We start from the raw sequence: 72,089 nt of genomic DNA, 5'->3' as shown, positions 1-72,089 counted from the left end.
TTGGGGAATCTTGTTAGTATTTGTCTATTCATGTAAAGTCACAGTTATTTCCTATATCCATTTGTTTGTCATGCATTCATGCTAAGTGTGAGGACTCGCAAAAACTATTATTTTATGCCTAATTTATGGCTTAATAAATTATTTAATTGGGTTTTATTTCCAAGGAATATTTTCTAGTCTTATTAGACCTAAATACATGGTAATGTAACTTCGTTATATTTTTAAAATGATTCGTTTCAAAAATTAATTTCCTAGAGCGCGTTTCGTAAAAATAGTGAATAGTGCTTGGAGATTTTATCCGCGTAGTAGCACAATAAGCTTGGAATATTGGAGACCTGTACTATGGTCCTAAAATAGGTAATCTTATGAATAAATATTCAAGTGATAGTTAGTAGTGCAATCGTTATAAGAATTTTTCGAAAGTTTCGCGTTATAGCGGTAAAACTGACGGTACGCGTTTTCACACGCGCGACTTCATTTGAGGGACTTTAGACCCTTATTTCGGGACAACTAAGAGTGAATAATAATTACAAGAATATATATGCCTTGGAGGTTTAGTGCACTAGTGAACCAAACGCGCGAGAAAAATCGAGTCCAAACGCACCCTAAATTGCACTATTTCAAGTTGACTTTGAGGTGCATTTTGCACCACACAAAGAATCTTCCTTTGGAAGCCAATTGCATCAGCACTCTCTCTCTCTCTTCACCTCACTTGGCCGAACAACAAGAAGGAGAAGAGCTCTCCATTGTCTTCATTTTTCATCTTCAATCCATGCACCGAAATCCACCCAAATCACACCAAACTTGGAGATCTCTTAGCAAACCACTTGGAGACTACATCTAGCTAAGGAGGAAGGGAGCTTTCACGGTTTCTTTGGAGCTTCAAGAGGGCCGAAAATTCTGACCTTGCAAACCAAAGAAGTAGGTAATGATCAACCCTTGGATTCTTATCTTTTGGAGATTATATGACAAGATTAAGCTCATGCATGCACTTAGTTACTTGATTATGGTGTAAAAATGTGATTGTGGGCTCTTGGAATTCCCACACTTGGGTTGTGTTGCTGATGTGATGATTAATGGTGATTATATTGTTGGTTTAGTGATTATAATGATGCATTAGTGATGGGTAATTAGTGGAAACTTCATTGGGTGTAAGAAGCTAAACTTCCCGATTTTGCCCCTGCCATGTTCGGCCATTTCCAGGCCAATTTTTAATGGTTTAATTGCTTGAATCGGATGTTTGTAGGATGTATTAGATGTGTGAAAAATTTCATTGAAAAATAATGAGGTTTGAATGGGCAAATGAAATTTTGTTCGAAACCAGCAAATCTGGAAAACTGATTCGCGTATGCTCTGACCAGCAGTAGTATTTTGGCTATAACTCTGTCCTCGGATGTCGAAATCATGTGCCGTTGGTGGCGTTTGAAACTAGACCTTCCTAGCTTTAATTTGGTATATAATGCACGTTCTGATTCTTTGTGACCAAGCCGAACCAAATGTTTTAAGTTCGCTGTCCTGTTGCTCTGTTCATCTGGAATGAAGTGTTCAGGCAGCAACTTGATGCCCAAATTTGAACCAGATGGGTGCCGAATTTGGAAATGATTTCTTCTGTGATATTTTAACTCTATGAATGTATTTTCCAACGGCGTAAGCCATGCTCAATTTCGAGCTATAATGACTGAGTTGTGACTGAATCAAGTGGACTGCTCTGTTTTGGAAAACCCTAATCTTTGGACTGGTTTGGAAAAAAATCTTGGAGTGAACTTGTTAGTTGATGTTTTTGATATTAAACACTTACCAAAGGTATCATGGGTATATCTTAGACCCTTATTTCACAAACGAAACATGGTTGGATAACTTTCTTGGTTAAACGGTTGGAAATTTGGAAAAATGAAAGTCCAAGGCAGATTGCCTTAGGATTTTTCTTGAACTTTGGTTGGCTAATTAACGACCTTGCTGAAGGTATTTTTCCCCGAAATTCGATAGAGAGATACCTTTCATATAGTATTGAAACACTGCCAATTTTGGTGCCGATTCAAGTTCGTTTCGATACCCAATTGAATTACTAAAGTTAGAGGTTCAAATCTGGAAAATTCTCATCCAGTCTTGAATTTGCTCAACTTCGGGCTACCGTATCTCGGTGCTCGAAACTCCGATTTTTGATCCGCTTGTTTTGTCCTACACTTCACTTGCAACACTAATTGAGCTGCAAAATTCAGAGGCCGGTTTACAACGTGCGAATCGTGCCGAATTTTCAAAGTTGGCCAAAATCCAACTTCATTCTGCCTTGTGAACCAACCCTGCATCTTCAAGCTCATTTTGACCACTTTTTACTTTGATTCATGGAAAAGTGTCTTCTAGGAACTTATAGTACACTCTAAGAGGTTTCCAACGGTATAAAGTTTTCCAACTCTCGACTTATATCGAGCGAGTTACGATTTTTCAAAGATTTATCGTAAAACTGAAAAATGTTCCAACTTCAAAGAAATAGAGTTTTTCAAAAAAACTCTTTATTCTTTTGATGTTCTTAAACGTTTTGTTTACGATTTTCATGATCAAAACTCAAATAATATTGTACATGATAAAAGGCAAGTTGAACCTCGATTTACGTGTAATTGAGGTTCCTTTTTGCGGAATAATCCTTAGATTGTACTAATGTACAATCTTCTTGATAAGTGGGTTAATTGTATGATTATTCGCTATTAAATTGCCAGGCGCGCGAGGAGACCTTCAAGAGGATCTCACCGCGGACACTTGAACTCCCAGAAAATAATTCTTATTGAATTGCTCGGTGAGTGTCAAGTGTATGAATTTGATACTTGCTTATTTGTGATACTTGTTGGGAGTTTTAAAAATAAGGGCGGGTGCGTACTTTATCGCACTCGTTCTAATTTCAAATGAATGAAATGTATTGAATGAATGAATGAAATTCAATGTCATGTCATGAATGCTTGTGTCGTTGGAGTGAATCTCCTCGACTACCAAATGAATGGGGGACGCCCAAACTCATAGGCCGTCCTTAGACTCGAGCCGGCAATGGGCTTGGTCGGGAACTTGGGCGAGCCATGAGATTATAAGCTCGACCTAATAAGAGGTCTTGCTTGGCATACTCGTCGAGTATCGCCCTAAAAATAGACTTGTGGGCCCTTGGGGTGTACGGTGGACGGAGGGAAGAAAGTGGTGATCTACGGAAATGGAAATACCGACCCGGTTGACAGGAGGGTCAATGCGGGAAAGTATACGAATGACAACGGCAGATCGAGTGGAACTTAGCTCCTGAGAGCTACTATATCCTTGAATTGTTTCTGATTACTTTTCCTGTTTGATAGATTGATTATTGAAAAGACATGGCTTTATTTATTAAAGTTGGGATTGTTATTTGATTACGTGCTTGCATGTGTGTTCTTGGCCTCACGAGCGTTTAGCTCACCCTATAGTTTTGTTTTCCTTAACAGGACCGACTCTTGGAGAAATATGGAGAAACCATCCGTTGTAATTTTGTTAAGACTCCTGTTATATATTTTGACTAGGCCCTGGTTTGGGTTGTACTTTTGGAAATTGTAAACTTGAAATGTTTGGGCCCTGATGTGTACTTTGAATTGAAGTCGTTTCATGATTACCCGATGTACTGGTTATACATTAAGTGACTTATTAAGTTGATCGCTTCCGCATTATTGTATTCATATTGTTCTCATCGAAGTGATTAGTTCGGTTTGGAATTGAATGGAATTGCTTGAGTCCTGGCGTGAGCTGGGCAGGCGTCCGCGGATACCCTTTGGTCCGCCTTAGGGAGATGTGGGGCGTCACACTAAGTGCACGTATCAAGAGAGGGAGAGCTTATGGGGTGCTTTAATGCTAGACAAACCCAGCTCGATTCCTTGGTTTGTGGTTGGGGATTTCAACGTGATTGGGAATGGAGAGGAGAAGAGGGGTGGTTTGCCATTCAGACCGATGGAAGGTTTGGAATTTTTTAACTTTATGTCAATGGCACAAGTGTGTGATGCGGGTTTTTCTGGATCAAAATATACCTAGTGTAATAATCGCTTGGGTTCGGCTCGGATCTGGAAGCGGCTTGACAGGTTACTAATGAATCGGTTAGCCTTGGGAATGCAGCAACATGTTATGGTTCAACATTTGGGCGTGATCCATCTGATCATTCCCTATTGCTCATCTCAGCGGCAACACGGTTGGATAATAAACCCAAACCATTTCGTTTTTTGAATTTTTGGACCAAGAAGGAGGGCTTCCTAGAGGTTGTTAGGGATTGTTGGTCTCGCCCGGTATATGGGTCGCCTTTGCATGTTTTGGCATCGAAGCTACGAAATGTTAAACAGGAACTCAAAAAATGGTCGAAGGAGGCTTTTGGGGATATTTTTGAGGCAGTGAAAAGTGCAGAGCCTGAGGTAGCGGATGCCGAGATGAAATACGATCAAAACCCAACAGACTAGTCTCGTTGCGACCTGCATCGTTCTAAGGCGCTATTGCGGCGATCATTTACAATAGAGGAGGATTTTTGAAGGCAAAAAGCGAGGATGACATGGCTTTCGGACGGGGACAGGAACTCCAAGTTCTTTCACTCAGTGGTAGCAGAGAGGAGACGGCGGTGATTCATCGGATTCAGAAGCCGGACAGGGATTGGATCGAGGAGGAGGCACAAATTTGTAATACAGCTGTCTCCTTCTTCGAAGAGGTCTTCACGGCAGACGAAGGCTCAACAAACAACGATGTCTTGCAGCTCATACCCAAACTCGTCACTGATCACGACAATTCGATGTTAACAGAGCCTCCTTCTCTGGAGGAAGTAACGGACATAGTGTTTACATTGGACGGGGAAAACGCTGCAGGACCGGATGGTTACACAGGAAAATTCTTCACTGCTGCATAGGAAGTAGTAGCCATGGATGTACACAAGGCAATGGTGAGTTTTTTTCTGTGGTGAGGAGCTTCCTAGAAGTATCACGGCTACATCAATATTACTTCTTCCCAAGATGGAAAACCCTCAGGACTTCACTCAGTATAGGCCCATAAGTTTGTGCAACTTTGCAAACAAGATCTTCTTAAAGCTTATGTCGGTGAGGCTAGCTAAGATATTACCCCGGATCATATCTCCACAACGGAGTGGCTTAGTGCAAGGGAGACAGATTGTGGATAATTTTTTGCTAGCTCAGGAATTACTCACAGACATCAAGAAGGCAAACCAGGGGGGTAACGTGCTGATCAAGTTAGATATGATGAAAGCCTACGACAGAGTTTCATGGTGCTTTCTTCTTCAAGTTCTCTGTCGATTTGGTTTCAATGAGTCCTGGATAGATATGACATGGCGGCTTATTTCTAATGTCTAGCTTTTGGTATTGGTTAATGGTGCTCTGCACGGATTTTTCAAGTCCTCGCGAGGTTTATGTCAAGGGGATCCAATATCACCGTCTTTATTTGTTATTGGAGCGGAGGTGTTATTCAAATCACTAAATGCTTTAGCGACACAGAGGCGATTTACCCCGTTTAAGGTACCCGCTCGATGTCCAATAGTCTCACACCTTGCATATGCAGATGATGTGATAATTTTTTCTAGTGGGGTGACTTCTTCACTCAGATTGATTAATGGAGCGCTGAAGAGATATTGTATGGTATCTAGCCAGCAGGTCAATCGACAAAAAAGCGGGTTCTTGGTTTCTCCTGGGTTACCGTCACAACGAGCAGCTTTGATTGGACAAGTAATTGGATTCCAAAGGCGGGTTTTCCCGATACGATATCTGGGCTGCCCTTTGTATGTTGGAAGGCGGAAGAAGGTCTTTTTTGCAGATATGTATAATACAGTAGCGGCTCGCATATTGTCATGGAATAACCGGATTCTGTCATCTAGGGGTAGAGTGGTATTGATTAAAAGTGTATTATCTTCCATGCCAATACACTTACTAGCAGCTTCCTCTCCCCCGAAAGGGGTATTTGGGGTTTTGGAGAAGTTATTTGCAAACTTCTTGTGGGGGTCTTCTGACGTTGGCCCAAAGTTCCATTGGATACGATGGAAGCAGTTGTGTCGGCAACAAGATGAGGGTGGTATCGGCCTGCGAGGTCTTAAGGAGGTCTATGATTCATTCTTGATTAAGCTATGGTGGAAATTTAGGCAACAACAATCTTTATGGGCGGAGTTTATGTCGAGAAAATATTGTGCAGGTATGTATCCTTTTCTAGCTAAGCATAGCCATTGCCTTTCCCATACGTGGAAAAGGATGATTTCGGTGCAGCAATTAGTGGAGGAGAACATATGCTGGATCCTACAGGAGTGTTCGATGGATTTTTGACACGACAACTGGATGGGGTCGGGTGTGATATGTAATAAGGTAGAGATCTTTCACGACCATCTGGTGTCTGATTTTGTACATCAAGGGGATTGGAATATAGCCATGCTCCATCAATATTTGGATGCAGATACCATACGCCAAGTTCTGGGGATAATACCCCCGTCTTGTCGAGGAACTGATAAAATGGTCTGGTCTTTGACTAGTAACGGCACCTTCTCTACATCTTCGGCCTATTCACTTGTCCAACGAGCTACCAACAGATCATGGCTTACTTCATTTGTCTGGCAGAAGTCACTTCCAGTAAAAATCTCTTTCTTTATGCTGCGCTTGCTACAGGGTAGGATTCCCTTTCAAACTAGTTGCAGAGATTGGGTATAAGCGGACCGTCTAGATGTTACTGTTGCCATGATCCATGGAAGGAGGACTTGAATCATGTTTTCTGTACAGGGGAAGTGGCACGACTTGTTTGGAGGTTCTTTGATAGAAGTGTTGGTGAAGCGGGGCAAGTGTCTACTGTGCGTCACATGGCGTTACATTGATGGCTAAGAAAGGGCGAGAACATCTATTTGAAGGTTATATATCGTATGCTACCATCGGTAATTTGCTGGGAATTATGGAAATCAAGGAATAGGGGGGTTTTTGAGGGGCGAGAATGAGGGTTAGTGATGTTGTGACTCAGGTAATCCATCATCTAGCGGTCATCTTCAAAGTCCAATTCTCGAGGATCCAATGGTCAGATTGTTCCTGGGAAGGGATGGTCCGCGATTTGGCTAGCCGCCACAGGAATTTATACATTCAGCCAGTCAAGTGGATATCATCGCAGCATGGATATAATTTAAACTCAGATGGGTGCTCTCAGGAAAATCTAGGAGTGAGTGGGGGTGGTGGCCTTGTGCGCGATCGGTACGGTAACTTCTTGTTTGGGTTTGCGGAACCCTTTGGGGAAATGACGTGTTTGCAGGCTGAGCTTAAAGCAATGATAATTGGTGTTAGACTTGTGCATTTCTCATGGATACTTGGAGTTGCACCTACAAGCTGATTCTATCAGTCTCATTAGGATCATTCAAGGGGTGAGTGCTTGCCCATGGCGTTTACAAAGGGAATTGGATGAGTTGCTTATTTTCAAACACCATTACACATTGTTATAGGGAAGCCAATAAGCCAGCTGATCGGCTGGCAAACTTCGGTGCCGACTCAACCACAACACAGGTGTTTAACCGATTTTCAGAACTGCCTCGGCTGGTTAAAGGGGACATCAGGTTGGATAAACTAGGTTTTCCTTCATTCCGTATGCGGAGAGTTAGTAGTTTGTGAGATTTTTACTCGTGTACTTTTTCATCCATGTATTACCTCATATTAATAAAAATTTGATAATCTTTATATATATAAAAAAAGAAGATAATAATAAAAGACCTACTCTAGTTTTAATAACAAGAGACTACCTTTCAATTTTTTTAAGGGAATAAAACCATTTTATGTGCTGTTTCAATGTATAATAATTACATAAAAGTTTCAAATCTTTATAAAAATATTATGAATGTGAGATTTAAGGACTATCAATTTGGTTTCTGTTCATGAACATAAGTGTGCTTGTTAGCCTTGTTAGTGCTTGTATCTCTTGAAAATATATATGATTGTGCTTGATCTTGTACGATCCATTTAAAGATGATTAGTCAAATAAAGAAGTGCATACAAAAAAATTGTGGTTCATTGCCTACTATTATTTTGGAAAGAATGTGACATGGATAATGCTTTAAACTTTCAATAGATTGTCAATAAAAAACTGCAATATTATCGTTTTGAATTTGCTTGTTCATGACATATAAGTTGCATGTTATTGTTACTATTTGTGCAAGGTTATACAAGACATTCTTTCATACTACTAATATATACTTGTACAAAGTATTTTTGTTTAAAATTTGTGTAGTTTGAGAGTAGATTTCAAGGATAGATATTTTCTTAAGTCAAGATAATCCATCCTCAAGTTACTTATGGAAACTGACCACTCAAAATGCTTTGATAGATTGGAAAGTTGAATGGATTGGAGTTCTAATTTACCAAAGTCAAAGTCACACCACTAGTTGTAAAGTAGATGAAGAATAATAGGAAGAGGTAAAGCTAATATCTACCTTAGACAATAAAGATGATAACTCTTAAAAGTAGAAGGAAAACTATATTTACAATGTGGTATGTTTTCAAAAGTTATTGTGACACCTAGTATTTTCGAATTTATATTTTAAGTAAATTAGTTTGAGATTGTCATGTTTGGAATATTTTTTACATGGATTATGCCTTATTTCATATGTAACTTGTAACACACAATCCCTGGATCCAGCATTAAATGGTATCTAAGTTTGAGCAGCAAAAATCTAGACAATCTTAGACCGTACAAGAGCATATAAATTGGTAGACGATGCCATAATCAAGGTGACTACGTGATTGATAAGTCAATAAACAACTTAGAAACTATTCTAAGATGTTCAAAAGTAGTTTTCACAGGCCAAAAGAAGTGTTTCACTCAAGAAACTAGCTGCTGGAAAATTCTCAATAATCGTGTATTATGCTTGCAAAAGTTGGCTATTTATAGCCAAATTACAAAACCAAACGGGCCAAAATTAAACTACTTAACTAACCAACTAACGAGCTAATTAAGGCCAACTTAGAACATAAGCTGACCAAAATTAACTTAACTCAAGGCCCAAACAAACTCAATAAACCAAGTAACTAAGTGGATCCAACTTACATGAAAGCTGGCCCAATTTATTCCAACATAATGACTAAATGAAGCTAAGAATACTAAGCTAAAATGACTCCAAACAGCAAAATTTGATCTACTTCAATTGGGCGCCCTTGATATGAACCTACAAATCACAACTAGATATATGAACCCTAGGGATCCGATGCAGTTTGATCAATGTGAATGAGATTAATAAAGATTGTTTCACCCAACCTAAGCATTTCAATGGATCACGACACTCCATTTTAGTCTTGACAACTTGCACTAGAGCTCGAAATGCCCCTTTAAGCTTTATAACTCTTGCTCTGGTAACTTTATTTGTGAGAAACCACATTGGATCACCTTTAACAGCACGCATGCTCACATCATTTCTTCTTCTTGTAGAGAAATACAATGGCTGAACTTTTTTGTTATATAGTATGGATTGAGTATTAAGTAATTGAATGGATAAGTTTGAATTAATGAATTGCGTGATTAGGTAGAAATTAGTTTTAAAGGAAATTAGACAAGGTTTAAGAACTAATTAGTAGTATGATGAGTATTGATTATGTACTAAAACTAAAAACTAGATAAGCATGAACATATCTTGTTAAGTTTCTTTTTGTCACTGATATGCAAGACATTAAAAAATTTTTAATTTCAATATAATGGTTTTTCGGGGAGTTAATTAACTTATTAATGTCTAAGTTATCTATAAATCTAAGAAAAATGTATATAAAGTTGTGAAGCTTTTGTAACTTATTAGCTAGTGATTGTGTGTGAAGACGAGAAGTTTTGTGACTTATGTATTAATGATTAAGTAAATGAAGAGTTTAGAATCTTTATGAAGGGATAGGAATTAATAAATGAGATAGAGATAAAGGGCTAAGGGATTATCAAATTTTTATGACTCTCATTGATGGAAGTGGGAGAAATAACCGCTATATAAATGTAATTGAACGACTAAGAGCTTATAAGAGAAAAGGAAAGAAAGGCTCAAAGAAGACTGTCAGTAGTAGAAGATTATAATGAATAGGCATCTGGTTCCATTGAAGAAATTAAGTCCAGAATTTGATTGTCAGTACTCATTTCAAAAGTTTATTTGAAATTCATGTGCTTACAAATAAGTTTTGATACTATTTTTGCCAAATTATGTTTAAAACCAGAAACATGTATTTGGTGAAATTTCAGATCTTGAAATATGTGATAGAGATTTCATACTCCCTCCGTCCCACTTTGATAGTCTTGTTTTCCTTTTTCGTCTGTACCAAATTGTAGTCCACTTTCCCATTAAGAAATGTAGTAATCTTTCAAATTGTCTAAAATACCCTTATTAAATATCTTGTTATTAATACATTGTTATTAAATACTAACCCACTACATTGAATACATTGAGCTTTTCCAATACTAACCCATTAGCTGTAACTGATATTAATTGGCACTCTTCGTGATTAGCATAAGGGTATTTTAGGAAATTATTAATCTAAATTTATGTTTTCAACCAAATTAATTACACTTTCTTAATCGGTGTGAAAAAAAAACCAAGACTAACAAAACGGGACGGAGGGAGTAATTTTTAACTATGAATTTTATAACTCATGGATTATTGTGCAAATCATTTTTGCTTCAATTTTCAAAGATTTATGAAACTATAAATATTTGTGAAATTTTTTATTCATGAAGGGATTAGTAAATTTGATTTGTGAATCCAAAAGTTATTCAAGTAATTTAAGTATACTGCTTTGTTTTGTGTATGTTCTTGTGAACCCAAAAATAAACTTCTGGGGAGGCTGTCAACCCGCCCATGCCGAAGAGTTTTTGGGCCCTTCATGTGTTGACTTATGAAAGTCAGGAAAGTATTAGGTTGACGATAAGTAATGACCCCCATTTGACAAGATCAAGAAGTTTGATCTTGTGGTATGATCTAATTTTTTGGGGATATTCCAGGTATTCCATTCTATTGTTGGCTATCGTGTAGCAAAATTCAGTGTGTTGTGTAAGTATCAATTCATGTGCACAATTTGTGTAGTTATATGGATTTTTGTTTGAATCGGCTAGACCGATCAAGTTTTGGTAAAATCCATCTGATTGATATTTGTGGTAAAATATTTTATTGCTTGACCTTTAATCTTGTGAAGGTATTTGAAAATTTTGAAAAAATATTTGATAGATAAATTTTAAATCTATGTCATGATTTGTTAATGGTTTTATTAAATGTCATTTGCAGACACAAGAGGCTCATTGGGCATTAGCTCATCAAGTTTTGGAAAAGAAATGTTTTTAGAAGAGGAGATTCAACTAGTGGTATCATCAAGAGCATTTTCAAGTGATGGATTGCTTCAACATATCAAGAACTAGGGATTCCATGCATAGGAACTTAATTGAAGATTTAAGCTTGTATTATTCTCTAGCAATTTTGTATAAGTTTTATTGTATTATTAGAAAATTGATTTCTATGAGGATTTGAGAATTTTTAAATGTATAAGTTTTAAGATTTTAGCTTTTTGAACCTTCGTAAGAGCCAATCAAGTAGCAATCCACCTATTTCTAATAAGGTCGGGTTGGGTCATTATAGTTAAACTATGGTATTTGCTTCAAATATTGAGTGTTACAAATTGATGATGTTTATAAGCTAGTTACATCATGTATCCTAATTTGCTTTCTTGTAAAAATAGAACACATGTGTTATTCTTGGTTTTGATGATCACAAAAGTTTGTTTATACAGACCAAGAAAGTGAACACTTTGATCAGGTCTGTTGGAACAAAGAAAGCATATGTTCGTTTATCTCCTGACTACGTTGCTTTGGATGTGGCAAACAAGATTGGAATAATATGAATGAATTTAGTCATTGTTTTGTTTTCGATCAAAGATATTGTCTTTTAAGTATGTCTAGTTTGTCATTCTTGGTACTTTGAAATATTTGTCTAACCTTCCTCAAATACAAGTGTTTTTTGTCTATCCAAGAATCAGGTTCAAATATGTCATAAAATGTAAAACAACCAAAATGAGAAGCAAAAACAGGACAATCAGGTCGGACGGCCGAAAGGAAACTGTCGGACGTCCGAAAAGATAAAGAACATCAGGAAGGAAGCACCGTCGGACGCTCACATGGAAGCATCGGACGTCCGGAAGGATCGGACGCTTGCCATCGGACGCTAATCAACCGCATCGGACGTCCGAAAAATTCCAAGATAACTTGCTAGCTCTCGGCCCAAGGTCGGACGCTGTGCTGTCGGACGACAAAGAACTTATCGGACGTCCGAACCTCAACTTGGCTATCATCGGACGATTGGTTCGGACGATGATTAGATCGTCGGACGTCCGACAGCCCCAACGGCTAGTTGACTCTTCAGCTGCCTTCTATCCGTTGGAAGCATTGATGAAGCCCATTTCTGGATCCCTTTAAAATCAAACTGGTCTGAACGAAGTAGGGACTTTTGCTCACTTTGTTTACAAGTTCTCAAGAGATATTTTAGATAGAAAATAGTCTCCAAAGCAGATTTGTATTAAAGTGGTGTGAATTTCTGTTGAGCATTTCTTTTGTGGTTGAAAGGATCTTTAGTGTAGCTTTGTTGAGGGTTTTCTGAGTGATTGTAAAACTTCCTAGCTTGACTAAGTGAGGCTTAGGGCAAGGAGGAAGAGCTCCCTCCATTGTACATCTAGTTGATCTTCGTTCATCAAAGAGAAGTTGCTCTTCCTAGTGTTTGGTCTTCAAGTTTGGGTAAAGCTTGGTAGACACTTGGTTTGTTTCTCTATTTTATATTTCTGTTTAATAAAATCTTCATTGCTTATCTATACTTGCTTCTCTGATTAATATTGCTATTGTCTTCTAATCTACTTGGCTGATCATTACTAAAAAGGAAGGTAAATTTTCATTAAAGAAAAAGTGCATAAACTTGGTTAAGATTTTAATCAACCAATTCACCCCCCCTCTTGGTTGTCTGTGGGACTTACAATTGGTATCAGAGCTTGGTCTCCTTGAGATTAAGCTCTAACGGCTTGGAGTAAAGATGACAACCAGTCATGCTATGTTTGTTGAGAGGCAATCTGTTACTAGGCCTCCCATGTTCAGTGGCTCTAACTATGTTAGCTGGAAAGAACGAATGATTATCTTTTTGCAATCTATCGATATTGAACTATGGTTTATTGTGAGTGAAGGACCGCATGAAGCTAACTTTCTTGATGCAGATACAGGGTTGCTTCGGCCAAAAACAAGAGTTGAAATGAATGCTCAAGATAGGACTAACCTCACATTGAATGCCAAGGCCATGAATGTTATTTATAATGCCCTAGATTCAAATGAATCAATCAGAGTAAAAGGCTGCAAATCGGCTAAAGAAATGTGGGATAAACTAAGAGAAATCCATGAGGGTGGTGACAATGTGAAAGAACAGAAAAAGGCCATCTTGGTCACGAAATATGAATCATTTAAAATTGAACCTCTTGAGGATATTGACAAAATGTATTGCAGGTTCACTGACTTGATCAAAGATCTCGAGACGTTGGGCAAAGAGTACACCTTGGGAGAGAAGAACAGGAAAATTCTCAATGCCTTGGGCAAAGAATGGGAAAATAAAGTGACAGCAATAGAGGAGGCCAAGGATTTAAGTTCTGTGCCTATTGAATCTATCATTAACTCACTAACCACTTATGAGTTGAAACTGAAATCTAAAGTGCAGGAGGAAGAGGATGCTAGAGCAAAGAGAAACATTGCTCTAAAGACTACTCAAGGTGAAGATGATTCTGCTCATCTGGATGATGAAGACTCGGATGGTGATGATAATGATCTTGCTCTCATCACCAGAGGCTTCAAAAGAATCCTGAATAAAAGAAAGTTTAGAAGGGGAGGACCTAGCAATCAATTCCAGAATCAGCCATCTATCGCAAAGTATAAAGGTAAACAAGATTTCAACAAGAAACAGTTGGACAAATGCTTCGAATGTGGACAGATTGGACATTATGCAAACGAATGCCCCATGAAGAAGATGAAAGATGGAAAAGCTGATCGAAAGCCAAGATTCAACAATTTTCAGATTACTTGGAATGAATGCAACTCCGAAGGGGAAGTTGAAGAAGAAGAAGAATCTGCTCAAATGGCCTTCATGGCTATTGGAAATAATGAGGTAACCTCCACACACTCTCAATCTGAAAGTGATAATGATGAAGATGATGATCTTGAATCTTTTGTTGAAAAACTGCATAATGCCTTGAAGGAATCCTATGATAAAAACAAGCAGTTAAAACAGAAAATGGCTTTTCTCATTCAAGAAAATGCAAGTCTTTTTCAACAAAATAAACAACTAAAGACCGACAATGAAAGTCTAGTAAGAGCTGGATGTAATGTTCAAGATGAGCTTGATAGAAAGACAAATATTTGTGAAATGCTGAAGGAAAGACATGGTGATTTGAAAAAAAGGATGGACAGCTTGGATGAGAATTTGAAAGCAAGAAAGCAGGAGTTTAACAAAAGGAACATGTTATCTACACATCCTACTACTTTTCAAAGAACATTTGCACACAACAAAATTGCACATGGTTTCACAACATATAGAAGAGGTGAATTAAGATATGTCAAACCAGTACATGTTAAGGACTCTTCCATTATGTGTGTTTTTTGTTGTCAAAGAGGGCATTTGAAAAGTAATTGCTATGTGAAAAGAAATCTGAACAAAGGGATGAAGTGCATGTGGTTAGTTAGATACAATGCTAACTATTATGGACCCAAAAATTAAAAAGGGTACCAAACACGTTATCTTTTCAGGATAAAGGATCAAACAAGTCAAAATGGTTTATTGATAGCGGCTGCTCAAGGCACATGACCGGTGATCCTTCCTTGTTCATAAAGCTGAAATCAAAATCAAGTGGAAAGGTAACATTTGGTGATGATGTGAAAGCTAAGACAATTGGAATAGGTGATGTTGGTAAGGATGGTGAAACTTTTGTTCATAATGTGCTCTTGGTTGATAACTTAGGTTATAACTTGCTTAGTGTTAGTCAACTGTGTGATAAAGACTTGTATGTGTTATTTAAAAAGCATGAATGCATTGTACTTGATTCCAAATATAATGTTGTGTTCAAAGGTAAGAGGTTTAATGACATATATATTGTGATTCTTGATAAAGTTGATTCTTCTAGCTTAAAATGTCTTAAAGCTTCAAATGAAGATTCTTGGTTGTGGCATAGAAGACTTTGTCATTTTAACATGGATTTACTAAAGGAAATTTCGAAAAAGGAGTTGGTTAGAGGCTTGCCAAAAATTAGTTTTGATAAGGACAAAATATGTGATGCATGTCAATTTGGGAAGCAAACTAAAATTTCTTTTAAACCAAAAATGTGTGTATCTACTTCAAAACCTTTGGAACTCTTGCATCTTGATTTATTTGGTCCCACTCAAATCACTAGCTTGGGAGGTAAAAAATATTGTTTTGTAATTGTTGATGATTATTCCAGATACACTTGGGTGATATTTCTTGCTCATAAAGATGATGCCTTCAAGAATTTTACTTCAATGTTTGCTAAAGTGCAAAATCTGCTTGGGTTAAAAATTGTTAGGATTAGAAGTGATAATGGGACGGAATTCAAGTATTGTGGTTTTCCAGAATTTTGTGATCATAATGGTATAACACATGAGTTTTCTATTGCAAGGACTTCACAGCAAAATGGTGTTGTAGAAAGGAAAAACAGGACTCTCCAAGAGGCTGCTAGAACTATGTTGAATGAATGTAGGTTGCCTAAATATCTTTGGGCGGAAGCGGTAAACACTGCATGTTATGTGATGAATAGAATACTCTTGAGACCTATTTTAAAGAAAACTCCTTATGAGCTGATTTTTGATAAGAAACCTACGGTTGGTTATTTCAAAGTATTTGGTTGTAAATGTTTTATTTTGAATCTAAAGGAACATCTTGGTAAGTTTGACAAAAAATCTGATGAAGGAATATTTTTGGGGTATTGTGAGAATAAAAGAGGATATAGAGTTTTTAATAGAAGGACACTTGTGATTGAAGAAACTATACATATAACATTTGATGAAACCAATGATGATAATTCCAAAAGTTTGTGTGAGGATGATGATGTAGGTGTTCGAGAAGGAATGGAAAAGCTATCAATTGGAAATGAAGGAAGTTCTGAACCAGCAGCAACTGAAATGGAAAATGAAGTTCATAATGATCAAGAAGAGGAAGATGAAGACAAAAATGATGATCCACTCAAAGATCTTCCCAAGGCTTGGAAATTCAACCAAAATCATCCAAAAGAGCTTATAATTGGTGATCCATCCGAGAAGGTAAACACTCGTTCCTCATCTAGAAAATTGATTGATAATTTTGCTTTAGTTTCTCTTTTTGAACCCAAAAATATCAATGATGCTTTAAAGGATGAAAATTGGATTTTGGCTATGCAAGAGGAACTTAATCAATTTGAGAGAAATGAAGTTTGGACACTTGTTGATAGACCTCAAAATCAACCTATCATTGGCACAAAGTGGATTTTTAGAAATAAGTTGGATGATAAAGGTGTTGTTGTAAGAAATAAAGCCAGATTAGTTGCTAAAGGATATGCACAAGAAGAAGGAATAGATTTTGATGACACATTTGCTCCCGTAGCAAGATTAGAATCTATTAGAATGCTTCTTGCTTTTGCCTGCTTCAAAGGTTTCAAATTGTTTCAAATGGATGTTAAAAGTACCTTTTTAAATGGTTTTATTGATCAAGAAGTGTATGTGGATCAACCCCCAGGTTTTGAAAATACAAAATTTCCAAGTCATGTGTTTAAACTTTCTAAAGCTTTATATGGTTTAAAACAGGCTCCAAGAGCTTGGTATGAAAGATTAAGTGGGTTCTTGATTGAAAAAGGTTTCAAAAGAGGTATTGTGGACACCACACTTTTTACTAAGCATGTGTTAAATGACCTTCTCATTGTGCAAATATATGTTGATGATATTATCTTTGGTGCTACTAATGAGTATCTATGTAAGGAGTTTTCCACCACTATGCAAAATGAATTTGAAATGAGTATGATAGGAGAATTAAATTTCTTCCTTGGACTTCAAATACATCAAACTCTTGAGGGAATCTTTATCAATCAAGCAAAGTATACCAAGGAATTACTGAAAAGGTTTGGCATGGAGGACTCAAAGCAAGTTGGAACTCCAATGTGCACTTCTACAAAGCTTGACAAAGATGAAGAAGGTAATCATGTGGATGAAAAGCATTATAGAGGTATGATCGGAAGCTTACTCTATTTAACTGCAAGTAGACCTGATATTATGTTTGCAGTTTGCTTGTGTGCTAGATTTCAATCGTGTCCAAAAGAATCACATTTGAATGCTGTAAAAAGAATTTTTAGGTATTTGAAAGGTACATTAGACTATGGTCTTTGGTATGCTAAATCCAGTGAGTTTGCACTATATGGTTATTCGGATGCTGATTTTGGAGGGTGTCGTGTAGATAGAAAGAGTACTAGTGGATCTTGTCACTTTCTTGGAAATTCTTTAGTCTCTTGGTTTAGCAAGAAACAAAATGCAATCTCATTGTCTACAACCGAAGCAGAATATATTGCCGCTAGTGCATGTTGTGCTCAACTTTTATGGATGAAGCATACCCTGAATGACTATGGATTGTTGTATGACTGCATGCCTGTATTCTGTGATAATACTAGTGCTATAAATTTGACCAAAAATCCTATTCAGCATTCTAGGACAAAGCATATTGAAATAAAGCACCACTTTATTCGTGATCTTGTTCAAAAAGGTGAAATTTGTGTAAATTATGTTAGTTTTAAAGATCAATTTGCTGATATTTTTACAAAAGCTTTGCCATTAGATCAATTCATTCATCTAAGATCAAAATTAGGAATGTTCGAAAAATCATCATAAATTTTTCATTGCCTTCGGACGTCCGAAAGAGGATGAACGGACGTCCGATGATGTTCTTCAGCCATTTTCCAGATTGCACCTGTTCGGACGCAGCTGTCGGACGCACAACTTCGTTCGGCCGTCCGACAGTGCAACGGCTCATTTTTTAAAATAACTTTCTTCCTTATTTGCTTCAGTCTCTTCCTATTCTATCTCCTCTCGGACGAAAACCCTCTCTTCTCTCACTCTCAAATTCGTACCATTCTGTAGCTACCATTCCCAAATTGACTCAACCAAAACATTTCCCCATCGTTTGCGTTTCATTTCTCCTGATCATTTCACCAAACTGAGTAACACTTCGCAAATCCCCAAATTTTCCTCACAACCCTACTCTTGCATAACCGCTCTGTCAAATCTCGTTCAAGGTGTTTTTGTCCCAAAATTTCTGTGCGATTCACTTCCCTACTGTTGTGTGCATCATTTGCATCCTCCATTCCACACATTTAGAACAATGGTGAATCTAAGGGGAGGAAAAGTTACTGCCGGACGCAAGCATCCACTCAGGGATGAGGATGAGAATCTTCCTACTGTCAAACGGACATCCAAACGCTTCAAAAGGGGAGCTATCAAGGGTCAAATGTCACGACCTACTCCACAACCCACTTCTCAACCAGAATCTGGACAGGGGACCTCTTCTCAACCGCCTCCTAAATCAGTCCCTCTCCCTCCATTCTTTGATGATGCTGCGAAAGACAAATACGCCTGGATATCTCAGAAGGGTGTCATCCCTCAAAGAACTGTAAACCCCTCTGAATTTCGTTCCATAGGTTTAGAATCCATTCTAAGTCTATTTGATTTTCAGAAATGGTCGCATCTCATTTCCATGCCCAATGTCTACTATCCTGATATGCTGCATCAATTTTTTGCTAACCTTAGGAAAGGAACTGACCAAACTGAGATCATGTCTAGGGTAAATGGGGTAGACCTAATCTTTGATTCTGATACTGTGAATTCCATTTTAAAGACTACCATTGAACGTTTGTGCAAAGATAAGGTTGCTAATTTCTTTTCTTATGAAGAGCTTCCTACTGCTGCAAATCATTTTGATGGGACAAAAATGTTAACTTATTTCAAAAGAAGTTTTTCTTCACCTGCTGATGCTAAGTTGAATGATTTGGCTCCTGTGAATTTGATTGCCTTTTCTATCATTTCAAACTTGCTTGTGCCCACTGATGGCCATAGAACTGATGCAAACAAAATGGAGCTGTATCTTTTTTACTGTTTTCGAGAAAAAATTCGGATTGATTTTGGCTTTGTCATGTGCAAGTTTTTACTTCGCTATGCTACTGACTCTCGAAGAAAACTATCCTATGGGAAGTTTCTTCAAAAGATTTTTGAATTTTACAAAGTTCCAATTCTAGGTGTTTGTCCCAAAGAAGCATCTTCTTATGCTTTTACCAGAGCATATTTTGAAAGGAAAAATCTTATTTTTAAAGATAATCTGTGGGCATATAAGGGGGCATCATCTAGTGAACAAAGATCTAAGACTGTACATGATTCTTCACCCATTTCACTCACTCCCATTCACCCTAGGAAGTCTACCACTAAAGCATCTTCCTCTTCCAGTAATGAGGTAATTGAGCTTCTTCATGAACTCAAACAGCATGTTCTTCTTCTAGAACATGGCCTAATGCTCACCATGTCTTCTGAGCAACAAGCTGCCTTTCTTGATAAAAAGAACCTTCTTTTTCCTCCACCTGTGGTTGAGGAAGTCTCACATGACAAAGAACCTCGAACCACTGATCCAGGTTCATCAGTTCCAGATCCGAATCCATCAACTCCTGTGACTCCTCATGGCCCTTCCACATCAGACAAAGGCAAGGCACCAATTGAAGAAGCTACTGAAGATGATGAAGAAACTGATGAGGAAGACCTCTCTCAATATCAGCTCTCTCGGAGGACTCCTGGATCCACTTAGTTCATCATTTAGGACATTTGCATTCTGTTTGTCTCTTTTATGTGTTTGTGGTATTCAACAATGAATATGTATTGTAATGGATATTTTAAGTTTCTTTTGGTATGATCTGGTGGATGTTTAAGTACTGTTTTGATGAATGTCTAAATATTTTGATGAATGATTGTCTATTCTGCTTGTGTGAATGTAATGAATTTGTGGATTGTATGATTGTCTATTGAATATGATTGTCTATTTTAAGTACTGTTTTGATGGATGTGTTGGATGGTGTCACCAGGATGTTGATTTGTGAACTTGTGTAAATTTGTGACTGTGTGGATGACAAAAAGGGATGTTGATGTTGATGTGATTGGTTGCCCTTTTGTGATGACAAAAAGGGGGAGATGGTATAATGATTGGATTGAGTGATGATTGGTGATTGATGAATGATTGGATTGAGTGATGATTGGTGATTGATGATTAGTGATGTTAGGATATGTTGGATTGATTGTTTAAATTTGGATTGGCTGATATGCTTAATTGTTTAATGTTTAATTGTTTAACTCGGATGGGCAGCCAAGTGAGGGGGAGGTTTTCAAAATTTTTAAATTTTAGGATTCACTAAGACAGGGGGAGTTTTCATTTCAATCATCAATTTCATTTCAAACTTTTGTTTTGTCATCATCAAAAAGGGGGAGAATGTTATTCTTGGTTTTGATGATCACAAAAGTTTGTTTATACAGACCAAGAAAGTGAACACTTTGATCAGGCCTGTTGGAACAAAGAAAGCATATGTTCGTTTATCTCCTGACTACGTTGCTTTGGATGTGGCAAACAAGATTGGAATAATATGAATGAATTTAGTCATTGTTTTGTTTTCGATCAAAGATATTGTCTTTTAAGTATGTCTAGTTTGTCATTCTTGGTACTTTGAAATATTTGTCTAACCTTCCTCAAATACAAGTGTTATTTGTCTATCCAAGAATCAGGTTCAAATATGTCATGAAATGTAAAACAACCAAAATGAGAAGCAAAAACAGGACAATCAGGTCGAACGGCCGAAAGGAAACTGTCGGACGTCCGAAAAGATAAAGAACATCAGGAAGGAAGCACCGTCGGACGCTCACATGGAAGCATCGGACGTCCGGAAGGATCGGACGCTTGCCATCGGACGCTAATCAACCGCATCGGACGTCCGAAAAATTCCAAGATAACTTGCTAGCTCTCGGCCCAAGGTCGGACGCTGTGCTGTCGGACGACAAAGAACTTATCGGACGTCCGAACCTCAACTTGGCTATCATCGGACGATTGGTTCGGACGATGATTAGATCGTCGGACGTCCGACAGCCCCAACGGCTAGTTGACTCTTCAGCTGCCTTCTATCCGTTGGAAGCATTGATGAAGCCCATTTCTGGATCCCTTTAAAATCAAACTGGTCTGAACGAAGTAGGGACTTTTGCTCACTTTGTTTACAAGTTCTCAAGAGATATTTTAGCTAGAAAATAGTCTCCAAAGCAGATTTGTATTAAAGTGGTGTGAATTTCTGTTGAGCATTTCTTTTGTGGTTGAAAGGATCTTTAGTGTAGCTTTGTTGAGGGTTTTCTGAGTGATTGTAAAACTTCCTAGCTTGACTAAGTGAGGCTTAGGGCAAGGAGGAAGAGCTCCCTCCATTGTACATCTAGTTGATCTTCGTTCATCAAAGAGAAGTTGCTCTTCCTAGTGTTTGGTCTTCAAGTTTGGGTAAAGCTTGGTAGACACTTGGTTTGTTTCTCTATTTTATATTTCTGTTTAATAAAATCTTCATTGCTTATCTATACTTGTTTCTCTGATTAATATTGCTATTGTCTTCTAATCTACTTGGTTGATCATTACTAAAAAGGAAGGTAAATTTTCATTAAAGAAAAAGTGCATAAACTTGGTTAAGATTTTAATCAACCAATTCACCCCCCCTCTTGGTTGTCTGTGGGACTTACAACATGTATTAGAATGTTTGAATCTATATTGATATTCTATTTATATATGTCCTATGTGTGAAAATGTTACTTAAAATGATCTATATGAACAAAAGAATTTTTGAATGTGATAACCCTCAATATTCTTTTAAATTAGCTAATTACTTGCAAAATAAAGGGGTTAAAAAAGCATTTATGTTATTGAGAATCCTTTATGATAAATTTGTTATGAGTTTTTTTATGTAGATTATGCTAAACTATCTAAATTTGACATAGTTTAACCACTTGGTGTAATGTATTGTTTAAGTGTAAAAGCATTATACTCTAATTTAGTTAAATTTAGCACATTATTTTATGCAAGTGAAAGGACTGTGCTATTATTTGTTAACATTACACTTAAATATTATACCTATGTATGTCAACATCACATAAGAAATTGAATTTGGTATCCATCTAGTGATTTTCATATTTTCAATCTTATTTAGATAGACAGGATACACAAGAATGTTCTTACCCTCACAAGAAATGAAGAAGTTGCATTCCCTGTGCTTCTTTATTGATCAGCTCTACTTTTGATAATGCTCTGATGTACTCTTTGGTAACTTATTAATGCATCTTTTGAAACAGGAGGAGCTTTAAGTAAGGATGAGCAAATGTTGTTTAAAAATGATCTTTCACATGAATTCCTTTGTATGTACTTGATGATATGATTTGAAGGAAAATCATTTCTTGAATTTGATTCATCTCTTTGTACTTGATTTATATGCTTATTTTAAAGGCAAGGCATTTAATGAAAGATAATAGTGAAAATCAATATTGCCTTAATTTTAGAGGGAGTTTCTTGCAATTCCTTCTTCATGCACAATGTCACTTTATGCTTATTTGTTTTTATGATGTCAAAAGAGAGAGAAAATTGAATGATATTTCTTTACATGTTTGGCTTGTACTTTGGGGAAGTTTTACTTGAATTTTATTTTGTAATCTTTGAAATATCATAGCATAAGAGGGACTATATTTGAATTTATTTGATCCAGGAAATCATCATTTTGTTTGTCATCATAAAAAATGGGGGAGATTGAAAATTTATATTGATCAATCCTTGGTTTTGATGATTAACAAGTCAAAATAATGATCTGAACTAATATTTTGAGTGAAAATTCTACTAGTATAGGTGCTCAAATAATTGGCTAAAGAAAGGATACAAAACAAGAAAAAACAAAGTTCCTTTGGATACACAACATACCTATCGAATGTTCGACAAGTTGGCTAAACTTTCTATTGCTGTCGAACACTCCACTAGACATACGAGTATTTCTATTGGATGTCTGAATGTTTCAACAAAGAGACTCCAGGTTGGGATCAGATGATGGTTTAGACGCAGAGCAATTGGATTAGACGTTCAATAGGTCCATCGGCTAGTTTTTAACAGCTAGTCATTTTGACCGTTGGAGACACTTTTGGGGCAAACTTTCATTACATATAAATACCCCCAAGTTTAAAAAGAAGAAATACTTTTATCTACATGAGATACAAGTTTTCAAGAGTGATTTCTGGATAGAAAAATACTTTGACTAATGTATAGGTGTGGGAACAGTTCTTGGATTAGTGAGATTTCTTATTAAAGATGAGTAAAACTTTGGATAAGGTGAACCTCACTTGTAAGTGTTCTTTATTGTTAGGGTAAGCATTCAATTGTAGTTTAGAGAGAATTAACTTGAGAGAGTTATAAAATCCCTTGACTCAACTAGAGTTGTGATACTTAGTGTGAGCAAGGGGTGAGCCTTGTTTTTTTTCAAGTTGGTCTGCGTCACCAACAAACTGAAGAAGTACTTGGTTGATTGAGTTTTCTATTTACTGTATTTATTTTTATTTGATTATTTGTGTGGATTAATTGCTATATCTTTTGTGTGTAACGCCCCCACTTCTTCCAAGGGCGAACCCAAAGGTATTCGCGGGACGCCTGCCCAACTCTCGCCAAGACTCAAGACAATCAATTCAAACTTAACGATACGTACCAAAATAATACAAGTCTAAATGAAGAAAAGTCACTTCCTTGACTGAATATCCAAATCTTATATCATGTTCTCGAAAGATACATCAAGTCCCAAAATACAACCACTAAAAGTCGACTAAACATTTACAACCAAGATTCCAATAAAAAATATAATCTAGTCGGCTTTTCCAAAATCTTCCAATCCAACTTGTTGAGGAAAACAAACTAATGGAATGAGCCAATACTCAGTGAGGCCAAGAAACACACATGCAGACACATAGTTCAAGTAACAATCACTTACACAGTAGATAAAACTGTAACATTCAATTCATTAACGGTTCAAGTAGAGAAAGTAAACAAAAATAATTCAAAGACATAGTAGCTCTCAGGAACTAAGTTCCACTTGCTTTTGTGAGGACTCGTATTTTATTTTATTTTATTTATTTATTTTATTGATTTATTCACTTATTTATTGGTTTACCCTAAAATAGTTATTTTTATGATTAATCACCCAAGTATTAGTTAGTTATACTATCGTTACAAGAATTTCTTAGAAATTTCACTTTATTGCGCACAAGTCGGAAGTTCGCGTTTTCGCGCGTGCGATTAATTGAGGGACTTTAGAAAATTATTATTGTACTATTAAGAGCGAATAAAAATAGTGTTAAAAGAAGTGCATTAGAGGTTTAGTGCACAAGTGAAACAAACCCAAGAGAAAACGGGCACGAAACGCGCGCGTACGCGCACTATTGAGAGTTGACTTTTGTGCCAAAATTTGAACTACAACTACCAAGCTTCTCCAAGAAACTTCCAATATCAACACCATCTCTCTCTTTTCTCTCTCAAAGCTGCCAAAACCCTCAAGGAAGAAGAAGGAGCAAAACTTCATCTCATCTCACTCAAATCTTGCACCTTTTCACTCCAAATTCACTACACAAACTCACAACAACTTGGAGACTCACTTGGACTAGGAAGAGAGCATCATTTCCACGGTTTTCTTGGAGCTTTTAGTGGCTGAAATTTCTGAGTTTCATCAACCAAGAGGTAGTAAATCATCCAACATTTGAAACTTGATTCTAATGAGTTAGATTTCACATGGAAGCTTGTAGCTTCATGTGGGTATCTTTATTTTGTTGGAAATCATTTGAGTGAGCTCTATAAAATCCCACAATGGATATGTTGGACTGATATGATGATTTTGGGTGTTATTTATGTTGATTAACTATTAAACTAGTGGATATAAGTTGAAAAAGTGGAAAGAAAATCAAAGGAAAGCTTGCATGAGAAAGGGCCGAATTCTGCCCTATTTTAGCAGAGCACTTGGTGTGATTTTTTTGTGACCAAATGACCTTTATTTTGATGTAGATATGTTGTATAGGTTGTGTGGAAAGTTTCCACCAAACATCACTTGATTTGGTTGGGTGAAAGTTGCATTTTTGAAAATCCTTCAAAGCTGGAAAACGGGTAACAAGGGTTACCTGGCAGCGAACTTTGAACGATCATAACTCCTTGCTCCGACTTTAAAATTGAGTGCTATTTATGGCATTTGGAACTAGACACTTCTAGTTTTCTAACGGTATAAAATGCATCCCCTGATTTGACTTGAGTGAGCCGTACCAATTCTTCAAAATTATCTGTTCTGTTTTGTTGCTGTGCTTGAGAGTCAGTAATGTGCTGGGAATTGTTGCTTGAATTTGAGCTAACTATGAACTGAATTTCAGAATGATTTCTTCTGATAAATTGTAGCATTATGAATGTAGTTTCCAATGCCACCAACCAAGCCCATTTCCAAGTTGAATTGACTAAGTTATGGCCAAATTACAGAACTACACTAGTGATAGAAAACCCTAGTTTTGGCTAGTCGAATGGCTTAGCTTGAATTGGGACTTGTTATTTTGAAACTTTTGGTGTCAATCACCTACTAAATGTATGTTGGATGTTTCTTAGACCTTTTCTTCATAAATGAACCATGTTTGAGATGATTTCATTGGCCAAAGGTTCGAAAAAAGGAAAACGGAAGCATAAGGCAGAATTACCTTGAAAATTTCTGAAACTTTAGTGGTCTTGTTAACTGACTTTCCGTATGTATTTTTGCATGAAATTTGACAGAGGAGTAGCCCTTATATGGTAGTGTAATCATACCAAATTTGGTGCCATTCCAAGTCCATTTAAATGCCCAACTGAAGTCCCAAAGTTTATGTTTCAAATCTGGAAAATTGCCCAATGGTCTTCATTTTGAACCAACTTTGAGCTACTATATCTTGGCGCTCAAAACTCTGATTCTTGTTCTGTTTGTTGTGTTTTAAAATTGTAAGTCTAATTGAGTTTCAAATTTTAGAGACTAGTTCACATTCTGCTAATTTGGCCGAATTTTCAAAATTTACCAAAAACCAACCCCGAATCTGTCTTGGAAGTGCAAGTTAGTAGCTTTAAGCCGAAATTTGAGTGTCTTCCATTTAGAATCATGGAAATGTGACTTCTAGGAACTTTTAATACTTTTGGAAGTAGTTTTCAATGGTTCCAAGTTTTCCAATTTTGGATCTACGGAAAGTGAGATATGATTTTTCAAAGATTGCACCTTTGTAAGGCCCAAAGACAACCTCTTTTCTAGACGACCACACAATGGAGCAATTGGTGAGAAAGCACAAGTGCTTGTGAGTAGAAGAGTTAAACAATGTACAGATCACAAATGTAACAATAAGTAAACAAAAAGGAAAGAATTGCAAACCAATTAACTACCCAACTCCTCTTGAGCTTGTAGATTAATTCAAACAAGCTACTTCAAGTTGATGAATTACAATCACTCTTGTGTACAAAGGAAGGTTTACCTCCTCCTTGCCCCGAACTCCATTCGGTCAAGTCAGAACGTTTTACTATCCCTCAGGACAACCCTCACAGAGCTACACTCATGAAGTATTCACTCACAAATGAAAAGCTTACAATGAACCTCACACCACTAAGACTACAAATCTTCTTTGATGAGTATTTTCTCACCAAAATCACTCAAGATCTTTTGTATCTTTAGTGTGTCAAACTTGTTTGAAGTATCTGACCAACCACTATTTATATAAGATCAAGAAAGTGCCTCATTAATGCTTCAAACGGATAGAAAGTAGCTGAAGAATCAACTAACCGTTGGAGTGTCGGACGTCTGATAGCCCTGTTTTATACGTCCGACAGCAGGCAGTGAGTTTAAGAGATTTTCTTCAATTCTTTCGGACGTCCGGTGCAAGCTTTTTGTGCGTCCAACAGCAAACAAAGAGATTTGAAAAATTATCTTATTTCTATCGGACGTCCGGTAGAGACATATTCAGCGTCCGATAGTTTTGTCAATTTTGAAAGATCCTATCGGACGTCCGAAGCATGCGTCCGAAGTTGTGCAATGATTATCGGATGTCCGGTACTGTCTTCTTGAGCATCCGACAGGTTCAGCATACTCTGTCTTTTTTTAATGTGTTTAATTTTTGAACCTGATTTGTTTCATTACTGAAAAAGCCTTTGAAAAGATGTTAGCAACATCCATTTGTTTTGTAATCATCAAAAGTTAGGGACCAAGGTCAACATTCTCCCCCTTTTTGATGATGACAAAACAATGGATGGAAAAAAGAAAAAAATTGAGCATATAAACATAAGCTCCCCCTCACACAATGCATCTAAACTTATGAATTTAGAATAACTCCCCCTTACACATAGCATCCATATCTCCCCCTTTTTGTCATCATAAGGTGAGAGTAAAAATCTCATACCGTAATCCAGCAACAATAACAGGGAATCCAACATTCCAAACAAAAATAGAGAAATAATACCAGAAATCAGCAATTACCAACATACCAATATATCATAGAGAGTTTAACAAATCAAATCATCATTAGATCAGAATTATTCTTTTTTTTCCCTTTTTGACATCATATAAATTCAGTAATATTCAAAAACATAAAAAAAAACTCAGTTCTAAGCATCAGAAATTTCAAAAAAGAATTACAGAAAAGCATTATGAACAAGAATCTCATCAATCTTACCAATATCTCCTACTTGTTAGAGTTAGCATCATGTCTAACTATCCACATACATTTCATGCCTTTTTTTATATTCTTTCTTACATAGCAATCACTTTTCATGTGACCTTTTTGACAACAGAAATTACACATAATCAAGGAGTTATTTACATGAACAGGTTTAATAAATCTTACTTGTCTTCTCTTATAAATAGCAAATTCATTGGAATTAGAATTCAACCTATTCTTTTGAAAACAGACTTATTTTTTGTGTTTAAGCAACTCATTTAGACCATCCATTATTCTTTTCAAATCATCTTGTTCCTTTTTGAACAATTCACAAATCTTTGTTTTTCTATCAAGTTCAAAGTGTAAAACAGTCTCACTCTTTTTGAAGTAATCATTTTCAGCTTTCAACTTTTTATTTTGTTGAAAAAGATTTGCATTATTTCGAAACAAAAAACTAATTTTCTATTTTAACTCCTTGTTTCTAGCATAGGATTATTTCAAACTATCATGCAATTTTATAATGAAAGATTCAAGATCATCATCAGTTTCATCATCACTTTCAAATTGAGAATTACAAGATGTTATTTCATCATCTCCAATGGCCATAAAAACCAATTGAGCAGATTTTTCATCCTCTTCAATTTCAACATTGGAGTTGCACTCATTCCATGTGAATTAATATTTGTTGAATCTTGGTTTTCTTCCTTCTTTCTTCTTTATCACTGGACACTCACTTGCATAGTATCCAGGTTGGCCGCATTCAAAGCACTTATCAGTTTGTTTTTGTTGAACTCTAGCTTCCTTTTGTTTCTCAAGTTGTTGGATTGATTCGGGAAAGAGTTGCTAGGTCCACCTTTTCTGAATCTTCTCTTGTTGAGTATTCTTTTAAAGCCTCGTGTGATGAGTGCAATATCACTATCATCACCTTCCATGTCATCTTCATTCACGGAGGCTGCATCATCTTCATCTTGTGAAGCCTTCAGAGCAATATTCTTTCTCACTTTTGTGTCTTCTTCTTCCTGCACCTTGGACTTGAGTTTTAACTCATAAGAAGTCAGTGAATTAATGAGAGATTCAATAGGCAAGGTATTTAAATCTTTGGCTTCCTCAATGGCAGTCACTTTACTCTTCCAATCCTTCGATAAAGCATTCAGAAATTTTCTGTTTTTCTCACCTAAAGAGTATTCTTTTTCCAACACCTCCAAATCTTTAATGAGGTCATTGAATCTACAATATATCTCATCAATATTTTCATGAAGTTGCATCTTGAAGGATTCATACTTTGTAACTAGAATGGACTTCTTTTGTTCTCTAACATTCTCATTACCTTCATGAATTTCTCTCATTTTATCCCAAATTTCCTTGGCTGACTTGCAGCTTTTGACTCTAATAGATTCATTTGAGTCTAAAGCACAATATAACACATTCATGGCTTTTGCATTTAATGTAAGATGAGCTCTATCCGCAGCAGTCAGTTTACTTTTTATTTTTGGTCTAGATCTTTGAGTATTTTCATTTATAAGAGAGGCATCATATGGACCTTCACTAATAACAAACCACAATTCAATATCAATAGATTGCAAAAAAATAATCATTCTTTCTTTCCAACTCACATAATTTGACCCATTAAACATAGGTGGTCTAATGACAGAATGTCCTTCAAAAAATGTAGCATTGTTGGTTGTCATTTTTACTCCAAAGCCGGTTGAGTTTAATCTCTAGGAGACCAAGCACTGATACCAATTGTAAGGCCCGAAGACAACCTCTTTTCTAGGCGACCACACAATGGAGCAATTGATGAGAAAGCACAAGCGCTTGTGAGTAGAAGAGATAAACAATGTACAGATCACAAATGTAACAATAAGTAAATAAAAAGGAAAAAATTGCAAACCAATTAACTACCCAACTCCTCTTGAACTTGTAGATTAATTCAAACAAGCTACTTCAAGTTGATGAATTACAATCACTCTTATGTACAAAAGAAGGTTTACCTCCTCATTGCCCCGAACTCCATTCGGTCTAGCCAGAACGTTTTACTATCCCTCAAGACAACCCTCACAGAGCTACACTCATGAAGTATTCACTCACAAATGAAAAGCTTACAATGAACCTCACACCACTAAGACTACAAATCTTCTTTGATGAGTATTTTCTCACCAAAATCACTCAAGATCTTTTGTATCTTTAGTGTGTCAAAGTTGTTTGAAATATCTGACCAACCGCTATTTATATAAGATCAAAAAAGTGCCTCATTAATACTTCCAACGGATAGAAAATAGTTGAAGAGTCAACTAGCCGTTGGAGTGTCGGACGTCCGATAGCCCTGTTTTATGCGTCCGACAGCAAGCAGTGAGTTTAAGAGATTTTCTTCAATTCTTTCGGACATCCGGTGCAAGCTTTTTGTGCGTCCGACAGCAAACAAAGAGATTTGAGAAATTATCTTATTTCTATCGGACGTTCGGTAGAGACATATTCAGCGTCCGATAGTTTTGTCGATTTCGAAGGATCCTATCGGACGTTCGAAGCATGCGTCCGAAGTTGTGCAATGATTATCGAACGTCCGGTACTGTCTTCTTGAGCGTCCGACAGGTTCAGCATACTCTGTCTTTTTTAAATGTGTTTAATCTTTGAACCTGATTTGTTTCATTACTGAAAAATTCTTTGAGGAAATGTTAGCAACATCCATTTGTTTTGTAATCATCAAAAGTTAGGAACCAAGGTCAACAACTTTAAATCTGAAATTTTTGAACTTGAAGTGAATTGAGTTTTTAGAAACTCTTCACTACCCTTCGATATTGAATGACCATTTTAGACTTGATTTCTTGAAGGAAAACAGTTTTTCCTTGTATTATTCAACCCCACTTTCAAGCCTCGATTTACGAATAATTAAAACTCATTTTTATGATATTTTCTTAGATTGTACAAGAGTACCATCTTCCTTCATAATTGGGGGTCTTAAACGATAGTGTGTGATAGATATTATTATTTATTCAGGCATTCAAGAGGACCTCACCACGGATGCTTAAACACTTGAATTGAGTATCACTCTCTCATTTTGACTAGGTGAGTATCAAGTGTGTGAAAACATGTTATGTGTTTAATTGTTATTGGAAATTGAGTATTTTGAAAATGCTGAGTCGAGTGTGTATTTTACCGCACTCATTCTCGTTAAAGTGAAGTGTACTTGAATTACTTGACATGAAATACTTGAAATGAATATTTATGTGAAGTATACTTGAATTACTTGAAGTAACTTGTTAAGTGAATTAAGTGAAGTGTTTCAATGATTATTTATGCTATGGCTACATAAGTCGATTGGAGTGAATCTCCTTGACTTCTAGTGATACTAGTGGGGGACGCCCAAATTTCATCGGCCGACCATGTAACTCGAGCCGGCATGGGCACGGTCGAGAAGTTTGGTGAGTCATGAGAAACATGTATAAGTTTGATCTAATGGGGAGATCTTGCTTGACATACTTGAATAGTATCACCATATATAAAAGACAGGCGGGCCCGGTACTGGAGTATGTATTGATGATCAGGGAACGAGTAAGTGAAGTTCTACGGATTGTAACCTACTCGATTAATAGTGTCAACTCGTGGAGGTTCTTGATCGTGCAAGTGAAAAATAGCTCATGAAAGCTCTTATAGCCTTGAATTGTTTCTGTTTACTTTTCTCGCCCGAATTGTTATTTACTTGAATATTACTGTTTATTCGTTAAATGGGATTGTTACTTGGACAACGTACTGGCATGTGTGTTTCTTGGCCACACTGAGTATTGACTCATTTCCTTAGTTTGTTTTCCTTAACAGGTGGATTGGAAGATTATGAAAAGGCGACTAGGTTATGTTTTTTATTGGAATCTTGGTTGTAATTATTTAGTCAACTTTTAATAGTTGTATTTTGGAACTTGATGTATCTTTTAGAATCTGATGTAAGATTTGGATATTCGGTTAAGGAAGCGACTTTTCTTTTTTTGAACTTGTATTAATTTGGTATATATCGTTAAGCTTTAATTGAATTGATTTGAGTCTTGGCGAGAGTTGGGCAGGCGTCCCGTGGATATCCTTGGGTTTGCCATTGGGAGAAGTGGGCCGTCACAGTTGGCATCAGAGTGCTAGATTAGAGACCTAATTGGGAGATGTGTTAGAGACTTTACCCTTAAGATTTGAGATGAGATGATTTAGTCATACCCTAAATTATATTTGAGCGAATTCGTAATTTTAATTTTCTGACCTAAAAATTGTGGTTGTTTTGCAGAGATGGAGAATGGGAACGGAGGACCTACTGCTGATGGTAATGGCCATGTAGAGCCTCTTAGATCCATTTACTATAGCGTACGGGGTGGAGGATCTCGTGTACGCTACTCACCCTCTACTAGGTTCCCCAAATGTGCCTGTAGGAGGACATATGCTTACCCGAACCACCTTGTATTCGCTCTTGACGATGAGCGACGTCAGTTGGTGGATGCCAACCGAGATCTGCTCCAGGAGGTAGAGGAGTTGAGCATTATGGTGTATGCTCAGAGTGCTAGGATTGCTGAGTTAGAGGAGACTTTGGCAGGCGAGGTGACTACGGCTAAAGTCACCCGCGATGAGTTTCAAAGAGTTAGGGCTTGACTTACTAGGATAGGTAAGGAGGTCCATGATCGGGCTTTCGGGATCATGGCCGATACCGCTATGCTGATAGATGAGGTAATGGAGGTTGTCCAGAACCCAGTCAGGAGGAGAATCCAGAGGAGGAGGTTCCACCTGATAGCCCCTGAGGACTAGGCTTAGAGTGACTGACTATTTGACTGATGCAGTCAGAATTAGTTGGGGTGATGCTAGTGCCAATGCCATTGTATTTTTATTTGACTGTGTGGCCTACTTTTGAGCCACTCGACTTTACTTTAGTCGTATGTGACTAAAAGTACTATCGTGGCACCTGTATGTTATATTTTTGTAATTCCCCCATAACTTGCTAATTGTATGAATTTTGAAGTGTTAATGAATGTAAATTATTGTTATTTCTAATGTTTCTCGATTGACACTTGTTTTGAATATTTCCTCGCGTAATCACTTTTATTTTTGCACTAGGCACCATTAGAATTATGGACAGACGAAGGAGAGGTCGAGATCGTGGACGAGAGTCTAGGCAAGCCCAACCTCAAGGAGATGATCAGGGATCGGCAACTAGGCCGACTCAGGGATAAGGAAATTTAGAGGGTAATCAAGTGGCTACTGCCATTAATAAGATGACTGATATCCTTGAATAGTTAGCGGAGAGACAGGGTCTACGACCACTTAACCAACCTGGGGGTCAGGATAGAGGGAAGATAGGGATTTGGAGAGGTTCCTGAAATTTAACCCGTTTAAGTTCACCGGAGAGCCCGACCCGAGGCAGTGGAGAATTGGTTGGAAGGATGACCAATATATTCGCTACCTTAGACTATACTAAAGATAGGCGAGTGAATTTTACTGCTTTCTAGTTTGAGGGAGTAGCACGTGCTTGGTGGAACGTGATATAGGAAAAGTGGGAGAGAGCCCAAACCCCTGGATTTGGGAGAATTTCACGAGGGAATTTAATGAGAAGTTTCTTCTACCTTTAATCCAAGAGAAGAGGGAGGATGAGTTCATCAAATTGAAACAAAGAACTCTTAGTGTAGCTGAGTATGAAGGAAAGTTTACTAATTTTTCTAAGTACGCTTCCGAATTGGTGACCAACGAGCGAAAAAGGATTAGACGGTTTGTGCAAGGGTTTAATATAGAAATCCATGGCTTGGCTACGGTCCAAATCTCTACATTTATTGAGGCTTTAGAGAAAGCGCAAAGGGTCGAGAGTGCAAGAATGCAAGTTAGGGACTTCCACAATAAGAAAAGGAACTTTTCTAGTCACACTTTTGGACAGGCTAGTAAGAGTACACAACCTTCCAAGATGGGAAGAGGAATGGGAGGAGTGAGGACTGTTGGAGTTTCAAGGGGAGTTTTATCCAGAGGAGGTTGTAGTGGCCTAGTTCAAGCGAGAGGAGTGCCTTCTAGTGGTTAGGCAGTGAGACCGCTGACCTGACATTAGAGAAAATATTACCAAACACCTCCCTATTCCACTGCTGCAATGCCTTTTTAACCACACATAATTTATTAAAAAATCGTTGCCACCCACCACCCGATACTAGCTCATCCCAACTGTCAGTTACAATTTTTAGGAAACCAAGATGTTTATGCCATATATCCAAATACCGGAAGGCCAACTGTCTCCTTTGCGCATGACAGCATTTAATAAACAATGGAGTGTGATCCGATTTGTCCCTTGGTAAGTGAGACACTCGTGAGATCTCATAGCCCTCCCCCAATCACTGTTGCACAAAGCTCTGTCCAACTGCTGCCAAACAAGTCTATTGGTCCAAGTAAAAGGCTTACCATCAAAACCAATAGTTGACAGGCCATAATTGAAAATAGCCACATTAAACTTCTCCAAATTACGTTCATTTGCTGGCGCCCCTCCAACCTGCTCCTCTATCGAAGAAATAACATTAAAATCACTCGCTACCATCCACGGGCCCTGTTGCGCTACCACTAGCTCCTACATTGCCTGCCATAAGGCACGTCTCCCTACTCTTGTACACTTGGCATAGATGGCAGAAAAATATATAACCAAACCTGATTGAAACAAAATTCTCAAATGGACCATTTGCTCCGCCAACTCTGTATAGGTAATAGAGTACTTAGAAAACCACAAAACCCAGATCTTTTCTTCCAGAAAAACTTGTGTACTATCACAATGGAGCATCCGTCTCACTACTTCCAACTGACTCGACTCCGACATTGGTTCAAGAAGAACTAGCAATCGAATTGCATTATCTCGACACAATTTATTTAGATAACGTAGTGTATCTCGTCGAGAAGCACCCCAAATATTCCATTCAATCGCGTTAATTGGATTTATCATTAGAACATAGAGAATATTTATTTTGCGATTGAAATACCACTTTTTGCTGCATTTGCTTAGATGGTCGCCCAACTTTCTTTTTAACTAAACGATTTAATAGCTCAATATCTTTTGCATCAACCATAGCTGAATACAGATAAACATCCAGCAACTTCGGGTGGGACATCTTCCAATCAAAATTTCTCTCGAAGTCTTTTAACTGCTGGATGGATATAGTTAATTCCTTAATGTTCCCTGCCAAACCTCTCCTCTTATGCTACGCATGATGCACCCGTGGAGATGATAGTGGTGTTCTAGAAAGCTATGGTTGCATCTCCATCCCCTCCAACTCCTTTTCGCCAGCCTATAGGCTGCCTTCCACAAGATAACTCACCCCTCCACCCATTACCTCCTCCGTGATCTGAGTAACCCTCACACCTGCATCCACAACTGCAACTTTTTGCGAGAAGTTTAAAGCTTCAACTAAGCCATTCTTTGCTACATCTATCGACGGGACCACTCCAATAAAAGATGACAACTAAGGTGGATGTTACTCCACATTTGACGCCCTATCTTCCAAGCCACCAACGTCTTGCTCCATTACATGCTCTCGATCAGTGATCCACTTTGATTGATTCGACGCCACTGTAGACACTTCTTTGATTGTCTATTTGCCTTTATCCCGGTACACACAAACACCAGATTGGTCAGCCAAAATTTCTTCTCCATCCTCTTCCGAGTCATCCGTCAGTTGTTCCAAGGCTCCAAACATGTTTGACAGTGCTAATTCTCCTGTCTTCCCTGTGGTCAGCCCAGGCATCGTTTCAGCATTCGACCCATTCCCATGCACCTTCAGTCGCGACTTCTCCTGCACCTTAGCCGCGGCACCAGTAGCTACCATCACTCCCTCTTGCTGTTGAGGATCCTGCCTCTTCCCTGCAGATGAAGTCCCTTGTTCACGTGCATCCTCTCGGTTGTCAGTCGAGACAACAGTCTTGTTGGCCTCCAACTCCATTATCGTCGAAGGAGACCATAGTGCAATACCATGAGTCAGCTCTGTCACTTTCTCTTTCCCTTTATCCCTCCTTGTCTTGGGTACATAGACCTGGCATTCCTTCTGGATTAGGGTGCGTGATTCCTGAATTGGCTCCATCGGGCATAACATTGGATGCTTTTGAAGACAATGAACTATGTCATGGCAAAACCTGCAATAGAAAGAACAATATAGTGGCCAATTTTTCATCTCAATCATTTGCCAAAAACCAAAGTGATTATTTCCAATCCAGACCTGGCACACTAGAGGTCAGGTGATGTTTAATTCCACTGAGACACGGGCTATTAAGGGACAACGAAGGTCACTGGTAGCAGAATCAATTCTCAAAGGGCACCCTAAATTGGAGGCAAGTTTGAGCAATTGGTTTTTTTTGAAAAATAGGAATCGGCAATTCGAGAAAGCAGATCCAGATCGGAGCTATAGCCAATTTACGGTCAGCCTTAAACTTTAGAGACTACTTGGAGATAGACATTGGCGAACTCTGCACATACCATGTCCTGCGTGCAAGCAAACGGGTGTAGTCTTCCTCAACCAGAGGCCGAATTAGAACACGCTTCGCATCCAAAAGCTTTACAGAGCATTCCCCTTTCAACCCTAGAGATCGAAAAAATTTTCTGATGACCTCCATGGGAGGTTTACTGAATGGGAAGCGACCCACAAGCACATTCTGATACGGCTCCGACAGTTTCCCTATTTTATGTTTATTATGTGTCTTTAAAAGTTTATGCCTTGGGTTTGGTTGAATTTTCTATGATTGTTAGTGTTTATTTTTTGGCTAATTGATACTATTATTTTGAGCAAATTATTTAGCACTTTAACTCTTTAAATCATGATTAATTTGGTACCATTAATTGTGATTATCTAAAGGTGTTGTTTCTTCAATGAAAATTGAGATTTAACACTAGTTCAAGAAGTGCTAAATTTAGGGAGTACACTCACGAGAGTAGATGTGTAACTTTGTGGTTTTAGTGATATATTTCATGTAATTTCATAGAAGAAATAAACTTGTAGCTAACTTCATAACCATGAGAGTAGGTATGGATTAGTTATAAGTATAGTTGATTCACTACAAAAGTAGATTTCACATACATAAGGAAATTACGCCGTAACTAGCCAAGATAGTAGTACTCAATGATCTAAAAGTAGCAATTGCATGAGTAGTTAGAGATATCATAGTCTAAGGAGCTTTTATTTACTATTTTCTTGCATAAGTTTAGCATAGCTTTATCTCTTTTAATTCATTGACCATCTAAATAATATAGAAATTTTAGTAGTGCCTGTAATTGTTCAACCTTTCTCGTGAGATCGACTCGATATATGTTCTAAACTACTAGTTGACCTGTATACTTGCAGTCAAAATGGGTATAAATTGGATTTAAATTTGTACTTATATTAAAATTTCGTTAAGTATTTGAGGCCGTTGCCGGGGAAGATTTATGGCAATATCGGCGTAAAGAGCAACTTTATTAGTTTAGAAATTTTAATAGTTTTTATTGTGTATTAATTGAGTTTAGTTTATTGTGTATTTGTCGAGTTAGTCTTGAATGTTATTTTCTTTTATTTTAGTGTTTATTATGTGTACGTGTTTTATTATCAATCCTTCTTGACTAATCTTACTTTTGAGATTGTTTAAAAGTAATTTTAGGTGATGAGAAATGCATGAGAAATGGAAGTTTGGTAGTGAATGGTTACTATGTGCAAAACTCCTTGAATAGAGCTAACCAAGAAATTACTGAAAGGTATTTCATTTGAAGATGGTTTGAGATACTTAAAGGCTAAAATTGATGTTATAACGTTACAAATTCAATGGAACACCATTAAGCATGAGATTAACCAAAAGAGGAATATTAATGCTTTTAATTCTAATAATATGATTTATGACTTGTGTGAGGACTCGCAAATTTCTCATATTTTTTCTCAAAAATACCCTTTTATTTGGAAATTATTATTTATTAAAGTCTTACTACCCAATTATTCCACAATAAGTGTAAATAAACCTAGAAAGTAGGGTTTCATTTTGGTTTCAAGATTGGAGCAAAATTAGGATTTTCGCGATTTTTCGCCTGATGAATTTTCGGTACTGAGTAAGGATCAAATTTGGTGATTAAAAGTGACTTTTAAGTGAGAAATAATATGTGATTAGGAGCAATGATATAGAGTTGGTGAATAGGAAGTAAAAACCCTAGTACATGTGTTTTTAAGAAAAACGGTGCGAACCGACGAGTACCGTGCACTACCGATTGAACGCACCACTTGACCATCATTTTTTATATACTTAATCTCTTTAATATTAGAGCCAAACATCAGCTATAAAACTGAGCAAGCTGGCCGAATTTTTTGACCAAAAACAACAAGGAAAAGAAAAAAAAAATTAAGAACCAATCTTGAAGCAACAAGTTGTAGTCTTCCCTTGGTTGGTTGAGTAATGAATTTACATCATATTTATCCCTAAAACCAACTCCAAAGCTCTTCATTTCTGCACCATCACAGCTGAGAGAGAGAGAGAAAAGGGAGAGCAAGAAAAACAAGAAAAACAACCATTTCATCTTGAGTTTGATCAACCAAGTGAGAAAGAAAGGAAACTAAACCGATTAAAGTGTTAGTTGGTGAGTGGGGAAGCTAGAGGAACTAAAAAATTTCCAAAGGAGGTGGAGTATCACTCTTCCAAGCTTTTTCTTTGAGGTATAAGATCTGATCATGGTTCTTGTTCTTTTAAATTTTGGTTTAAGATGTTATCTAGTTCATGTTGTGGCTTGATTACAAGATATGCAAGTTGTTGTGATGATTTTGGATGATATATGCAAGTTAGGGTTTAATAAATTTCTGCCTAAACTTGTTGTATAGTTAGTATATGTTGAATATAAGATTATATAAGGGGATTTAGTAGTGATTGGAACAAGGAATTTAAGAAAGTTTCATTGAAGACCAAAAATTCCAGATTTCTGGAAATTTCCTAATTCAGTTCTGCCCGGTTTTAATACTCATAGTTAGAGGCCGAATTAGGCTTGGCCTAAAACATAAAAGTTGTAGATAATGGTATTTCATAGGTGTCTACAACATTTCAGCTTAATCGGAGCAACGTAGCTTGTGAAAAGATGAAAATACCCTCGCTATTCTAGGTTACATTCCAGTGTTCCACGTGAACAGTTTAATCTTCTTGGTTGTGTTTATTCACTATGATCCGTTAGGATTTAGTCTTTTCCCAAAACATGAAAGTTTTAGTACTCCGTCTTAGCTTTTAAACGCCTCCAAGAACGCCTTAAACGGACCTTGGTAGCCTAAGATATGACCATTCTAGTGCGGTGCAGTTAATTAGCCGTATAATTGGGAGTTGGCTCTGTAATTTGGGAATTTGACCAGGTTACGCTAGAAATTGGACTAAGTGATCTTCATGAACATTGTAGCCCTATGACTTAGCTTCGAAGCGGTATAAGTTGCGTCTCAATCTGCTAAGCATATTAGCAGTTGTGTCATTTCTGTAAAAACCCATCAAAACTGTCTTTTGTTAAGTTTCATTTCTGTACTTGTTATTAACTTAATCTTTGTTCTTGTATTGTTTTAAGCCTATGGAATGGCTATTGAACTGACTTTGAGATATGAATAACTTTGGGTTGGATTGAGTAAAAGAATGAAGCCAAAATGGCTGGAAAATTAGGTAAACACAAAGGGCGTGCTGCCCAAATTCACGTTCGAAGACTAGAGAGATACACTTACGACTTGGGTAAGGTTGACAAACGACTATCACTTGAACCATCTAGGACTTTTGGCTACTTTGGTTATCAAGGGTTATACGTTAGAACCTAGCCGAACTTGTACCCCTAGGGAAGGCGGTATTAATCACTATAAATCTGTTTTCCTTGCACTTTCGACTTAAAAGCTATTTCCAGGTATAATTGATACCAAAGTTTACCATTTGAAAAGCGAGTGAGTCATCTACGGATATTTTTCAAACAAATTTTATTTTCTTAATTATTATTGAACGAAACGTCTAAGTTTCGAACCTTACATGATTTTCCAAGTTCTTAAGCAACTTTTATCACAGATCTGGACTCCAAGCTAGGAGTATCATCTGGACGAGACCACTAAAAACACTATACTTGTTTTGGTGAGTGCTTTCAAATATCGAATTGCACTTAATACTTGTATTTGATACGTGACCAATGTGATTACATGTTATATACGTGAAATTTTAGGGCAAGAGTGTACTTTATCGCACTTGCCCTAATCAAAATTGCTATTGTTCCATGATTTCACTTGAAATGCTATACTTGCATACAAATTTCATCTTGTCTGGAATTCCAAAAACCCTGAGGCTAGTTAATCGAGTCGAGCCGGCAAGGGCCTGGTCGATTAGATAACGAATCCTGGGTAACTAGTAATGTCGAGTGGAGTGTATCTCCTCGGCAGAACGGTATACTCGAGTATTACCACTCGTGTCTCGTGTGGCGTGCGGGCCCGAAAAAGGGGGTTGATTGGTGGACGGAGACTGGCGTGAAGTGGGGTATTATTTTTGGACTGGTTATTACTTGAAAGTTGACGGAGTGTCAACTACCAACCGATCAAGCTGGAATGGAACCGAGAGATGAGATACTGTATCCTTATATGTGAACGTGAACTTGATATTTCTTGACTAGCTGAAGTAATATTTCTCTGATTTGACTTGTTTGCTCGATATTTTACTATTACTCTGCTATCACTTGGGTTGTTGACCAATTTGATATTTGGAACTTCACTGAGTTTTGGCTCACCCCGCTAGTTTTGTTTTCCTTACAGGAGTACGAGCGAGGCGTGAGACACGTAAAGGCTAGCGTAGACTAGTTGTTTGTGACTTTTGACTTTTGACTTGTACTCGCGCTATTCCTTGAATAGAATGTTTTGTACTTGGATTGTATACACTTTAAGCTAGTTTGGGTATATTGAGACTTTGTGCCTTGATTTGTACCAATGTAAATTATAAGTTTGAATTGTGTATGTTATTCATGGGTCATGGATGTATGCACGTGCTACGAGTGAGTGAGTGAGTCCTGGCGAGAGCTGGGCAGGCGGTCCGCCGAACCCTTTGGTACGCCTTAGGGGGAGGTGGGGTCGTCACAAGTGCTATCAGAGCCTAGGTTGTAAATTGATCTAGGCAGAATGAGTGCTTGATGTGATAGGCTAGGGTTTTATTCTTGAGCCTAACCTTTAGCCTTGTTTTCTACGTGTTGTGTACTTACTTTTGCAATGTTACTTGCAAACCTAGGTTATGGCGGGTACTGACGCTTCTGGGAGTGCTGGGCTATCCTAGCCTGTGCCTACGGATGTACCGACTGATGTACCGACTGACACGCCTACGGACACTCCTATCGACGAGCCACATCTGGAGGGGCCCGTTTGCCATGTGATTACATATCAGGAGAGCCCTGGTGGGCCAGTGCAGCGATGGTCCCCAGCGCGCAAGATCCGGCGCTGCGACTGCTGGAAGACCTACTCCTACCCCGATCGGGTAGTGCTCGCTGTGGATGACGAGCGGAGACGATTGGCTAACGCCAATCGTAGGTGGCAGACGGAGATTGAGTGTCTCCGGGCTACTCTCCGAGATCAGGGGGTTAGGATCCGAGAGCTGGAGGCCTCGGTATTGGAGGAGCAGCAGCGGACGGATGCTTTCCGCGAGCAGGCTCAGGCGACGACTGGACGCCTGATGCGAGTGGTTGCGGATATTAGAGACCGGACTGGTCACATCCTGACAGAGTGCGAGGCACTAGTGGAGAATGTACTTCAGGACTTGGCCGGAGAGGGTCAAGTGCCTTAGTTCCTGGCGCTCCTGGTGCTCCTGGGGAGGATCCTGAGGAGGACCCGGAGGAGGAGCCGAGTGCATCCTCAGAGTCTGTTGGGTCGGCGTCTAACCAAACGACCTGTTAGAGTTGAGAGGGTTTCTTTTGGGGGATAGTTAGGAACATAGTAGGACGACACGTTTTCTTTTGTTTTTGACTTAGACGTGTCATGGTGGATGTAAATAGGGTCTCTTTTGTTCTATGTTCCTGGGCTAGTAGAGCCTCTGACTTGCTTAAGTGGCATGTATATATGACTTGTTTGCTATGTATATAAAGTACTTGTTTATTACGTGTTTATTTGCCTCTATTTTTCCTTTTGCAATGTACCATACGAGCTATACCTTACCTTGTTTATATGTTTATAGTTGCTTAACTCTCAAAACATGGAGGGTAGAAGAAGTCAAACCAGAGGAACTAACCGAGGGCGCGGTCCTGGTCGAGGCTATGGGGATAGACGCGCACAAGAACCTGTGCAAGAATCGAGAGAGGAGAGAGAGGCAACAATTGAGCCACAACCTGAACCCCAAGCTGCAGGGGGAGATCAAGTGGCAACTGCCATCCAACAGATGACTAATATCTTGGCTCGTTTAGTGGAACAACAGGGTCAAGCCGCTGTAAATCAACCTAGGGACCCTGATAATGGACAAGATAGAGCTTTACAGAGATTCCAGAAATTCTCGCCACCCAAGTTCTTAGGAGGACCAGACCCGGATGGGGTCGAGAAATGGCTGGAGGCCATGATAAATATTTTTGCTGCCCTAAACTATACAGAGGAGAGGCAAGTCCAATTTGCTGTTTTCCAATTCGAGGGGCCAGTTAGGGCTTGGTGGAACGTAGTGAGGGCCAAGTGGGAGAAAGAGGCGACTGCATGGACCTGGTTAAACTTCGTACGGGAGTTTAACGAGAAATATCTTCCACCCATCATCCAGGAGAAGCGAGAGGACGATTTCATTAAACTCCGCCAGGGAACGATGAGTGTAACCGAGTATGAGACTCAGTATACAAAGTTGTCCAAATTTGCTCCGGAACTGATAGCTACGGAGCAAAGAAAAGTACAGAGATTTGTGCAAGGGCTAAATGTGGAATTACAAGAAGCCTTAGCGGCATCTCAAATTAATACGTTTACGGAGGTACTTGAGAAGGGCCAACGGATAGAGACTGCTAGGGCACACATGCGGAATTTTCACGCTAAACGGAAAGGGGCACCTAGTAGAACCCAAGGGTCAGTGCGAGGTGATCGGAGCATGCCACTTGCTAAATCCGGTCGTGGGGCTGGAGGTGGACGGTTTTCGAGCACATTTAGGGGAAGTGCTCCGAGAGGTGGTGCCCAGAGGGGAGGGCAAAGTGGTAGGGGTCAAGGTAGAGGTATTTCCCAGGGAGGCCAAACCTCCACTCGCTGAGTAACGTGTGGATATTGTGGGAAACCAAACCACACAGAGGATGAGTGCTGGAGAAAGGCTCGGAAGTGCCTAAGATGCGGAAGTGTGGATCACCAAATAAGCAACTGCCCGTTGATTAGCGATACACAGTCAACTGCTAGGTCAAACCCAAAGCCGACTGATGAGCAACCCTAGGGGAAGACCCTCCTAGAACCTCCCAACCTTGTAATTATCAGAGTTGGACCTTTTCTCTCAATGGAAATTGAACTCGATTGTTCTCATGAACTCAAGACCTTGACACACAAAGGCAATCAGCAACCTTAAGCAAATAAAGATGGATGAAGAGACACCACGATTAGGGAACAAACTAATCGATAAAGTCAGATTTGAATCCCAAGCAATGAATTCAAGAGTAAGTTCAATTAAGAACTTGAAAGGAAAATTCCTCACGATTTCTGGTTGTAAAATATTCTGTGCGGACTGATACAAGAGGTGCCTTTTTATAGGCTAAAACTAGGGCAAACTCCGGCCCACATAAACCTGAAAGAAATTCGTTCCGCATAAAGAGCTTAAAGAGTCAACTCTTTAAGGCTTTCCGATAAGGCCCAATAAGTAATAAAATACTTAACGCCTAACAACTACTAAACTAGACAGTCTTAAAACAACTACCAACTAAACTAACAAGTATGAGATCATTCCTTCACTTCAAACGTACAAGTGAACAAAGTAACGTCATGGTCCATCAAATCTTCAAACCTAGCTTGCTCCTTGCTTGTATGGTGAATGATCAAGGCTTGTAAAGCTTCCTTCACCTTCTTGGATCTTGATCTTGTCATCGGACCGTCAATGTTGTCCTTGACCCAAGGTTGAAGGTGTTGCGCACCCGTATCTGCATCATTCCCTCCCTCCTCGAAAGGATTCATCCTCGAATCTTCAAGGTCTGTATCAAAGTCAAAAGGAGATAGGTCAGATACATTAAAAGATGCGCTTATGCCATACTCACTTGGAAGTTCCAATTTGTATGCATTGTCGTTGATCCTCTCTAGTACTCGAAAAGGTCCGTCGCCTCTTGGATGTAACTTGGTCCGTCAAGATGCTGGAAATCTTTCCTTCCTCATGTGTACCCAAACCCAATCTCAGGGTTCGAATACAACATGTTTTCTACCCTTATTTGCATGTTGTGCATATTGTGCATTTTTCTTCTCGATTTGAGTTCGAACTCTCTCATGCAAGGTCCGAACAGCTTCTGCCTTTTTGACACCATCTGCGCTTAAACACTCATTAACAGGAATAGGTGATAAATCTAGAGGGGTTAGCGGCTGAAACCCATAAACAATTTCAAAAGGGGAATGATTGGTAGTAGAATGAGTGGTTCGGTTATATGCAAACTCGGCAATAGGCAAACATTCTTCCCACTTCTTCAAGTTCTTTTGAACAATGGCTCGAAGTAGAGCACCAAGGGTTCGATTGGTTACCTCAGTCTGACCATCCGTTTGGGGATGACTAGAAGTAGAAAACAGCAACTTAGTTCCCAACTTTTCCCAAAGTGATTTCCAGAAATAGCTTAAGAATTTCACATCCCTATCACTTACAATAGTACGCGGTACTCCATGCAATCTAACCACATCCTTGAAGAATAAATCAGCAACATGGCGCACATCATTTGTTTTTCTACAAGGGATAAAATGAGCCATTTTAGAAAATCTATCCACTACAACAAAGATACTATCCATACCTGTAGAAGATCTTGGTAAACCAAGCACAAAGTCCATGGATATGTCTGTCCAAGGAGCATGAGGTACGGGTAGAGGAGTATACAATCCATGAGGGTTACTCCTTGACTTTGCCTGCTTACACTTTAAACACTTATCACAAATGTTAGCAATGTCACGCCTCATTTTAGGCCAATAGAAATGCTCATGCAAAATGTCAAGAGTTTTATCAATACCGAAATGCCCCATCAACCCTCCGCCATGGGCTTCTCTAACAAGTAATTCCCTAAGTGAACAGTTGGGAATACAGAGGCGATTTTCTTTGAACAAGAAGCCTTCATGCCTATAAAACTTTTGAAATGCAGCATGTTCACAAGCTTGAAACACATTAGAAAAATCAGCATCATGTGCATACAAGTCTTTAATGTGCTCAAAACCAAGTAACTTAGTGCTCAGGTTAGTGATCAAAATATACCTTCTAGACAAAGCATCCGCAACGACATTATCTTTTCCCTTCTTATACTTAATGATATATGGAAAGGAATCAATAAATGCAATCCATTTTGCATGTCTTTTATGCAACTTACCCTGCCCCTTAAGGAATTTAATTGATTCATGATCAGTATGTATCACAAATTCCTTAGGCATAAGATAATGCTGCCACACTTCAAGAGCACGCACAACAGCATACAGTTCTTTATCATAAGTAGGGTAATTGAGAGCTCCCCCACTCAACTTCTCACTGAAATATGCCAAGGGCCTATTATTTTGATGTAAAACAGCCCCGATGCCAATTCCACTAGCATCACATTCAACTTCAAACATCAAATCAAAATTAGGCAAAGCAAGAATAGGTGCTGAAGTTAACAAATTTTTAAGCTTATTAAACGACTCTTCTTGCTCTTTTCCCCATTGAAACCCCACATTCTTTTTAACTATCTCATTCAAAGGTGCTGCAATAGTGCTAAAGTCTTTAACAAATCTCCTATAGAAGCTTGCAAGACCATGAAAAGACCTTACCTGAGACACATTGGTTGGAGTCGGCCACTCCATGATAGCCTTTACCTTGGCGGGATCAACACTTATGCCATTTGCACCAACAATATAACCAAGAAAGTTAACCTCAGGAGTGCAAAAGACACATTTTTCTAGGTTAGCAAATAACCTATTTTCACGCAAGGCACTTAAAACAAGTCGCAAATGCTCAACATGCTCTTCTAAAGACTTGTTAAAGATCAATATATCATCAAAATAAACAACAATGAACTTTCCAAGAAAATGCCTTAAAACATGGTTCATTAATCTCATGAAAGTACTTGGGGCGTTTGTTAAGCCGAAAGGCATCACAAGCCACTCATAAAGACCATACTTCGTTTTGAAAGCAGTTTTCCATTCGTCACCTTCCCTTATCCTTATTTGATGATAGCCAGATCTTAAGTCAATTTTAGTGAAAATGATTGCTCCATACAATTCTTCTAACATATCGTCTAGCCTAGGAATGAGATGACGATACTTAAAAGTAATTTTATTAATTGCACGACAATCTGTACACATTCTCCAAGTCCCTTCTTTCTTAGGTACTAAAATAACGGGAACTGCACAAGGACTAAGAGATTCACGAACCTGGTCCTTTTCAAGGAGGGAATCGACTTGCCTTTGGATTTCCTTTGTTTCCTCCGGATTTGCTCTATAGGCTGGTCGATTTGGTAGAATTGCTCCAGGAACAAAGTCGATTTGATGTTCAATACCTCGAATTGGAGGTAATCCTTTCGGTAGTTCCTCCGGAAACACATCCTTGAATTCCTGCAAAAGAGAGTAGATTGCACTAGGAAGAGAATCGGTTATGCCTAGTGTGTAAAAAGAAGAATAATCAGCTTCCCTGTACAGAAGTACTACGAGAAGACTTTGTGCATTCAAAGCCATATCTACCTCACGCACACTTGCATAGAAATTCCTTTTTTTCACCTTCAAGCTCTCGGCCTCACCGAGTTTTTTCCCACTCGAATTTCCTTTTTCACTCAACTCGGCCTCTACTTTCTTTTTTTCCTCATTCTTTCTCTCATTCGGCTTTTTCTTTGTTTCTTTTGGTTGCCTTTTCTCTCTCTCTTTTCTTAAATGCAATTGTTCTTCATACACTTGTCTAGGTGTCAATGGTGAAAGAGTGATTTTGAGGTTGTCCATAATGAACTTATATTTATTGGTAAGTCCAATATGATCAGCCTGTCTATCATACTCCCAAGGACGTCCCAACACGACATGACTAGCTTGCATAGGAATTACATCACATAAAACTTGGTCCTTGTACCGACCAATAGAAAAAGCGATTAAAGCTTGTTTGGTCACCTTGACTTCCCCCCCATCATTTAACCAAGATAGTCTATAGGGTTTAGGGTGGTAAGTCCATGGAAGGTGTTTTTGCTCAACAAAGTCAGCAGCTACGCAATTAGTACAAAAGCCACTATCAATGATCATGAGACATACCTCATCTCCGATTTTGCATCTTGTATGAAAAATGTTGGTCCGCTGGAGATCATCTTCTTGAGCTTGTGCATTTAGCACTCTCAGAGTCACCATAGTTCGAGCCACAGGGTCCTCCTCTATTTCAACCAGGTCATCATCCTTCCCCTCTTCTTCAAGCGGTGGCATGTCCGCATATTCCTCCTCCCCTTCGCTTTGTCACATTCCCTCTTCATTCATATACATGATGCTTCGGTTAGGGCATTGAGCCATGAGGTGGCCAATTCCCTTGCATTTGAAACATGCCTTTGGCTGGTTGGTAGATGTATTTGCTCCTGGAAGAGTCGGCCGCGGGGTTGGTTTAGAAGAAGTTGCACTCGGATGGGACGGTTGTTCCATCCGCTTGTTTTCCCTCTCTTTATTACCTTGCCTTGGCCAAGCACTGGATGTTGGCAATTGATTTCTTTTCCAAGGGCTGGAAGAGGATGTAGTGATTCAGCCACTAGGTTTCTTTAGAGGTAAGGCTTGCTTTTCAACCTTCTCTGCATAAGACACCATTTGTTGAAGTTCACAATGGTCTTGAAGCTCAACCTTCTTCCTAATTTCAGGATTTAATCCATTAAGGAATCTTGCCATGGTTGCTTCCGGATCCTCTTGGACATTGGCCCTTATCATTGCTATCTCCATTTGTTTGTGGTACTCATCAACCGAATTAGAACCTTGAGTGAGTCGTTGGAGCCGATTGTACAAGTCCGTGGTATAATGGAAGGGTACAAATCGTTTCCTCAGCACTTGCTTCATTTCAGCCCAAGTGTCAATTGGTGGTTCCCTATTTCTCCTTCTTATGGCACATACTTGCTCCCACCAAATGGATGCATAATCTTCAAATTCAATAGCCGCAAGTTTCACCTTTTTCTCTTCAGAGTAGTTGTGGACTTCAAACACTTGCTCAACTCGCCTAACCCAATCCAAGTAAGCTTCAGGATCATTTTTTCCATGAAAGGTAGGCATCTTAGTCTTGATGGAACCAAGATTGTCATCGGTTCTCCTAGGTCGGTCTCGACCTTCCCTCGCTTCCCTGTGGCTTTTTCTTGATCGGAATGAGGTGTTAGAATGATACCCCTCATCATCGGCATCATGCTCAACACTCTGAGCACTTGAAGCCCTATTGGAAATATCTCCAGTACCTCGCATCTCAATGGCAGCCAACCTGTCGGATAATTGTATCGTCACAAATTCTTGTCTCTCCACTTGTTTTTGAAGAGCTTGGAGCACCAGTTTGAGTGACACGTCGGTTTCAGACGGGTCAGGCATGTTCCCCTCTTGAGACATATTGTCAAACCTGCAAAACAAGTGTATCCTAGTCTACCTCACAAAGCACTCGTGTATCACTCAAGGAAACACACTCACTCTCAATTTTCCTTCTCAAAGTTCTTAAAACAACTCAAACTCTCAAAAATTCCAGAATTAATTACCCTATAAGCAAGTAATAAGACACAAAGCAGAATTTGTAAATCCTAGAAACACTACTCGAAGCTAGAACCTCTCTTTGTTTTTTTTTTTTGAGCGGCTGTTTTTGCTGAGTTTCTGGCCAGTATTTGGATGGTAAATGGTGTTTGTGGCGGTTTAGGTTTGGTTTTGGAAACTGATTTGGGGGTGTTTGGGGCTGGTTAGGTCGTTTGGGGTCTTTGGAATTCAATCAAGATTGGAACTCAAGAGTTGGAAACCAATCAAGATTAGGAAACTCAAATTTTGGGAAATCAACCAAGATTTGGAGACTAATCAAGATTTGGAGACCAATCAAGAATTGGAAACTCAAGATTTGGGAAACTTGATTTCCTTTGTGTGAGAGCCAATTCCTTCTCTTCTTCCTTTTTTTTTCTCTTTCGTTTTTTTTTTCTTCTTTTTTTTTTCGGCTCTTCAAGGAAGCACAAATTCAGATCACACTAACAAGTTTAAGAAAAATGGATGAAAGGTTATGCAAATTTCAAGAAGACCCTAGTTCTTGATTTATTGTTCAAGAATCTTCAAAACAAGACTTGGTGGTCCAAGAACTTCAAGAATTTGTTCAAGAAGCTCAAGAACTTCCCCAAATTACGTTGTGGTGTTTAGGATTTGCAAGAACAACAACCAATACTCAAGAAATAGGCAAAACAGAATTTCAGCAATACTCAAAAGAAAGATTCCAGCAATACTCTAGCAACTTGGACACTAAAAACAATATAAGGTACGTGACTCTTTTTTTTTTTTTTTTTTGTCTTTAAACCCTAACAAGCCGAACAAAAGTATAACAGACTCAAGAACAAAAGTTGGACAGAAAACACAAAAAGACAATACCCAAACAGTTTTTTTTTGGATGAACAGTAACGTGAACAGTACGCTACAGTATCGATGAACAGTATTTCGAAACAGTAACGATGAACAGTAATCGCTACAGTTTTTTTTTTTTGACAAAAGACACAAACTAATAAGATATGAACAACTTCAATTGAAAGAGAATTAACCTGATGCTCTGATTACCAACTGATGAGCAACCCTAGGGGAAGACCCTCCTAGAACCTCCCAACCTTGTAATTATCAGAGTTGGACCTTTTCTCCCAATGGAAATTGAACTCGATTGTTCTCATGAACTCAAGACCTCTGACACACAAAGGCAATCAGCAACCTTAAGCAAATAAAGATGGATGAAGAGACACCACGATTAGGGAACAAACTAATCAATAAAGTCAGATTTGAATCCCAAGCAATGAATTCAAGAGTAAGTTCGATTAAGAACTTGAAAGGAAAATTCCTCACGATTTCTGGTTGTAAAATATTCTGTGCGGACTGATACAAGAGGTACATTTTTATAGGCTAAAACTAGGGCAAACTCCGACCCACATAAACCTGAAAGAAATTCGGTCCGCATAAAGAGCTTAAAGAGTCAGCTCTTTAAGGCTTTCCGATAAGGCCCAATAAGTAATAAAATACTTAACGCCTAACAACTACTAAACTAGACAGTCTTAAAACAATTACCAACTAAACTAACAAGTATGAGATCATTCCTTCACTTCAAACGTACAAGTGAACAAAGTAACGTCATGGTCCATCAAATCTTCAAACCTAGCTTGCTCCTTGCTTGTATGGTGAATGATCAAGGCTTGTAAAGCTTCCTTCACCTTCTTGGATCTTGATCTTGTCATCGGACCGTCAATGTTGTCCTTGACCCAAGGTTGAAGGTGTTGCGCACCCGTATCTGCATCACCGACCAATGCTGGAGGGATCAGGTCGAGGGTAGCGGCCAGAGTATATTCGTTGGATCAACAAACCGTGCCTGAACCAACAGAGGTGGTAGAAGGTACAATCCCTGTTTTTCACCGGTTAGCCAAAATTTTGATAGATCCCGGTGCTACTCACTCTTTTGTTAATCCTGTATTTATGCTTGGAATTGATTCGAAAGTTGAAAGGTTACCTTATGACTTAGAGGTAAGAACACCTACGAGTAATCAAATTTTGCTTGCGAATGAGGTGTATAGGAATTGTGATATTTGGATTGGTGAACGAAAATTGGTAGTTGACCTCATTAGTCTAGCCATTAAGGGGTACGATGTTATTTTAGGTATGGATTGGCTAGCTCATTATCATGCTCGGGTAGATTGTAGGATGAAAGTGGTTGAATTTTGTATACCCGGGGAGGCAACTCTAAAGTTAGACGTGAGGGGTATGATAGCCTCTTCTGCGCTTATTTCGGGAATAAGGGCTAGAAAATTGCTTAGTCGTGGCGCATGCGGTTACTTAGCTTTCCTGATTAACACTCCGGGAGAAAAGATTAAGTTGGAAGACATGCAAGTAATCAGTGAATACCCGGACGTATTTCCGGAGGAGTTGGAGTCTCTGCCACCCGAAAGGGAAATTGAATTTAAGGTTGACCTAGTACCCGGAACTACTCCTATTTTGAAAACCCCTTATCGTATGGCATCTGCTGAGCTTAAGGAGTTAAAGGTGCAATTGCAAGACTTGCTAGAACGGGGGTTCATACATGAGAGCGAGTCACCGTGGGGAGCTCCAGTGTTATTTGTTAAAAAGAAGGACGGAAGTTTAAGGTTATGTATTGATTATTGAGGGCTGAATGCAGTAACTATTAAAAATAAATATCCTTTGCCCCACATCGATGAGTTGTTTGATCAGTTACAAGGGGTTGTGGTGTTTTCTAAGTTGGACCTGCGACAAGGGTACTATCAATTTAAAATTAGAAAGGAGGATGTGCCGAAAAAGGTGTTTAACACTCGATATGGGCATTTTGAGTTCGCAGTAATGCCTTTTGGCTTAACCAATGCCCCAGCGGCATTCATGGATCTGATGCATCGAGTGTTCAAACCTTACTTGGATAGGTTTGTAGTGGTATTCATTGATGATATCTTAGTGTATTCGAAGTCAAGGGAGGAGCATGAACAACATTTGCGTATAGTGCTGCAAACCCTAAGAGAGCACCAACTGTTTGCTAAATTCAGTAAGTGTGAATTTTGGTTGGAAGAGGTGGCATTTCTAGGTCACATAATTTCAAAAGATGGCCTTGCGGTAGACCCTGCAAAAGTGGAAGCCGTAGCCAAATGGATGCGGCCAGAAAATTCCACAGAGGTGCGAAGTTTCCTAGGCCTAGCAGGATACTACCGCCAATTTATAAAGAATTTTTCGAGAATTACGGGACCCTTGACTAACTTGACCAAGAAACAAGGAAAGTATATTTGGGATGTTAAGTGCGAGAGTAGTTTTCAAGAGCTAAAAAAACAATTGACTATGGCTCCAGTTTTAGCTCTGTCCAGTGGGAGTGATAGTTACACGGTTTACACCGATGCTTCCAAAGAGGGGCTAGGTGCGTGCTGATGCAGAATAGGAATGTGATTGCCTACGCATCTCGGAAATTAAAACCTCATGAGCAGAATTATCTGACCCATGACTTGGAGCTTGCAGCTGTAGTGTTCGCTTTGAAGAAATGGCGACATTATCTCTATGGTGTAACATTCGAAGTTTATACGGATCATAAGAGCATTAAGTATCTGTTTTTTCAGAAGGAGCTAAATCTAAGACAACGTCGGTGGGTAGAGTTCTTAGAAGATTATGACTGTACAATTAACTACCATCCTGGAAAGGCCAACGTTGTAGCAGATGCTTTAAGCCGAAAGGCTCAACTAGCAAGTTCCATAGCGAGAGAGTGGAGCCTGTTAGAAGATGTCTGTGAGTGGAGACCTCGTTTGGAACCAAAGAAGGTGATTTTTGGAAATATTGAGGTGAAGTCGGCATTGATGGAGCGGATCAAAGAGGGCCAAGTAAAGGATCCAATAGTGCAAAAGTGGGTGGAAAAGGTGAAGAAAGGGGAGTTACCTAATTTTAACTTAAGCTCTGATGGAACCTTGAAGTTCCGAAATCGTGCTGTTGTACCTAGGGATGAGGAATTGAAGAGGGAGATTTTGGAGGAATCACACCGCTCTAGGTATACGGTTTACCCAGGGAATAATAAGATGTACCAAGATCTTAAAAGTCTGTATTGGTGGGAGAATATGAAGGCGGAGATTGCCCAGTTTGTGCAAAAGTGTCTTACGTGCCAACAAGTAAAAGCTGAGCATCAAAAGCCGTCAGATCTGTTACAGCCTTTAAAGATCCCTGAATGGAAATGGGAGCACATAACGATGGATTTTGTATCAGGGTTGCCACGAACACAAAAGGGGTATGATGCAATTTGGGTGATAGTAGATCGATTAGCCAAGACCGCGCATTTCCTGCCAGTAAATATGAAATATTCTTTGGAGAAACTTGCTAAACTTTATATGGATGAAGTGGTGAGACTACACGGGGTAGCAGTGAGCATTGTATCCGATAGAGACCCTAGATTTGTATCCCGATTCTGGCAGAAATTGCAAGAGGCTCTAGGAACTAAGTTGAATTATAGTACAGCGTATCACCCGCAAACTGATGGACAATCTGAGAAAACGATTCAAACTCTTGAGGATATGCTGGGAGCCTATATTGTGGACTTTGGAGGAAGTTGGAGTCAATACCTAACCTTTGTTGAATTTGCATATAATAATAGTTATCATTCTTCTATTCAAATGGCCCCATATGAAACTTTGTATGGACGACGATGTCGATCCCCAATCCATTGGGAGGAAATAGGAGAGGGAAAAATTATAGATCCGGCCACAATACCATGGGTTGAGGAGGCCTATGAAAGGGTAAAGCTGATCCGCCAGAGACTTCAAACAGCCCAAAGCCGACAAAAGAGTTATGCTGACCATCGAAGGAAGGATTTGGAGTTTGAAGTAGGGGATAAAGTGTTTCCTCGGATTACCCCATTGAAGGGAAAGATTAGAGCAGGAAAAGGGAAAAAGTTGCAACCACGATATATAGGACCTTTCAATGTACTTCAACGAAAAGGAAAGGTGGCTTATCGACTAGAGCTACCAGCTAGTTTGTCTAGGATCCATAACGTTTTTCACGTTTCTTTACTTAAGAAATACCATCCAGATCCGACTCACATTTTGCCACCCGAAGATGTTGAACTTGACGAGTCCTTAACCTATGAAGAACGACCTATTCAAATATTAGATCGGAAGGTGAAGGACCTGAGCAACAAGCAGATTCCTTTAGTAAAGGTTCTATGGAAGCATCATGAAGTGGGAGAAGCAATCTAGGAGCTAGAAAAAGACATGCAAGAAAAATATCCCGACCTGTTCGCGACGAAAGGTATGAATTTCGAGGTCGAAATTCTTTTAAGGGGGAGAGAGTGTGAGGACTTGCAAATTTCTCATATTTTTTCTCAAAAATGCCCTTTTATTTGGAAATTATTATTTATTAAAGCCTTACTACCCAATTATTCCACAATAAGTGTAAATAAACCTAGAAAGTAGGGTTTCACTTTTGGTTTCAAGATTGGAGCAAAATTAGGGTTTTCGCGATTTTTCGCCGGATGAATTTTCGGTACTGAGCATGGATCAAATTTGGTGATTAAAAGTGACTTTGAGTGAGAAATAATATGTGATTAGGAGCAATGATATAGAGTTGGTGAATAGGAAGTAAAAACCCTAGTACATGTGTTTTTAAGAAAAACGGTGCGAACCGACGGGTACCGTGCACTACCGATTGAACGCACTACTTGACCATCATTTTTTATATACTTAATCTCTTTAATATTAGAGCCAAACATCAGCTATAAATCTGAGCAAGCTGGCCAAATTTTTTTTGACAAAAAACAACAAGGAAAAGAAAAAAAAAATTAAGAACCAATCTTAAAGCAACAAGTGGTAGTCTTCCCTTGGTTGGTTGAGTAATGAATTTACATCATATTTATCCCTAAAACCAACTCCAAAGCTCTTCATTTCTGCACCATCACAGCCGAGAGAGAGAGAGAAAAGGGAGAGCAAGAAAAATAAGAAAAACAACCATTTCATCTTGAGTTTGATCAACCAAGTGAGAAAGAAAGGAAACTAAACCGATTAAAGTGTTAGTTGGTGAGTGGGGAAGCTAGAGGAACTAAAAAATTTCCAAAGGAGGTGGAGTATCACTCTTCCAAGCTTTGTCTTTGAGGTATAAGATCTGATCATGGTTCTTGTTCTTTTAAATTTTGGTTTAAGATGTTATCTAGTTCATGTTGTGGCTTGATTACAAGATATGCAAGTTGTTGTGATGATTTTGGATGATATATGCAAGTTAGGGTTTAATAAATTTCTGCCTAAACTTGTTGTATAGTTAGTATATGTTGAATATAAGATTATATAAGGGGATTTGGTAGTGATTGGAACAAGGAATTTAAGAAAGTTTCATTGAAGACCAAAAATTCCAGATTTCTGGAAATTTCCTAATTCAGTTCTACCCGGTTTTAATACTCATAGTTAGAGGCCGAATTAGGCTTGGCCTAAAACATAAAAGTTGTATATAATGGTATTTCATAGGTGTCTACAACATTTCAGCTTAATCGGAGCAACGTAGCTTGTGAAAAGATGAAAATACCCTCGCTGTTCTAGGTTACATTCCAGTGTTCCGCGTGAACAGTTTAATCTTCTTGGTTGTGTTTATTCACTATGATCCGTTAGGATTTAGTCTTTTCCCAAAACATGAAAGTTTTAGTACTCTGTCTTAGCTTTTAAACGCCTCCAAGAACGCCTTAAACGGACCTTGGTAGCCTAAGATATGACCATTCTAGTGCGGTGCAGTTAATTAGCCGTATAATTGGGAGTTGGCTCTGTAATTTGGGAATTTGACCAGGTTACGCTAGAAATTGGACTAAGTGATCTTCATGAACATTGTAGCCCTATGACTTAGCTTCGAAGCGGTATAAGTTGCGTCTCAATCTGCTAAGCATATTAGCAGTTGTGTCATTTCCGCAAAAACCCATCAAAACTGTCTTTTGTTAAGTTTCATTTCTGTACTTGTTATTAACTTAATCTTTGTTCTTGTATTGTTTTAAGCCTATGGAATGGCTATTGAACTGACTTTGAGATATGAATAACTTTGGTTGGATTGAGTAAAAGAATGAAGCCAAAATGGCTGAAAAATTAGGTAAACACAAAGGGCATGCTGCCCAAATTCACGTTCGAAGACTAGAGAGATACACTTACGACTTGGGTAAGGTTGACAAACGACTATCACTTGAACCATCTAGGAATTTTGGCTACTTTGGTTATCGAGAGTTATACGTTAGAACCTAGCCGAACTTGTACCCCTAGGGAAGGCGGTATTAATCACTATAAATCTGTTTTCCTTGCACTTTCGACTTAAAAGCTATTTCCAGGTATAATTGATACCAAAGTTTACCATTTGAAAAGCGAGTGAGTGATCTACGGATATTTTTCAAACAAATTTTATTTTCTTAATTATTATTGAACGAAACGTCTAAGTTTCGAACCTTACATGATTTTCCAAGTTCTTAAGCAACTTTTATCGCAGATCTGGACTCCAAGCTAGGAGTATCATCTGGACGAGACCACTAAAAACACTATACTTGTTTTGGTGAGTGCTTTCAAATATCGAATTGCACTTAATACTTGTATTTGATACGTGACCAATGTGATTACATGTTATATACGTGAAATTTTAGGGCAAGAGTGTACTTTATCGCACTTGCCCTAATCAAAATTGCTATTGTTCCATGATTTCACTTGAAATGCTATACTTGCATACAAATTTCATCTTGTCTGGAATTCCAAAAACCCTGAGGCTAGTTAATCGAGTCGAGCCGGCAAGGGTCTGGTCGATTAGATAACGAACCCTGGGTAACTAGTAATGTCGAGTGGAGTGTATCTCCTCGGCAGAACGGTATACTCGAGTATTACCACTCGTGTCTCGTGTGGCGTGCGAGCCCGGAAAAGGGGGTTGATTGGTGGACGGAGACTGGCGTGAAGTGGGGTATTATTTTTGGACTGGTTATTACTTGAAAGTTGACGGAGTGTCAACTACCAACCGATCAAGCTGGAATGGAACCGAGAGACGAGATACTGTATCCTTATATGTGAACGTGAACTTGATATTTCTTGACTAGCTGAAGTAATATTTCTCTGATTTGACTTGTTTGCTCGATATTTTACTATTACTCTGCTATCACTTGGGTTGTTGACCAATTTGATATTTGGAACTTCACTGAGCTTTGGCTCACCCCGCTAGTTTTGTTTTCCTTACAGGAGTACGAGCGAGGCGTGAGACACGTAAAGGCTAGCATAGACTAGTTGTTTGTGACTTTTGACTTTTGACTTGTAATCGCGCTATTCCTTGAATAGAATGTTTTGTACTTGGATTGTATACACTTTAAGCTAGTTTGGATATATTGAGACTTTGTACCTTGATTTGTACCAATGTAAATTATAAGTTTGAATTGTGTATGTTATTCATGGGTCATGGATGTATGCACGTGCTACGAGTGAGTGAGTGAGTCCTGGCGAGAGTTGGGCAGGCGGTCCACCGAACTCTTTGGTACGCCTTAGGGGGAGGTGGGGTCGTCACAACTTGTGTGGAGTGTATCATGCTACTCATACATGTAGACAAGTACAAAATGTAGATTATTATGATGAATTGGGTATTGCAATCCTTATCTTGATCAATATGGTACTAATTGGGGCAATTCTTGTGATTATGGTTGGGATAATCAATGTGCATATAGTGATTCTCTATGTATTTATGATTACTAACCTGAATGTATCCAATTTGAATTAAAACCATCTTGGAAATTGGTAATAGAAAGGTTAGCTGATGCACCTCTACCTTGGGAATCAGAAAGTGAACCATTAGCTAATGATTCTTACATCTTGGGAGCTAGCTGTAGAAAATTCTTCTAATCAATTTGATCTAGCTATAAAAAAGCTAACTAATGCGACTTTCGATCGTTTTGATAGGGTTAAGGAATGATTAGATGAATTAACTTCTCACTTTTGTAGAATACAAGAACAATTACATGTATTGTGTGAAGTTATTTCTTCTAATAATATGCAAAATGACCCTATTATGAATGTTGGGACTGTTGTATGTGACAATGTATTATATTTTGATCAAAGTGATGCATCTAATGTGTGTTTTAATGAAGAAATATCCATTTCATATGATAATGAGTTTGGAATGAAGTTTGAACCTCAAGAGGCAAGCATAAATGATTCATATATAATCCCTCTTGAGGATGGTGTTAAGAATGTAGGTTCCAATGTCATTATAGCCCAAGAAGATCATTCGAACGTTCCTTTGGTGAGTACTCAAGTGACACGCATACAAGATAATATTTACAATTCACTTGAGTTAGGTAAGCTACTACCACCTCTCATATCATTAGAACACGTGGCTCTAGTTGTTAAGCTACCTTTTAATGATCCACCATGACCTAAAATGGTAGATTTTTTGTTAATTAAACCTCCTTGATAATAAGGTGATATAGTCAAGTTAATGACTATAAAGAAGCGCTTGTTGGGAAGCAATCCTACGATTTCTTGTTTTTAATAAGTTTTAGTTATTTAACTACTGTTTTTGTGTGTTTTATAGGTGGTAATGGAAAGGGTTCATGCAAATTGTTCAAGTGCAAAAAAACATAGAAAGAGGCAAAAAGGGAGTTTCCATGTTCATTTGATGTATTTGATGCATTTAAAGTACTTTATGCTAAAGTTATATTGATGCATGATTTCATTATTCTAAGTGCATTTGGTTGAGAAAAATACATTTTTATAGTTTAAAGTGAATTTTTCTTGAAGAACTTGAAAACAGTTGAAAATCAGGTGAGTGCGGAAACTTGGTCAAGCAGAAAACTGGAGGAAAAACTGCAGAAATCATTTCTGCAGCAAATCCGGCCAAATGTTGGCCGGATTAAAGGCCGAATAGACAGGGGAGAATGAAAACTTTTTTTCCAGCCAAAAATTGGCCGGATATGCAAAAGCAAAGAAAAAATGGCTCTCTGGCTAGAATCCGGCCTATAATCCGGCCAAATATCCGGCCAAAAACTGGCTGGATTCTGGCCAGAATCGCGCACAAGAGGGGAATCCACGCACGGATTCCCCATTTCCTTCTTCCTTTCTTCTTCAACTTTCACACACAGTCACACCTAAAAAACACACTACTCGCTAAAATTCCTCTTTTCACCCTTAAATCTCCCAACTAAATACAGCAAAACACTCCCCTTTCCCTTAAGAGATGATTCCATAGTTTAAACTTCTTCAAAAATAAGCTTTAATTTGGATTTGAGCTTGGCAAGAACAAGGGTTCCAATTTTTTGAACTCTCCATTTGAGGCCGAATTGGAGTGATATTTTAGGGGGTTTCTTCACCATTTGCATCCATAATCATCAACTAACAAGTTTGAGATAACAAATCTTCACCAAATGTTGTCATTTAAATTTTGCCATTTTTCACTTTTTCCAAATTTTTGGGTAATTTCGAATTTCTTCATTTGGTGAAGTTTGGTGCCTTCCATTGTACTTATTAAGGTTATTGATGATTATTGGTGATGTTTAACTCATAGGTTTGTGATTATTTGATGAATTTAGCAATTTTTAGCTAATTTTGAGGATTAAGGTGACTTGATAATTATTAGCTAATTTCTTGAGTTAATTGGATTGGAGAAAATTATATGAGATAGATGGATTGCTCTAGAGTATTTATATGCTAAGTTAGGCTTAATTTGCTTATCTCTTGATTTTTGGCATGTTTATTCTAGAATTTTTTGTGAAAGGTGAATTAATGACTTTTTAAAGTCTAAAACTCATGGTTAAGGTGCCATTTAGCATTTAATTCTGCTTGTTTAGGTTATCAAGATGGGAGTGAGTTGTGTGTTTGCTTAATTGCTTCCTTTAATTATTTGGACATTATATGCTTATATGTTTCATTTGAAAAAAATATAAGAGCACTTGTTGTTGATAATCGATTTTGATACTTACTTATAGTGTTGATTACTACTTATTATGTAAATAAGTTAATGAGTTTGTCTCTTTAAAGATAAAGATAAACGTGAACGAGAGTTTATTATCCTTATTTAACAATGTACCTATTAAATGAAGTTAATGTTTAATAATTTTATTTAGGTACAATGGCTCGCACTAGGAAAGTCGGGGTGAAATCTCCACCTCCTAAGAGAAAAGGAGAAGCCTCTACGTCTACTTCTAGACCACCGCGTATGAAAAGAAAAGCAAGTAGACAACTTGTGCTTGAAGAGGAGCCATCATCTGAAGAGGAGACTCAACAACAAATAGAGCAAGAAGAGGAACAAGAGAAGCAAATCCCATATGATAGGTTGCTCTTCACCTCCACCAAAAATGAAGCTTGGTATAATTCTAGGAGGGGAGCTAAGGTGTTGGTGGAGAAGGATGTCACTCCGAATATTGAGGAGGTTTACCATCTCAAGGCATACTTTGTTAAATTGGGATGGGAGAATTTCTTCAACCTCTCAAACATTTATTATGAAGAGTTTGTCCGTGAATTTTATGCAAATGTGAAGGGCAAGCAATCTTTTCACTTTGACACGGAAGTAATTACAAGTACGGTGTGAGGAACCAGAGTCTGAATCCATAGAGCTCATTTGCAAAGCCTTCTTCAAGTTTCTGACGTTGGATATAAGGTCGATTTGAAGAAAACATTTAAACCTCACGATTTGGACTCGTGGAACATGCTAGAGGCACTTGTATGCGTGGGAGTTGAGTATAAGGCCACTCGTAAAACTGGGTGATATTCCGTGTTGATTTTCTCCTTTCCGGAGTGTCATCGTCTTCTCATCTACTTGTTTGCTTCCAATATAATTCCAAAAGCAAGTGGTACCAATGAAACACGCACAAGCGACATCTATTTTTTGGACAAAATGGAGCATGGTTTAGGCAACATCCAAGACATTCCATTGGGAAGCATTATCACCAACCACATGTGAGCTACGGTTCGAAGTAATGATGTCAAACATGCATTCCCTTACGCTCGCTTTTTGACCTTGGTGTTTTAAAGGGTTGGAGTTGATTTCTCTAATACTATCCCTATATGCCTCAAGAAGAAGGACATCTTTACATTGAATTTTTGCAAATTTCTTTTCAAGATCAAAGACGTGGGTAGTCCTTCGACTCAAAGAGACGCTCAAGGTGACATTCGGCAAGAGGAAGAAACTGAAATTGTATGTATTGAAGAAGTTCAAGGGGTTGAGACAACTGCCAAACCGGTCTCAACCAATCCTTCCTCTTCACGTCCTTCATCATCACCTCAAGACACTCATTCTTTTCTCAAAAAAATGATGGATAAGTTGCTTTGTATTGAGGTCGAAGTGAAGAAGAGTTGAAAAGAAAACAAATGGAATTCCGAGCGTCTTCGTCGTATTGAGGCTAAACTTGGCATTGAAGCGGCACCGACTCCACCTTCTTTACCTGACCAAACAGCTACTTGAGGGAGTGCTCGTCACTATCACTACCGTTCATTTTCCCAAACCTTGCATGTTTCTTTTAGCATTGCTGCTAGTTTTTCTTTTGTTTTAGTGATTTTTGTGACGACCCCACTTCCCCCTAGGGCGTACCCCAGGGTTTAGCGAACCGCCTGTCCAACTCTCGTCAGGACTCGCTCACTTACTGCAATAAAACAGGTTACAACTTCAAAAGTAAATGAAACAATAGTTCCCAAATTTAGGATGTACATTTATACCCATTTATAACTCAAATAACAAGAGATTCAAGTTCTAGTTGCACTTCTAACCCTAATCGAGCACTGGCGCTAGTAGAATTACAAAGTTAAAAGTCTAGACAAAACTAGCCTTTCCAATTTCACGCCTATACTCGTACCCCCTATAAGAAAAATAAAAACTAATAGGATGAGCCAAAACTCAGTAAGATTCCAAAACATCATGCAGACCCAAGTAGCGAGTTGACCATTGTATAAAACTTGAAATATCAAAGTAGCGAACATAAGAGTTCATAAAAATCAATAACATTTCAAATAGCAAATTATTAGATATCCAACATTTTCAGGTAAAAGGATACAGTCTGCTCTCGGGAACAGGTTCTGTGGCCACTTGTTCAAAATCTGTTGACACTCCACTAACCATGGAATTATAACAAGTCCAGTAGAGCACCACTTAACTCCAATTTCCATCTACCAATCAAACCCCTTACGGGGCCTGAACTCCAAGATAAACACTGGTGGTAATACTCGAGCATACCAATTAGTTGAGGAGATAACACTCCACTCGATAAAACTAGATACCCATGGTTCGTTATCTAATCGACCAACGCCTTGCCAGCTCGACTCGATTAACTAGCCAGTGGGGTTTGGATTCCCAATAAGTATGTATAGTCAATGAGATAACATCTCCAATCGACTTAATCAAGTTAAAAGTACAGAGACGGAATGAGAGGCACCTCCCACTCGGATTGAGTGTGGAACATGTTGCCGCTCAGTACTTACAAGTCAAACACAAGTACAGGTCAATCAAGTTCAATCAAATACAAGATCATTCAAGAAGGGGAAGACGAGTGCGAATAAGGGCACACTCGCCTAGCCTTGATCAAGTCACAAATAATGTCCAGCATGTCATATTTCCAAGCATTTCAAGTATTTCGAGTCAATATACAGGTCACGTGTAAATCAAGTTACTTGTACATATATGAATGAGATATCGAGTGTTTAGTTGAGTTATGTCAAGTGCGATAAAGTACACACTCGCCTATGAAATGTCAAATCAGATGTTTAGTAAATTTTTAGCAACAATGAGGAGAGAACATGCAGTTGGAACACTCACCAATTACTGCTTTCCAAAACCAAGTTCAGGTTCAACTCCCCGATTAGAGTCAAAATATGCGGTAAAATATCATATAGCAACTTGAAATCAATTAAGGTTTCAAAATATAAGAGTTTCGTTTAAAGAAAACCAAGTAAATAGAATTCATTTAAATAGTATTCATTTTACTTATCAAACCCTAGAAAATTCATGCTCGCTCTTTTAGTTTCGATAAAGAAGCATTTAAAACTTTTAAGTTCGCAACTTGGTATAAGAAATGAGAAAATCTTATGTAAAGCGATCGCTATTTTCTCTTTATAAAATATATAAGTTTTGACAAAATTTTAGTTTATACACCCCTACTAAGGGGAACTCAAATACCCTAAACACTCTAGGTTCAATTCACCCAAGAATCGCCACTCAAGTTCCAAATTTCACTTGGTTGAACTTCACGAAATAAAATGGACAGTATTTCCTTTGTATTTTCCTAATTTTTCAGCCATTTAAGGCTTCATTTGTTTCTCAAATCAACCCAATTCAAACACCATAAGTAAGCATATCAAGATAGATCCTCATCTAGGCTAAAAACCATCAAATTGTAACTCATTTCTAACAAGTAACCATCCAATATCAAAGCTGGAAATTTATCTTTTGAAGCTAAAAGTCACAATCATGCTACCAATCACCTCACAAATTCCATATCCAAACTCCATACCAACATAAGATAGTTGAACAACATAAAGCAAGGCTAAAATGGCAAAACCCTAGCTGAAAATCCACTAATCTACACCAAAACTAGAGTATCATCCAATATATTTCAAGATTCAAGGTGTCTACTCCATAGTTTGCTAAAATAAGAAAGAAAAAGGAAGTTTTAGACTTATACCTTCCAAAACACTTGAAAAAAATGTGAAAAACAAAAGCTTTTCTCTCCAAACAACTCCAAACTTAAAGAGGGAAATGAAAGTAAGAACGGCTCTAAGAGAATAGAAATTTTCAGTTTTACGCAACATTATTTGAAAAATCATATTTCAAGATTCTTAAGTCTAAAATTGGTAAAATTTATACCGTCGGAAAATAGATTCAAAGAGTTGCAATTTCTCAGAAGACATATTTGCAAGATTCTATCCATAATTCAGTCAAATTTGAGCCTCAAGTTGATGCTTCATCCAGTAAAAGACAGAACATGTATGCAATTTCAGTCAATTTTGAAAAATCATAGATATTCATAGGAACTGAGAAAATTATGAAATTTCCACGGTTGATAGTACTCTGAATCTACTTTCAAACGCAACAAATGAGACTCAATTCTGACTTTTCTACACCAAAATATAACAGATTTCCTAAAATTGCACAAGTTTCCCTGCGGACAAATTTTCAGCAGCACTTCCTTTGTGTTTACCATTTTTTTTCCAGCCAATTCAAGGCTACATTCTCACCACAAAATAACCTCAAATCAAGCATATACATACCAAGACAACAACTCACTAAATCAAGCATATAACCATCATGTGACGACCCCACCTCCCTCTAATGCGTACCCCAGGGTTTGGCGGACTGCCTGCCTAACTTTCGTCAGGACTTGTTCACTCTTAACAAATAAAATAAGGTATAACTTCAAGAATAAGTGAAATAACAATTTCCAAACTTGGAATGTATACTTACATTTATAGCTATTCCAAACATTCATACAATCCCAACTATAACAAAAATTGTGCATTCCAGATACATTCAACCCTAACCAAGCACTAACGTGAGTATAATCACAAAAATTCAAAAACTAGACTATGCTAGCCTGTACTAGTCTCACGCCCTCGCTCGTATCCCCTGTAAGGAAAACAAAACTAAAGGAATGAGTTAAAAATCCAGTGAGGTTGCCAAACACATAATCAAGCAATTGAAACAAGGACATATCAAGAAAATATTCACAATATAAAAGCAATGAAAACACACTCATTAAAAGGATACATGCTCACTTGGAGCCATTCATTCATTCATTTGCCAACCATTTTCCTTATCCCTCTAATTATTAGAAAACATTTGCAAGCGAAAATTCCTCCAGTTTCTTGATATTTATTCATTGATTTCATTTCCTGCCACTAGCCAATTCACTGGCCAGTTCTCCACCAACTTTCATGGTCATACTCGAGTATACCAAAACACTGTCCTAGGGTCACCAGTTGCCCGACTGAGTCCTCTTCTGGCTCGAGTCGAGTGGCAACAAAGGGCAAGGGCCCAGTTCAGCCAAAAAGCTTGCATTCATGCACAAATAGCATTCAATCATTGAAAATTCACTTTGGCTTCGGTCGAGTGTGATAAAGTACACACTTGCCCAACGAAAATTTATTTAGCAATCCTTGGAAAGCATTTAACATTTAAGCAAACATTCACAAATAGTCACATAGTCACTTAGTGTACAAACACATAAGGAATACTCACTAGTCTAAGCCAAAATAATATCAAAAGTTTCCTTCCGGATTATACCCTTGATCACCGACAAACCCTAAGAATAACCAATTCCAAATTGAAGTAAGCAAATGTAATTTAAAGTTTTCGAGATAAAACTAACGCTTTTCATCTTAGATAATACCAAATCCTGGTTAAAAACAACTCATATACTACTATTAAAGTGCATTCAAGGATACATATGTAATTTAACATCCAACTAACCCTAAATTCAAACCTTACATCTCACTAATATTCATAAGAGTAAGTAATAGAAATTTGGGCAACATGCCCTCTGTATTTCACTATTTTCCATCCATTTATGGCCTCATTATTTTCCTCAACTCAGTCCAAATTCACACATAAACAATCTTAGCACAATAGCCCTTCACTAGGCTCAACGTCATCCCAATACAAGGCAATTCTAGCAATGCAACTATCAAAATCAAAGTTGGAAACCAGTTTTAAAGAAGAATGTCTAAGTAACAAATTTGACACCTTCCGGAGTTTTGTTCACAACTGAAGTTACGCTTATCAGATTGGGGTAAAGTTTATGGCGTTTCGAAGCTAAGACAGAGACCTACATTTCCTATGCAGACATCGACACCTAGTTCATGCATTTTCAAGGTCGAAATGTACAGTCTCAGAGAAAATAGAAAGCTGCCTGTGAAATAGGGCTTTGGCAGTTATGGGTATTTTAGTCATTTCATATTCTACAGTGGTATGATTAAGCTGAAATTTTACAGGCTGATAGTTAAATCCATTCCCTACAACTTACATGTTTTGACCTAGACCTGAATCGGCCTCTAACATGGACAAACATACAGTGCAAAAACAGGGCAGATTCCACTATCAAAGCTGGAAATTCAACTTTTAGGCTAAAAATCACAATCAAGCCACTAATCATCTCACAAATTCCATATCCAATCTCATTACCAACATTTGAAAGTTAAACAACATATTCAAGGCTTAAAATTATCAAACCCTAGCTGAAATTTCATGAATTACCACCAAAACTACAAAATCTTCCATAAAACCTACTACAAACAAGCATAATCACATTCAAGTGCAACATTAAAGAAATAAAGTAGCTTCTTGCCAAAAGTACCTTCAAACCTCAAGAAAGATGGAAGATTAGTGCTTTCCTCCAAAAATCTCTCCACTCAAGCCCTTAATCTTCCCTAGTGAACCACTTTTATGGAGTATTTTGCAAGCTTGTGGATTGAAACTCAAGATTCAAGCATGAAGTTGGGTTGAAGATGAACTATTCTCTCTTATTTTTCATCTCAAACTCATGGCCAAGATGAAGTAAAAAAAAGTGCAGGAATTTTTGGTCCAAAACAAAGTTAAGAAGATAGGAAAGTTTGTTGGTCAAACTTGGTTGGCCAACACTTGTCAAGCCACCATTTGTCCTCTTGTTTTTTTTTCTTTCTTCCTTTTCTTTAGTCAAAGATTGTGATTGGTTTAAGGGATATTTTAGGGTTAATTAGCTCAAATAAAAGCAAGGATATTAAGGTAATAAAGTAGTATTCAAGTGGTGTATTCAATCAGTAACAAACAGTGCACATCAGTTCGAGCCGTTTTTCCTTAACTCGCACGTACTAGGGTTTTCACTTATGATCCACTAACTTATTATTAACACTTCTAATCACACACTTTCTCTTACTTAGTACTTGTTCTTATCCACCAAATTTAATACACACACCTCACCAATTAATCACACTATCGAAATACGCAAAAACCCTAATTTGCGCTAGCTATAAAACTAACGATGAAACTCTTGATTCTATGATTCATTGCAACTATGGAGGATGTAAATGAGTAGTAAAGTTATTATAAAGTAATTTATTCAAAATAAAAGGGAATTTTAAGAAAATAAGAAGAATTTTGCGAGTCCTCACACATCACCTACTCAAGCTAGAAAATGAAACCCTAAACTGAAATTCCTAATCACAAGCTGGAATTTCTTTAGACAAGTCAAAACTAGTATATAAAAGCTATATATTTCACATAGCAAAGCTACCAAATCATGGCCAACACTTAAGCATCATATGTGGACAGAAAATTACCATAAAAACTGAAAATTTCACATCAAAGCTTCCAACCATGAAATTTTCTCATGAAACTACCAAAATTAAAACCCTAAACCACTAGTTTGCATATATTTGAAGTAGAGGAAAGTTTATTGCCAATGTTACCTTGTACCTTCAAGAAAGATGGAAGTTTAGTGTTTTTCCTCCAAAAATCTCTCCACTCAAGCCCTTAATCTTCCCTGGTAAACAACTTTTATGGAGTATTTCGCAAAATCTATGGTTGGAACTCAAGATTTAAGCAAGGAATGGAGGTTGAAGTTGAAGCTTTCTTTCTCTCATTTCTCTCAAGGAGGTTCGGCCATGGAGGGAAGAAAATAGAAGAGTTTTTGGTCAAAATTTATTTTCATTCAAGAGGTAAGAAAGTCTTTGGTCAATGTCAAAGGTCCAAGAGTTTGGTGACAAATGTTTAGCCAATATTAATCCTTATCTTATTATCTTCCAATCACTAAATTGTCTTGCCAACCTCTAATTATCCCTTAATGCCTTATAAAATAATATTCAGTTATGCAAAACTTCACCTAGTCATCAAAAATTTATCGTACTTACCGCACTAGTGGGTTTCACGTCCATAACGCACTTCAAACTTAACATGTACTAACTTATACCAAGAAAATAATTTAAATACTTGACTCACTTATAAAAATATCAAGCAAATTAAGGCAATTGTTTAAAGTAAAGAAAATGCATTCAAAGAAATAAATAAAATACAACTAAATTTTCCGGGTCCTCACAATTTTCCTTAGTGCTTTTGATGTTTACTTTTTTAGTGGTTTTTCTTATTTCTTTTGTATGAACTCATCCAAGTGATCTTCATTTATGTTGTGGTGTTAGTGCTTCAAGACTTCTTAAAGTTGAAAATTCACCACTTGGCCATGGATTTGGATAGCGCAAGTTCATTAGGGGAGTATTACTTTCTCTTACTTTCGTTATTTTTCCTTTTTCACATTGAGGACAATGTGAAGTTTAAGTGTGGGAGAGGGAAATATTTGAACTTGCATTCACTTGCCATGTGATGATATTTTGTGGATTTAAATGCTTTAGAAATGTTGGAATTGTGCTTGAAATACTTGCCATGTGCATAATTTTCTTGAAATTGGGATTGTTGGCAGGAAGTTTCATTCATTTACAAGGGGAAACTCTGTCGAAATTTTTCTAAAATCTTTTCCAATATTTCACTATGGCCCAAAAAAATTTTGCAATTTTTTTCTTTGTTTTAAAATGGGCCAAATTGTTTCAACTTTAAGTGTCTAATTCTTCCACTTGTTGAAACTTTATATGTATTTTGGAAGATTTAGTCCTCATTTGACTTGGAAATGGTTATTATGCAATTAGGATCTTTTGCATTTTAGAAAATATATCCAGTAAAATAGGAAAAATTATGCCTATAATTTTGCATGTTTAATGAGATTTCTCCTCTTTACTTAATTTTGCAAGTAAGCGATTGATATAGTCAATAAAAGCCATACTCTTCTTTTGATTATTCTTATATATATTCTGTGAGGGAATGTCTATTTATTGTCTTATATATTAAAAGAAAAAAAGAAAAAAAAAGAAAAAAATCAAAAACAAAAAAAGAAGAATAAGAATAAGAATTTTTTTTACTCCAATGATTCATGTACCGAGTAATCAGGGGTTGGCATCTACAAATGTCGCATTCGTGTAAAAAGGTACTTGAATTAAGAGTATGCATAGCAGTTTAAATAAGTGAAATGTTGAGTAACCGGAGTTCTTCACCTAAAAGTGTCGATCTTCGCATTAAAAGACGTTTTCACTATTTAAGTAAGATATCCATCCGTAAATCCCTCTTAGATAAAAATTTTGAGAAAAAGATGATTATAGGAAGAGGAAAGCTATAAATTGACTATGTGATTTGCTTATTTGTGAAATTAGGTTAGGGTGAGAGATTAAGTTTAACTTGTTAAAATTAGGGTATAATTATCTCAACCTTTCGGCTGATGGGATTGGTTGCACTGGAGAGCCGTCCATGGAGGATGAAGTGTCTCACCCTAATTTGGTCCTTGCCACCTTACCCTTACATGAAGCTGAATGTAGATGGCTCCTCTCTGGGAAACCCGGGTTCTTTGGGGGGTGGAGGTATTCTACGGGATCACACTGGACGAGTTCTAAAGGCCTTCTCTTCTTTCTATGGATTCCATACCAATATGGAGGCAGAGGCCACAGCTCTCTTGGAGGGTCTCCACCTGTGTCTTGCTCTGGGATTGCTACGGTTAATTGTTCAAATGAACTCCAAGCAATTGTTTAGTATGGTACAACAAACCTCAGCAGTGCCTTGGAAGCTCGACACCACCATCAGACAAGTACGCCAAGTGCTTCCCAAGGCACATTTCACTTTGGAGCATTGTTTCCGGGAGCTCAACTCAGCGGCGGATGTCCTGGCGAAGCGCGCAACTACTACCGGCCAATCGGCCACTTACGACGCGACCAATCTACCACCACGTGTGAAGGGCATCTCTGCCTTAGATACTCAACAATTTCCATATTTTCGTCTCCAGCGTGTAAAGGAGTAGTACTTCTAGTTTCGTTCTCCTTTGGAATTTTAATAATATTAATATATCAAAAAAAATATTTTCCTAAAAAAAATGGGTATAATTATCTTTTCTTTACTTGATATTATGAGTATTTAGTGTAAACTGAACAATTATATAATAAGTGTTTGTCAAGTCATGAGGAATTAAATTTGAAAAAGTGCATATATTGTTTCACCTCTTGAATCATTGTAGTTGATTATGTGTGAATTGCTTGGGGACAAGTAATGATTTTAAGTGTGGGGGAATTGATAAGTGACTAATTTACCCTATATTTGAATAATATTTTATATTATTTTTAGTCACTTTGGCTATATTGTAGGAAAAAATGGATTATTTTGGCTATAATTGGTGTAAAATGTTCTCAAGTGATTAAATGAGGTTTTTGTCACTTTTTACTTGCATTTTGTCCATAATTTGTATAGGAGTTGGAAATAGAATTCATTTGGATGAAAAGGAAAGTTGGCAACTTTGACATATTTTCGTATTTTGGTTATAACTTGAGCTACAATAATCGGATTAAGATGATTCTTGAACCATTTGAAGATAAGAGATAGATCTACAAATCATGTGAAGACATCAAAATCTAGTTTGAAGGTTTTCCAGGTCAAAAAGCTGAATTACAGTAGCCAATTTCTATTGGTCGAAGCTGAAACAAGGGTTTGACAAGTCAAGGGTATTTCTATCATTTCTCGACCTACACAAATCCAAATGTAGTGATTCTTGATGCATTGGAAATCTAACTCAAAGGGTTACAAGTTTCATGTTTTGGTCAAGAGTTAATTCAACTTCTATCATCAAGAAAAGTTCAGTTGAAGTTGAGGCAGAATTGGAGCAACATTGAAGACTGGACAGAAATTGCTAAGAATGGCAGGGGAGAAATCCGGCCGACAATCTAGCCGGATTTTGGCCGGATTTGTGGCCGGATTCTGGTCAGAAATGGCTGCTCTCCACTTGCACAATTTTTTTCCTCCTTTAATAATTCACAGCTATTGATGGACGTGTGACAACAACTTTGCGGCTGTAAAAGTAATGTTTGAAGCCTCATTTCTTGACTAAATCATCTATAAATAGCCATGAACTTGCAAGGACAAGGAGAGCTAGGAGAGAGTGCAAGAAGCACCACAAAAATGTAGTTTCTTGGTTCTTTAGTGTAGAGTAGTGTAGCATAGTTTAGTTTTAGATAGTTTATCTTTTCTTGTATGTTAGCTACATGAAGATGAAGATGGAGATGAAGAAGGCAAGGAAAGTGCACATGTGACAAGGGTTACTTTACCTTTCCAACTCTTTATCTTTTGTATTAGATTCTAAGTTTAGTTAATATACAAGTTTTCGATTTTATGTTTATTATGTGCCTTTAAAGTTTATGCCTTTGATTTGGTTGAACTTTCTATGATTGTTAGTGTTTATTATTTGGTTAATTGATGCTATTATTTTGAGCAAATTATTTAGCACTTTAACTCTTTAAATCATGACTAATTTGGTACCGTTAATTGTGACTATCTAAAGATGTTATTTTTTCAATGAAAATTGAGATTTAACACTAGTTCAAGAAGTACTAAACCTAGGGAGTACACTCACGAGAGTAGAGGTGCACATTTGTTATTTTAGTGATTTATTTTATGTAATTTCATAGAAAAAATGAACTTGTAGCTAATTTCATAACCACGAGAGTAGGTAAGGATTAGTTATAAGTATAGTTGATTAACTGCAAAAGTAGGTTTCACATACATAAGGAAATTATGCCTTAACTAGCCAAGATAATAGTACTCAATGATCCAAAAATAGCAATTGCATGAGTAGTTAGGGATATCATAGCCTAAGGAGCTTTTATTTACTATTTTCTTGAATAAGTTTAGCATAGTTTTATCTCTTTTAATTTATTGATCATCTAAATAATATAGAACCTTTAATAGTACCGGTAATTGTCCAATCTTCCTCGTGGGATCGACTCGATATATACCCTAAACTACCAGTTGACCTATATACTTGCAGTCAAAACGGGTATAAATTGGATTTAAACTTGTACTTATATTAAAATCCCGTCAAGTTTTGCAAGTTAAAGCTGAACATCAGAGACCTACCGATTTATTACATCCCTTAGAAATTTCACATTGAAAATAGGAACATGTAACAATGGACTTTGTAGTAGGATTGCCCAGAACAATTCATAATAATGGTACTATTTGGGTTATAGTAGATCATCTGGCAAAGTCTGCTCATTTCTTGCCAATGTCAAATGGATTGGCTATGGAAAGATTGGTCGAAATATATGTATAAGAAATTGTTTACCTTCATGAGGTTCCTGTAAATATAGTCTCAGATCAACACTGAGATTTATCTCAAGGTTTTGGTTAATCTATCAGCAGGCAATGGGGATAGATTTGAGACTAAGTACTGCTTTTCATCCTTAAATGGATGGACAATTCGAAAGGACCATTCAAACTCTAAAAGACATGCTGCGAGCTTGTGCCTTAGCTTTCTCAAATAGCTGGGATAAGTTAGTAAAGTTAATGAAGTTCTCTTACAATAATAGCTACAATAGTTGGATTGGCATGGCTCCATTTGAGACATTGTATGGGCGAAAGTGTAGATCCCCACTATATTAGGATGAAATGGGTGAGAAACTTATCACCGATCCTGACTTGGTTGAAAGAACTGTGAGAAGATCAAGGTTATTCGCGAAAAACTTGAGATGACTCAGGATCGGAACAGGACTAGGGCAAATTTGA

The 72,089-nt window shown here is 37.9% G+C and overlaps 1 protein-coding gene across 1 annotated transcript; it reads left to right on the top strand.

The window, feature by feature from the left end:
- The first annotated feature begins 51,869 nt into the window (after positions 1-51,869).
- LOC140035724 (uncharacterized) lies at positions 51,870-58,092 on the top strand. Its single transcript, XM_072077069.1, has 4 exons — positions 51,870-51,945; positions 52,044-52,167; positions 52,249-52,563; positions 58,086-58,092. The coding sequence occupies exons 1-4, from the start codon at positions 51,870-51,872 to the stop codon at positions 58,090-58,092; spliced, it is 522 nt and encodes a 173-aa protein (XP_071933170.1).
- The last annotated feature ends 13,997 nt before the right edge of the window (positions 58,093-72,089 follow it).

Source organism: Coffea arabica, chromosome 2c (genome assembly GCF_036785885.1).
Source record: "Coffea arabica cultivar ET-39 chromosome 2c, Coffea Arabica ET-39 HiFi, whole genome shotgun sequence".
Lineage (NCBI taxonomy): Eukaryota > Viridiplantae > Streptophyta > Magnoliopsida > Gentianales > Rubiaceae > Coffea > Coffea arabica.
This window is presented reverse-complemented; position numbering and strand designations above follow the sequence as displayed.

Coding starts and splice junctions, on each gene's coding strand:
- LOC140035724 (XM_072077069.1), top strand. CDS start 51,870: ATGGCTCCAGTTTTAGCTCTGTCCAGTGGGAGTGATAGTTACACGGTT. Junction 51,946..52,043: donor TGCTTCCAAAGAGGGGCTAG/GTGCGTGCTGAT, acceptor TGGAGCTTGCAG/CTGTAGTGTTCGCTTTGAAG. Junction 52,168..52,248: donor CTAAATCTAAGACAACGTCG/GTGGGTAGAGTT, acceptor AGATGCTTTAAG/CCGAAAGGCTCAACTAGCAA.